At 46.7% G+C, this 71,779-nt stretch overlaps 1 protein-coding gene across 1 annotated transcript; it reads right to left on the reverse strand.

Moving 5' to 3' along the window:
* Positions 1 to 2,443: 2,443 nt before the first annotated feature.
* LMNTD2 (lamin tail domain containing 2) lies at positions 2,444 to 51,380 on the reverse strand. The gene is made up of 11 exons (XM_059721334.1): positions 51,297 to 51,380; positions 48,148 to 48,207; positions 39,438 to 39,686; positions 18,231 to 18,324; positions 17,292 to 17,477; positions 10,530 to 10,631; positions 10,017 to 10,132; positions 7,915 to 8,093; positions 6,259 to 6,391; positions 3,990 to 4,173; positions 2,444 to 2,527 (listed from the first exon to the last, which is right to left on the reverse strand). Exons 2-11 carry the CDS (start codon positions 48,153 to 48,155, stop codon positions 2,444 to 2,446), a joined length of 1,335 nt encoding a protein of 444 aa, XP_059577317.1. The 5' UTR covers positions 48,156 to 48,207; positions 51,297 to 51,380.
* Positions 51,381 to 71,779: the final 20,399 nt, after the last annotated feature.

Below are 71,779 nucleotides of genomic sequence, written 5' to 3' on the forward strand. Positions count from 1 at the left end.
GGGTACCTAAATGTGACAGAGCTCTGCTCTGATATGTGCTAATTAGCATGCATTGGAGTGGACTGGATTAATTGAGTCTGCTGTGAGTCTGCTGGAGTGTGCTAATTAGCGCACTCCAACAGCCTCCGCATCACGTGTATTCAGTGCGGCACCATTTTGAAGCATGGGACACTGAATACACATGACACTGGGTGCTTTAATTAAAGTGGCTCTCAAGAGCTGCTCTAATTAAAGCACCTCCCCCCCTCCACCCTGGAGCACATGTAGAGACACACTTGTAGACTAACGAAGTGAGAGATGTGTTGCCTACGCTTTCATAAGCAGTGGGCCTAGTTCATCAGATGCTGTGAAAGGGACTGCAGAAAGCAAAGCTGCTAAATAGAAAGCAATGATTAGAACAGCGGTACCCGACCTATTCAGCTTGTGGGTGGATGAGTGGTGCTAGGTCCACTCACAAGCTGGATGCGGCTTGCAGGCCTGCTCCAGCATGCAGTGTTGGCCCAGCTGAGGCCTAATCCAGGCACATGGAAATGGCCCAGCCAGGTCCAATGCAGGTGAAGGACTGGGGCCCCAAGGCAGCTGTATGGGAATGGCTGAGCCAGGACCCAATCCACTTGTGTGGGAACAACCTGGCTGGGGCCCAATCCTGCATGGCTGCATTGGGCCACCTGGGCCATTCCCAGATGGCCAGATTTGGCTCCAGCTGGAGCATGGCCTTACCCTCTACAGGGGGCTGACCCAAATGGGACCAATCTAGGTGCGTGGGGCTTTGAGATTTGGTGGCTGAAGAGCAGTGATAATGTTAATTGCCACCAGTTTTCCACTGCCAAATTTCTGAACCCATGGGGAAACCCCTGGGCTAGATTACATGGCTCCATGGGCCAGATCTAGCCCACAGGCTGGGGGGTGAGCACCCCTGGATTAGAATACAAAAGGGAAGAAAGGGGGAGGAAGGAGGGAGCACTGCCAAGAGAGGCACTGTGAGCAGGAGAGAGAAAAACAAAGTAGCCTTCTTAAGTATTTGAATATTAAAAGCAGCCCTTCTTGGGAGATGAGATTCATGAGAGACACCTGCAGATTGTATGACATACTTACACTGCTGATCCTGATAAAACATAGCCATGTTCAAAACAAGCTGACTGCACTTGTGGAGTTTCGAGCTCACTGAGATACCTGCTCTTAAGCCAAAAGCTAGATGTCAGAAAAGAGAACCTGCAGAATGCAGCCGGCGTGCATAGCCAGGAACCCACAAAGAGCCAGCCCCAGTAATCTATCCGCTTACTGTCTGCAAGCACTCTGGCATTTATCAGAGAATCCATCTTGCTGCATATGCACAAATGGCTTTCTCTGGCTCATCCTAATAGCTCAAAATGTCACCTTAAATAACCTTTTCAACTTAGCATCTTCAAAATGCATTGCCAAGAAGGTGCCAGACATTGGCTGATAGCAATCCTGAACTGTTATATTAGCTTGGGAGGATCAGAACTGTAGTTTGAACCCCAATTAATCACACAGATGTTATATAAATTGTTATAATGTTAAAGGCAAGTTATTCTTGGGGGGGTGGGGTTTATTTATGAAACCCTTTGCTCAAAATACCTCAGGTTTGGACTACACATGATAACTGTAGGGAGAATAGAAATGACATCTTGTAAAGGATTTCAAGTTTTTGACTCCACCTTTTTTAACTTTGTCTTCCTTAAAATTAGGAATGAAACATGTACATGGCACTTTTTGAGGCACAAAATTCTACAAAAAAATTGTTGTTTGAGATTGGCTGAAATGTGTTGTTTTGCCTGGCTTAATGGAAAACATTATGTCATAGTAGAGAATATCATAGAGAATAAAAACAAGAAGTTGCTTCCCAGACAAAAAATTTAAATGTTTCATTTTGAAATTATCAAAATGTTTTGTTCTGTGAGCGCTGATGTTTCAACACTGTCAGAACTTCCCTCCAAACACCCGCCCTTTGCTTTTTCTTAAAAAAATGAGAGTTTGGGGAAAATTAACACATTTTTCTCTACTGCTTTCACTTTAATGGAGCCATGTTCTCTGACCAAAAATATTTCCATTTTAGCTTTTCCAGACAGCCTTTTCTCAGACACCTCCAGATCACAGCAGCTCTAGAGACAATAGGAGCAAGTGGCTGGATTCTAGGACCCTTAGAAAAAAATGCCTGTTAATAAATGCTCTCAGAGTTAACTGCAACAGATCAAGTGCCCCATTATGAACTCTGATGGCACTGCCGGGGCCTCAAGCTGCGGGCTGGACCAGATTTCCTCCTGAGGTCCCTTTCAGTCCTATTTTTCTATGATTTCTGTCCTTTCTAAGGTTCAGTCAGTCTGTTTGGAGTAGCTGGTGTTTGTTTCAGGTACAGAATAATCCCTGTCTTTTTGAAAAGCAAATTGAGTGTGTGTTTGGGAGGTCATTGGCTCACACCGATCTACATGGTTACTGGGGCACAGCAAGAAGCATTTGCTAAACCATCGTACAAAGCTTGGTTTTTGCGGGTAGGTGCCACCACGACCTGAGGGAGGATAAACCCAACATATGAGGATGTCACTGAGGCAGCCCAGGCCCCCCTGATGTCTGCAGGAGCACAAACAGCTTCCTTCTGGCTGAGAGAGAATTGAAGGGGCTCGTTTAGCAGAAGGAGGATAGAGAGTTGACTCTCCAGAGCAGGATAGGCAGACTGAGAACAGACACATGGGCCTCAAGGCCCAACACCATCACCTGCTAATCTCAGTGGCTCCCATTTACAGCCTGTTTTGAAGCGTGCCTTTGGTTTTACAGACACTGTTAATATTTCTGTTATTGGCTTGTCTGCCACTACATGACACATTGATATGTCCTGGCCAGGAGTGGGTAAAGGTCGGTGTTCTGGGCTGCCTGGGGAAGAATTGCAGCAGCAGGCCACAAAGGGAACACACCACACCAGGGAGTCTATTCTCTGAGCGTGTTGGAAGCTGGCTATGCCCTCCAACCTCTCCTGGAGACCCATGGTAATTCAAGACCCTTCAGGTGATCAGCTATACTGAACCCGTCACACATTAAGAAAATCCTAACCCTTTCCTGACCCTCATGCAACATACGTGGCCCTTGGCATTGCTGAGGATGGTGGTGCATTCTGGGCCCCATTGGAAAAACTGCTGTGCCCGTGGCTTCTTGCCTGCATGCCCCTTATGGATGGAGTTTGTTCTTGCATCCTGGATCTAAACACCAAGGCAGATGATTATTCGTCACTTGTATTCCAGTCGGGCTGTCAGTCATAGACAGGGAACCCCCTGCATCAGGTGCCACATAAGCACCAAGCAAAATCACCCTGCCCCCATGCCTTACAATCAGCTAGACCTGACATACCAAAGGGGGAGATGAGGCTGCACTGGGCTACTCTAATGGTCCCCAGAATCCAGACTAGCCCTACATGCTTCAGTCATGCAACCTCCCTCCCCACCCTTGCTCTGTTCCTCCAACCCCGTCAGCCCAATATACACCTCCTAGACTGGGGACTGGGAGTAGGGCTGGCTTAGAGCCTATAAGGAGCAGGCTGATGGAGCATTAATTATATCTGTAAGGCTTCTCTACCACCAGAGTGGATTGAAGGGTCTTTAGCATAACTTGCGGTCTGGTCTACCAAGTTTTGCCCGCTCAGCTATTCCAGGAAGGGGTGTGCAAAGATCCCTTCCCTTCTCCTGCATGTAAAATTCCCAGTCTGGACCCACTGATGGTGACAGAAGATGGCTTCTTCAGCTGAGCTAATGCTCTTTGGGGATGTGGTGTACCCAAGTGGAGGGAAAACTCCCTTCTGTTGCCATCCATTGCATCTCCACTAGAAGGCTCCATTTGCACAACTATGGCAGCAGTGGCAGGGCCTGAGGTGGAGGAGCAGCAAGGAAAAGGTTCAAGAACCTCTGGTCTTCTCTCTGGCTCTGTCCCTCCCAGCCCTTAGGCAAGGAGTCTGACACACCTGCAGTGGTCCCACTGCTTACTGTGATGTGGTGCCTGGCCGGCAGCACGGTGTTGGTAGGGAAGCGGTAGATGGACACGGGGAACCCTCCAATCCACTGCTGGAGGATGTAGCCACTCATGTCCACATCTTGATCCGATGAGGAGTTGAGGATCCGTATGAACCTGCCCTTCGGGTCCACACTGATGATCTTCAGGAAGCTGGAGCTGGGGTGGGGGACACAATGTCTAACTGGCAAGGGCAGTGTAGCGTGCCTGGGCCCCAGGTGTGGCTGTGGTACCCCCAACGGCTATCTGGCTCCTGCCTTGGCTCGAGCTCTAAGATGGCCCTCCCTTGATTACTTGTCCGCCATGCCTTGTTCTTCATAATAATTAGGGAAGGGAGGTTGCCTACAGGCCTTCAAGTGAGCCCCAGTCCATTTGAGGCGCCAGCTGGTCCCTCCTGGACCTCACTAGTCTCTACTCAGTACTCAAGATGAATGGGCCTGCTTGGTCTGTCTGTGCTCCTCCACAGCACTATAGCTTTAAGGGCCAACTGCGTGCTCTGTCTGTCCCTACACCATGCCCTAAGCATCACAGATGTTATCACTCCTGGATGTTCATCTGGTGGTCACTCCTCCCAGCCCTTCCCTGGCCTCCTGGCCCCTCTGGTCCCGCTCTCAGCACCTCTGTGGGCTCTCGGACCCTCTGGGTTGCTCAGCCCTCCCTCTGGTCCCTGTCTCTGCATGCCCAGCCCCTCTGGGCTCTTGGACTCCCCAGTCCCTCATTCAACACCTCTCTAGGCCCTTGAACCCTTTGGGTTGCACAGCCCTCTCTCTGAGCTCTTGGATCCCCTGGTCCCCCTCCCAGTACATTCAGCCCCTTTCTGGGCTCTTGGATGCCCTCCTTCCCCACACCCCCAGTCCCTCACTCAGTAGGCTCAGCCCCTCTCTATATGTTCAGCCCCTCCCTGGGCTCTCAGCCCCTCTGGGTCACCCACTTGCCCCTCTCTGGGTTCTCAGGCCTTCTGACCCCCGCCCCCAGGCAGCCCCTTTCTCTCTAAGCCCCACTCTGAGCTACTAGCTTGCTGAGTAGGCCTTGGGCCTGTCTCCAGCAGGGCTCAAGGCTTGCAACTTAAACAAGAGCACCAGTGTAAAATGAAGGTCACTTGCTTGCATAAAACTATTCCCCCTCTGCCCTGGCTAATATCCCCTTGTTCCCAGATCTGCAGAGTGATTTACCCTAATTCCTGGGTCATTCAGGAGCCTTCCTACCCAGAGCTCAACCCCTCATGGCTCTCAGGGCTTGACTGCCTGACCTGTTCAGGCTCTGGGCTTATATGATTCAAGCCTGGCCCTCTTTTGAGCAGGTGAGTCTCTAGGCAGCCCCCACATGCCACCTGCAAGCTGCCTCTCAAACAACTTCTCTTAAAATGACAGGTGCACTAAGCGTCCTGCCATAGGCACCTCAGACTCTCAGGGTGCATCTACACATGTGCCTGACTGTGCAGTTGTTACTGAGCAGTCATTTAGTATTTGCTTGAGCAAGTACTAAATGACTGCGCAGTAACCACTGTTACTGCGCAGTCCCAGTGGCGCACAGGTAATTTCTCATCCTACTGCACAGTAGCAACAAGCTACAGTCAGGGCTGTCCAAGGGTAACTGGCGCCCTAGGCAAACTGTGTACCTCAGCACCCCCACCACTTCCAATACAGATGAAAATAAGTCTAGAATGAACTTTTACATGTACTTATTTATGCCAGCTGTATGCTCTTGTCATAAGTCTGCTTGAGATTTGAAAAGGTAGGAGTCGTGATTCTAGTGATCTTTCCTCTGAGATCTTTTCAGAGGTCTTTCTCCCCTTACTGAACCAAAGGTCTTAGACCAAGATGGAGCTGTAGCCAGCCAGGGATGTTACTTAGAATGCCACCACCACCTGATATTCCTGTTATTTTGTTCTGCATATAATTTTGGCGCTCCCCAAATTTTGGCACCCTAGGCAATCTCCTAGTTTGCCTAATGGTTGGACTGGCCTTGCCAGTAGTGTCAGAGTCACGGTTCATGCCTGCCGATGCTATGTCGCTGTAGCAATGAGCTACATCACCATAGCTCATTGCTATGGTGATGTAGCATCTCATGTAGACACGTCCTCAGTGGAAGAGAAAAGGGAAGAGACTAGAGGCTCTTCTCCTCCTCTGTCACCACTAACACATATAAGAAGAGAAGCCCATCATCATCTCATCATAGGCTTGAGACCCAGAGAAAAGGCAGCAGCTGCCTGCCTCTGCATCCAACCACTATCACTGAACTTACCTTAGGCATTTCTCCCCGAAGCAGGAGCTAGTGCTCAGGTTGGACGCCAGTATTGCAGACTCTCTGCCCAACAGCTCCATGAGGCTGGTGAGGCTGCTCATGGCCTTGGGCTGATCCTTCTTCTTATCCAGGGCTTTCAAGAGAAAGAGACACAAAGCCCACGTGGTTACTGAACATTAACAGTACAATATCGGCACTCTCCAGAGGACACCCACAGCAGAGGTCAAGCAGCCAGGGCTTGAACTGTCTCAGCTGGCCTGTGCAGGGCACCCATGGGGGGGGAGGGGGAGCAGGGGGGTGGGGCTCGGGGGCTCATGCAGAGCCCCCTATGCAGCATGGGGCAGTGGGGATTGCCCCTCCTCCCAGCAGCACCTGCTGAGCTGGGGCTTTTTTCCCCCCAAGTACTGGGAGCTGGGATGGGCGGGCAGGGCAGCCATTGCCAGGCTGGGAGAGGGGTGGGGGGATGGGCTTGGCCTGGCTGATTCAGACGAATCGAATCAGGACACTGATTCGGATCACTGAATCGAATCACTGTGCCCCGAATCGGCCGAATCCAAAGCGACTACTAGCCACTTCGCACAGGCCTAATATATAAATATTTTAGCAAAAAAAAAAAAAAAAAGACATTTACAGAAGATAGAAAACCCAGGTGTCTTGTGGCTATTCAGACTGCTGTTAAGGGAGTTTGTGAAAGAATAAGGGATGAACCTAGGTGTCCTGCCCCACCTCCTCTGCCCCTTGGCATCCTACCTCCATTGAAGCCCATAGCAAATCATCACTGGGCTCCAGTGGTTCCAGCCTGAGCCCCTTAAACATAGCTAATAGCCATATTCCCTTGCCCAGCCATTGTGCTTCCTTGCTGGCCAGTGTATTCACAGCTGCGGGGTAGGCAGCCATCCTGCCCTGGCAGCTTAGGGAGGGCAAGGGCATGCCAAGAAAACTTGGTCTTTTCGCCTGCAATGATCTGAGTTGTGTGGCTTTGCTTCTGGGTTCTCTGCTGGGATAGTGGGAAGCAGCTGACATGGATTTTGGACTTCACTTAGTCAGGTGTCTGTTGAAAGCCAGATGTCTTACCTACTGTCTCGCTGAGGGATCTGTTTTTATCATGAAAGGAATGAAAGCATAGGGGTTCAGGCAATGGGCCGAGCCTTGGGAGGGGTGGAGTTCCGATGAGTTCTCAGCTCTGCCACTGGCTTCCTAAATGACCGTAGGCAAGTCACTTGATCTCACTGTAAAATGAGGCTAGTAAGACTTCCTCTGTCTACTCAGACTGTTAGCTCTTTGGAGGTGAGGATATATCTTACATTGTTCAGGATACTGGGACATCCTGCCACCAGCATAACAATTCCACACATACCCCAGATACAGTTTAAATGTATTTTGTCCAGCTAGACCCTGATTTCAGTTATGCCAAAGAGAGAGCATTGAAACCAATGGAGTAACTGAGATCGTTCTTTGGCTAAGTCACGAGATGCCCTAGCACAGTAGCTGGAATGGAAGTGGGACCTTAGAGCCAGCTGCACCTAGTTCTACCTGCTTGAGTGGATTAATCCAGATTACATGAGCTAAAACTGTGTGCCTGGAAATGCTGCCCAAGATTTCCAAAGCCCCCAGCCACTGGCAGACCAATTATAAAGAGGCAGAACTTATACTTACATAAAGAGGGTTGGGGCTGGAGTTTCTGCTCTGCTTCTGGGAGGTTTAGGAATGAAACGGTAATTCCAGACCTGCGTGGAGATGTGTTCCCCATGCTTTCTGATTTTAGTATGCTCTCGCTTCTCACAGTTAAACTCTCCGGATGGTTTGAACTGAGGCTGATATCACTATTTTTCCATCTGTAGGAATAGTTGAAGCTTTCTAGGGCTGGACAGGTAGGCACAAACTTATTTATAAACCTTTTAGAAACCTGCCCCCGAGAACCAGAACTAATTCATGAGCTGTGAGCAAAATAAAATAACTGTATTCACTGCGGGTAAAAAACAGAGGTTGTATTTGAGGCAGTTCTGGTTGAGCCAAGCCAGAAGCTGGAAGAGCCACAGCCCTTGTAGCTTGTCCTTGGAATGAATAGCAATGAATTTGAAATAACTCCAGATTTGTCCTAAGAAAAAGCGTCAGCCTGACGAAGGGTGTTTGTGCCCAAAAGCTTGCTAAAAAGAACTTTTCCAGCCATTTGAGTTGGTTTAATAAAAGGTGTCGGAGTTACCCAAAGAACCATGTATGAAGTGGGACAGTGACTTGTAGGTTCCCAGAATAAAAGGCTTTGTTACTAAGAGAAATCTGATGTCTGTTTTTACCCTGTGATGATGGCAAGCAGCAAAACTTATCTTGTGTGTTTGGTCATTGGCCACCAAGGGGCAGAAAAGAGCCTGTCAATAGCATGCTAGAAGGTGAGTTAACTTGCAAATTAGAAAATAAGCAATCACTTTGACCAGTGCAACCGGCTGCTTTAAGTAGCTCTGGCTTTGACTTTGAGGGGCATTCAGTACACAAGGACTTAAATTTGCCTGGCTCTCCAAAGTCCAGACTGCCCTCTTCCTGCTTCATGCCATCCCAACAGGCACTGTGCTAATACAAACAGCCTGCCCTGTTTTGTAAAACAGGGATTTTTCTTAGAAAAATGGCAAAACACATGATGTAGTATAGAAATGCTTCCTCATTCCAGTGCTTGACTGCCATCTTGTTATATAGAATCCATGTCTATCTTAAACAAGAGGCCTTGAGTTTTACCAAACAGCTGCAAACCCCATTGCCAGGTACTACATAGCTTGATTTCCAGTCTTCCCACCCTTGTTTACTGCCCATACTCTAGGCCAGGGCTGTCCAACTAGTGGCCCACTAGCTGCATCCAACCCCGGAAAGGTTAACCTGCAGCCCCTGGGCTCCTGGTCCAGGCACTACTCCCCCAATTGTTCCATCTGTTGCCAGAGTCTCCAAGCTCCCCCCCCCCTTCCTCTGGCTTCTGCTTCTTGCCCCTGCCCCTGGAGGTGTGGCAGGTGGTGCAGTGCATGAGGCCAAGGGAACCCAGGGGGGCGATTCAGGGACCCTGCATGGTGCAGTCTAGCACAGGCACATTAGCACAGTGCAGAGGAGGAGTGCCTGCTACATGAGGTGTGGCAGTGAGGAATTGCCATGTGGCATGGCCACCACAGTGGGGTATAGGGACACTAGCAGGTGCAGTGGGAGACCTCCCACAGCACAGTGCAGCACACTACAGTGTGCAGCCCAGCAGACACAAGGCCCTTGGTCAGCCAGGTGTTGGACAGCTCTTCTATAGGTGATCATGCCTTGCAGTTGCTGACACACTAATAACTTTAGCATAAGACAGAGCCATCCAGTTTCTAAGCAGCTGCAGGCTGAAAACTCTGGGAATTGCACCAGTGAGAACTGCATGCCTGGGGCCCACACCAAGATGAGCCATGTCCCCTCTAGGCCAAATGCTGCATGGGGGGGCCTCTTCCTTGTTGCATTCAAGTCGCAGTAATGAGTACAGACCAAATGCATCACTGGCATAAAGGCAGGAGACCTGTTTCTTTTCACTCGCATCAGTGTAAATCAGGAGTGACTCTGAAGTCAATGGAGGTGCACTTGAGTAGGATGAGTGTAGGAGATGACTTGTTCCAGGCTGTTGCTTGGGGTGGGCATATCCCTTGCTGTGAAACCACTGGCCATGCCCTATGCATCAGCACTGTGGTGGTTATGACCGAGTGGGCACAGGCCAATGGAAAGCAGGCTGGGAGCAGGCACTAGCTTTGTCGTACCTGTCCTCCATTTCCTTCTCTGATGGGACATGGAGGCTGAGCTCAGTCTGGACATCTTCTGGCTCCTGAGATTTTCCATTGTCTTCCCCCAACTCCTCTACTTCTGCATCTGGATCCTAAAAGAGATTAAACTGGCAGTCATGGGCCCGGGCTCCAGTCAGCGTACCAGGAAGATTGCAGCCACTTGCCTGACCCTGTAGGGGTCTGGGATGCAAATGCCACATCCAAAAATGGTGGCAGAGTGTCTGTAAGGTCTGCTCTACACCCATCCTGGGGGTGCCTTATACAGGCCTTCCAAAGATACTACTCTGGTGTGTTAAATGGCTGTGCAGGGGCAATGCCCAGTACCCAGGAATTGTCTTCCTCCTCCTCCCCTGCCCTTTGGCAGACATCTAAAGTACCTACACCCTGCCATCCTATCAGTCTGTGCAATGGAGCCCTGTGGCACAGAGCCCCAGTCACTGGCTGTGCCCTGGTCCGGCAGCTCTGGGTGGCATTCTGCCTTGCACTGACCTTCACTGTGGAGTCCAGGAAGCTCATGCGCTTGGGAATCCTCCTCAGTGTCATGGTACTCGATTCTTCCACTATGTTGCAGTTTCCCATCTCAGACCACAGCTAGATGAAAAGATAAAGGCAGCCTGTCATCAGAGCTCCTGGTGCCTCTTGAGGTCTATATGTTGAGCTGGTGTTTGCCAGCCCTACACTTGGTCTTTCTCTTTCAACTCTTCTCCATCAACTTCACACGCTACACACCTACTGCCTGCGGTATGCTCCCATCCCACCTAGGTCAATGAGTTCTCAACAAAAAGTCTTACAGAGGGACCAGGTCATTGCAACCACCCTGCCCTTCCTATATAGCTAAAAGAGAAGAGGAGGCCTGACTGGATGGGAGAGGAAGCTTGCTGGTATAGAGAAAGTTAGAGCAGTGTTCCTCAGGCAGCTAATGCCCCATCCACAAGCACTAACATGGGGTCCATTTGTGCTTACTCAGTACTGGATCTTCTGTCCTGCCTTTAAGATGAAGGAAATAATAGCTATGCAGCCCAAAGGAGTATGTGCCCAAAACTCTGTGCCATTGTCTTCCTCAGACTTGCAGTCTCTGTTCTTGGTGCTCAGGACAATGGAGAGAGCAGGGCAGGGAGAAAGAACTCTCTCACTCACTTTGCTACAGTCTGCAGAGCCCAGGGGTTTCCTTCACTCAACCTCCTTTTCTGTCCCTCTAACAGGCAATATTAATCTGCCTCCAACAGTTAGGACAAGTTTAACTCTCAGAATGCCAGGGTTCCCAAATTGTGGCCTATGAAGCAGTGGTAAGAGGGCTGTGGATTGCACTGGATCCTCATGCTCCTGTGGGAGGGCTTCAATTGTAAGTTTGAATATAAAGGTGCATGATATTCTGTGAGAGAATCTGAAGGCTCATGGAGTGCCTTAGCAGCCAGAGAAGTTTGGGAACCACTGGGTTGTGGCTAAAGTGCTTTGAGACATGCCCACACAAAAAGTGCTATATTAATACAAAGGGCCTTGCTCCTGTGATGCTACTGCACTGCCATCCAGTGGTGAGAGTTTCATAAGAGTGCTACTGATATTACATGGCGCCAGAAGAAAAACCTGGTGCAATTTTGTGTTGGCCAGATCCAGCAAGTATTAGCTTGTACTGGGAACTTTGCTGCTTTGAATTCATCATGAAATCCAGTGGATCTGTTTCTTTTTCACACCTAGATTTTTTTTTTTTTTAATCCTTGAGCTCCCTGATGTGTTCCCTCCCCCTGCTTCTCATTCCATCCCCAGTCTTGGCATTCACACAAATTTCAAGGGCTGAAACCCAAGGATCCCTTGCATGTTTTTTCTGTTTCTGTGTGGGATGGGATACACTTTGCAACCCATCATCTTTGCTACCAAGCACAGCCCTGACTAGCCCCACGCATGTCACCTCACTTCGTATATTCTAGGGGTTCCAGTTGCCAGTTTTTAATTGTGTGCATGGTGGGGAGTGGTGTTATTTGGGTTTTTTGTTTTAATGTACCGTGTCCTCTGGTTTTGTTTATTCCATTCTTTTATTTGCAGATAATCTCCCCATGGCTGCTTCTTGTATCATTACCACAATGTACCCAGGACAAGGCCATGTGCTGTTCCCCTTCTTGTTGTCCCTTTGCATACAGGAGTGAATAAAACTAGAGGGAACTTGCTATGGGGAGAACATCTGCTTTCACTAGGGAGCAACAGCTTGCTTGACATCAACCCTTAGGGGCCACATGGCACAATTTGTGGAGTGCCTTGAAACCATTGGCCAAATTCTTATTGATTTCAAAAGTGAAGGATCAGACTCGTCTCTCTTGAACAGGGACAAGTGAAACTTTGCCTTTCTCTTTGGCGGTATGGCATCCTGACATCTCCTCCATGTTGCTTAGGCTCTTGTGGCTGGTATTATCCAAATCAATGCATTGCCTTCCCCTAGGGTGCTGCGTTACTCCATCTCAAAAAGGATACAACAAAATTCATGAAGGATTCAGAGACAGATCATGAAATTGAGGGCAAAGCTCCCACAGGAAGAGAGAGGTAGAAATGCTATGGAGCATTTGCCACAGAGAGAAAATTAAGTATGAAGGATGGGAATATGCAGAAATATTGATAGTGCTAAAAAGGAAATTTAGAAACATCTCTTAGGGTTGGAAGGGACCTTAAGGGTCCTCTGGTTCAGCCCCCTGCATGGATGCAGGCTGTACTATTCCTAAAACCTCCCAGGTAGTTTTTTGTCCAGCTTCCCATCAAAAACCCGCACTGAAGAAGATCCCACAGCTCCTTTCAGCAGTCTGTTCCATTGTCCTACTCTTCTGACAGCTGGAAAGTTTATTTCTGAGACTGAATCTAAATCTGCTTCACTGCAGATTAAACCCATTGTTTTTGTGTCCTGCTCTCTGTGGTGAGGGAAAAGAGTTATTCTTCCTCTTCTTTTATAGCTGCCTTTCAAATGTTTGAGAGCTGCTATTTTGTGCCCACTTAATCTCTTTTTGCCAAACACACCTAGTTCTCTCAATCTTTCTCCTCCATGGCTCCCTGAGCCACTGTATTGAGTTGCTTTGATGCCAAAGTCCAGGTATGAATTCCCTTCAGGCAGCTGTGGGCATTAACACTGCTACCACTCACCCCACTGGTAGAGATAAGTCTGAATCCAGACTATGAGGAGCTCTGCAGTCCTGACCCAGCCCATGAGGCTAAAAGACTTTGACAGCCCTGATCTAAGCCTTCTACTCCCCCAAGCAAGGGGTTTGGCTTGCTTCAGGTCTCAGCTACTACTGCTGGGGCCAAGCCTCATTTGCTGCTTACCCAAATATTTGCAGTTCCATGTGAGGTATTTTGGAGCAAGGGAGAAAAAAGTGTTAGAGACAAGCCTACCTCTCTGACTTTGCATCCTAAAATATGCCCTCTCCCCATGGACACTTCTGACTGAGCTCTGAAAATCCATTATAGAAAGATGAGCCACCCAAACCAACTACTGCCATGAGTTTCCCTGGCCTGAGGCCATCCTGGACCATTATGTGCCCCCTGTATTGTTCTTGATTAAAGCAGAGCAGCATACCGCAGATACTGGGGCTGGAATGCAGTGTGCAGATGCCACAGCACCACAGGTTCACCAGACCTGTTCCCAGGATCACGCTCCCTGCCAGTGTTTTCCTTCCCATAATGGTTCAGATGCCTGAACAGGAGACACTGAACTTGGTTCCATTACTTTTAGAATTCCAGACACCTCTGAAGCAGGAGGCCTGGCCTGAAGGGGTGTAAAGGCTTAATAGCAACCCCATTGAACTCCATGGGAGTTTGCCATTAACTTCAGAGGGGACTGGCCCCAATGCCCAGTCCACACCTTCCTGTATTCTTTTTTCTTGCTAGTTCTCTCCTCAAGGCTTTGTGTATTTTAGCAAATAAAGTTATCTCCAATATTTCTAAACCCTGTTCACGTCAGGAGCACAATTGGGATAGTTGAACTTGTGCTTAAATATAGCAATTATGAACTGAGCTCTAGCATGCTTCCCATGACCAGTGTGAAAAGGTTGGGATTTTTTTTTGTTTGGTCAGAGGCCTGCATGTTAAAATCATGGTAGGGGGTCCCAGAGGTAGCAGGGTGCTTGTATGATCCTCACTTATGATGACAATTCCTGTGAACACTGAGCCTGGATGCTGTGCTAAAACATTGCTAACCACCACCATGTTGATCCATGACTATGGCAGGCAGGCACTGTTATGCTCTCCATGGGTTCATATAGACAGAGCTTTCTGGGTTGTCTGTCTATGCCTGAGACCTGCATACATATTCTTCTATTTGTCTTGAAAAGCTCAGTCATAAAGGAACTATGTGCTCAGAAATTCCACCCTGCACAGCCAGTATTCCCGTATTTACAGTTTGAGCCTAGAAAAGACCCTGGCTCTTAAAACATACAAAAGTAGGGGTTTTGAGGGTGAGTCAGGAGGAAAAGCAAAAGCACCAGAGGTAAGGAGTAACCTCTGTTTCCCTGTGGGACACATGTTATTATTACTCCTGTCTCATTTTAGAAAGCTAGCACATTCTGAGTATCTGGCATTCAAAAGCAAACGCATATTGGCTATGCTAACAGCAGTGCTAAGTGCTGGTGGCACTGTTAATGGATGGCAGTGGAAGGTCTCCAATTCTTTCCCTGGATCATGCCGTAGCCCTTCTCCCTGTTCCTGCTGTAGCATAGTTTCTGCTGTTGCCCAGCTGCCCCCAGCAGTTTGGGTTCCCAGGCTCCTGGCCTTTTGTGCTGTGCCGTGACACCAGTTTCTGGATCCACCCCCTGGATCTTAGTTCTAGCTTCAGACCTTCCAGTTTCTGACCCCTGACTTAGCTCCTGACTTTGCCATTTCTTTTTTTTTTTTTCTTTTCTTTTTGTGTCTCTTACTCAGCTATGAGAACAAAAAGAAACCAGACTTTTTCTTCCTTCATTACTTGAGCTCCAGCTCAGTCTTTGGGTTGTGAGCCATGCAGGGAGCGTTTAAATGCAAACACAGATCTTTTGATTAGATTAGTGGAGTGAACAAAATAAAATAAGGGGCATTGTTGCTATGGAAGAAATGACAACTTCATATTAGGATCAAATAGACTTTTGCAGACCAGAAGAAAGTAGTCAAACACATTTGAATCTTTTAAACGTGGAAAATACAAGGGAATAATCACAAGTGGAACAGGTCAAAGGGGGACACACAAGGCAGTTAGTTATAGCTACATGATTTACAGAGGAAAAATAACAGAAAAGGGAACATTTCTGGAAGATCTCATGTGTGGAATTTGGAATAACTACCTCTATTTACACTGAGACAATGTCTACAGTAAACTATAGACTTATTTAAATTGTCAGTATCTTAAGGTCTGAGAGCCCTTGATTTTTTGCAGGTTAGGTAAGATGAAATGTGGAAGGAAGTATAAGAGGGATGGAAATCATTTGAAGTAATATGTATTAGAGTTAAAAAATGTGAATGTTTTAGGTAAAGTTAGTAGACTTGATACCATATGAAAGTCTATATTTTTTCAGTAAGTTAAAAATAACAAAATAAAAAGTTGTATAACTCTCTTTGATTTAAGGCAGGCATTTTGCTATTCATGCTAGCTCTTATAAAACCTCTTTAAAATTTGTTGTTATGGTAGTGTCCAGGGGCATTAAGAACATAAGAACGACTCTACTAGGTCAGACTGTAGGTTTATCTAACCTAGTGTTCTGTATCTCACAGTGGCACAGAGCAGATGCTATGGAAAAGAGTATTTATACAGGGCCTAAGCAGACTGATTCATTCCAGGTCCCTTTCCCTATAGCTTTCAGGATTCAGAGGTGTAGGCAGTCCTAATTTTGAGGGTGCCCTCTTAACTATCATGTTTAATACCCACTGATGGACCTATTCTGCATGAATCTGTCCAACCATTTTTAACCTTTTTAAATTATCAGCCTTGACAAGATCCTGAAGCAATGCATTCCACAAGTGAATTCCATGTTGTGTGAAAGAACATTGTTTTAAATCTACTTCCTAATAATATCATTGTATGCCCTCTACTACTAGTATTGTAAGAGGTGGTAAATAGTAAATCCCAATTTACTTTTTCACACTACTTTTATAGATCTTTATCCTATCCCTCCCTGACCCATGGTTGTCTTTTTTCTAAGCTGAATAGTTTTAGCCTAGCTTTGTTTCTCCTTGTATGGATGCCTCTCTATACCATGATCATCCTTGTTGCCTTTCTAGTTATTTTCCAGTTCTACTATATGATTCTGGAGGTGGGTGGTGAGGATGTGAGCTGCATAAAGCAGTCAAGGTGTGGGTGCACTGTGACTTTATACAGTAGCAAAATGACAATTTCTATTTTGTTTTCAGTTCCATTCATAATAATCCCATAATATTCTGCTTGTCTGGGCGCTGAACTCTGGATTGATGTTTTCCACAATAACTCCAGCATCTCTTCCTTGGGCAGTGACTGAGATGAGGGCTCTATTGTGGAGGATGTGACCATTCCTGGTCACCATCCCTCAGCCCTGATGCGGCAAGATCCTCAAGCACAGGCTCAATTTTAAATGCATGGAGAGTCTATATGGAAATCAAAGCTTGAAGTTTGGCCTGTGTCTTGTAAGTACTTCATTGAATCAGCTGGGGGCTAGGTGGGGGCTTCACCACATGGATGTTTCTCCTTACACCACTAAATGTGCCAGGGGCATTAGTGTCAAGAGTCAGAACTAATGGGAAGCTGCTGCTCCCTGTCTTCAAGAGGAGTGGTAGTCACCACTCCAGGCATAATGTCCAGGATACAAGGCCTAGAGGGATAGCAAGGACCATGCCCAGTGAACAGACAGGAACTTGCAAGGAGATAAGGCTGAGGCTGAAGCTCAGAGCATGGAAGGTGAACTGAGCCATGGCATCTGGAGAGGGGAGAGAGCTGGCAGAACTGGAGGGAAACCACTGTACCAAGTGGGTGGAGGGTTTGGTCACTTTGGAAATGTGTGTTTCAAAACAGTGTTTTCAATATTGGGCACAGCCAGCATCTTGTTCCTTCCCCCAAACGATTGGCTTGTTAAATCACAAGTCAGTGGATTTGTCTGTAGACTGCACAATCCAGACTCATTTGAACACTGGATTTGGTGCAGCCTGTAGAGTCTGTGGTCTTCATGCCTGGCCCTAATTGCCACACAGCTCCCTTTCTCCGCCTCCCCCTTTCTTGCTCTGCTCTTTCTCTTGCTTTTGGCTCTTTTTCTCCCAGCTGCCTAATGCTCGAGTTCCTACCTCATAAGTCTCCTGGTGGAGATACGGTCCTTCCTCTACTGACACAATAATCTCGGTTTCCTTTGGTGCCAATCTGGTTTTGTCAGCTCCCTCGGGCTGGAACTTCTCCACTCTTTTGATTTCTTTGTGCAAGTACTGTACTGCTAACTCCAATTTTGAGAGTTTTTCCTCCATGATCTGTATGTCCTTTTAAAAGGAAGGAGGAGAGCCATCACGGCATATTAATCTCAAAGACAAACACTTAGGGCCTAGCTCCCAGCTGGCAGAAATCCAAGGGATCCATTTCCCTGCTGCCAAGGTGAGCCTGGATAATAGCCATCAGACTGGAGTTAGACATGTAACAATTCTTCCACCCACCAACCAAGACTTGGGTCATCATCAAGGACCTGAACCCATAGCATCCAGCCCCAAAGCACAGCCACAAAAGTGCCCTCTGCTAATAACAGAGCGCCTCTCAGGGGCCAACCTGCAGCTCCATGAGGTGGAGAAAGGTGTTGGACACGTGACCCAACCAGTGGAAAACCCTGTGGAATCCTTTAAAAGACTGGTCCCAAAAGCCATGTTTCCTGTTGCAGGTTATCTAGGCTGCAGGTAAAAATTCTCCCCTCCCCAATGACTTGAGAACAAGGCAATACATCCAGGGCAGCCCACTTTGTCTTAGCCCCCAAATATTTCCTGTCATTCAGTGAGTAATGGCCACAAGGACCTCAGCACAGAGCATTTCATGGAGATTATTGAAAACTGTAATGCACAGCAAGGTATACTTAGTGGTTATGGTTGAATCCTTGGGAAACACCCTGCACTGAGCTGGTAAGGTTTGGGGCGACTGAAAGAATCCAGGCCTGAGGCTCACAGGCATTTCTGATATCTGGCTGTATGGTTGTTGCACTAGCCCCATGCTGTAGGGAGGGCCCTAGCCTAGATAACCTGATAACTCACCTTCTGATGGAGCTCCTTCTGCGCCTCCAGTTCAAAGTTCAGTCTGTCTAGTTCATTTTGCAGGTGATCTTTCTGTTTCTCTTCAGTTTGGCACCTGCAGAAACCCACGAGGTACTGAGATGTCTCTTTCCAGCTCTACATCACATTCAGAGACTTCTCAACACCATAGATTTATATCAGGTAGTTAACACTAGAGAGATCAGTGCCTTGTAAGGGTACAGGTGGAAATAGCTACTCTTCATTTCCTGTGTCCCCTGAGTCCTCTCTTTGCGGGTCTTTTTGTTGCTTTTTTGCCCAGGAATGAATGGGAAGAGGTCCCAGGACCTGCTACCATTTTATGCTTTTTTTCATTCTCTATCCACAGGCCTTAAAGTACCTGGCCAGCTTCAGGGCTCTTGAGCCCATTCTGGTTCTGCCCCTCTCTTCCTCCCAATCCTGACCCAGTTTGTACAAATGGTGTGCACAAACTCCACATGTTTTGGGAGGGGTAGAAGAACAGGGAAATTTCAAATCAAGCCACTAAAAGCCAGATCTGTGATGGGATGGCTAAATGATGCCAAGCCAACTGAACCATTAGGCACCCTTATGATCAGGGATCCTGATTTTCTCTGATTTAAAAAAATCCCCAATTTTCAGTTAAAAAAAAAAGTAACCTAAAACACACATTTTTCCATGACTGAAATTAAACACCTCTAATATATGTGTGTGTGTGCGTGTTTCATTTTAATCTTGGAAAAAATGTGGATTTTGGGTTACATTTTTAAACCAAAACTTGGGGATTTTTTTATCAGAGAAAACCAGGATTCCCTGCTTATGATGCAAACTCCAGAGCCAGGGCAGTCACAGAGGTCCCATCACAAAAGAGGATATTCATTGAGGTGGAGCAAGACTTCCCTGAAGTGACTTCCCTCAGGCAGAAGACACGGTAGATATGCACCTTACAGACTAAGAGTGTGCATGCATGCTTGCATGTGTGCATGTGTACATGTATTACACCCTCCCCCTCCCAACATCACAAGTTTTAATGGGCTGAAGCTCACTTTTGTTTAGTCTATAACAAAGGGTGGGTAAAGTACAGCCTGTAGGCTGGATCCAGCCTGCCAACTGATTGGATCCGACGTGTGGACAGGTGCCTGCCAATTGATTGGACCCGACAACTGCCCCTGTGGTATTCCCCGGGGGCCAAGCTCTGCCTGGCCCCCCCTGGAGTGTGCATGGCTTCCCAGCTGGGCTGCTCCTGCTGCGGCTGCAGCTGCCTGGGTACTGCTCAGCTCCTCCTGCCTCCACCAGCTCCTCCTCCTCCTGCCCCTGCTGCACCACTCTAGGCAGCAGGCAGCACAAGGAAATTGTGGGGACATGTGCCAGGTGGGGGTGAGGGGGAGCTGCAACTGGAAGGCTCCTGCCCCAGTGTGCAGGGCTTCAGCTCCAGCTCCAGCTTCCAGTCACCTTCTACTCACTTAGCCACCTGCAGGTGGGTGATCATCATGCCAGGCAGTCAGAGTGAGTGGAGGGTACCACACAATGGGGCAGGAGCTGCCCAGTTGCAGCTTCCCCACCATTTGGCTGGGCATGTGATGCCTGGCATGTGTCCCCATGGCTTCCCCACATTACCTGCTGCCCAGAATGGTATAACAAGGGCATGAGGAGGAGGAGCTGCTGGAGGCAGGGGAGCCGAGTGATACCCAGGTGGCTGCAGCTGCATTGGGAGCAGCCCCACCAGGAAGCTGTGTATGCTGGCCAGGGATGTGGCAGGTGCTGGTGAGAGCAGGCTCAGCTCAGCCCCATGCGGAGCACTTTGGGGGCAGTCACATGTCAGATGGCATCAGGGGCACAGACTGCACCTGCACCTGTATCACACCACCCAGGCTAACTCTGCTGGATGCACCCCCTGCCCCTCCCTCCCCCTGCCCCCAACCAGCTCCCAGGACCTAGTGCACAGGCAGCGCCCCACACATGGATGTACACCTCTCCCTTCCACCCCCAACAATCACCTCCCAACACCTCCCTACCCCCCTCCCAATATACAAGAGTAAGACTTTATTTTGAGCTATTGTGCAATCAATCACCTCTACATACACTACTAAAAAACCATAAATAAGGAAAAAAATGTTTTTTGCAATAAAATTAAAATGTTGTAGTAAAAACCAAGCATCTACTATATGATTTTTTAAATTTATAATTTGTTAAAATATCTTCTGAAAGAGTTTATGTGTGCAGCCCTTGACAGCTCACCAAACTTGTTAAGTGGTGAAATAATCGCCCAACCCTGGTCTGTAAGATGCAAAGAACAAAATAAAATATATTTTGCCCTGCCTTCTACCTGACTTATAAAGTTAACTAGGTTTCTCTTCCCTCGAGCAGCTGGTCTGCTGGTGCAGAGGCTGATAGTGCCTGGTTCTTTATGCCCTGGCTTCTGGCTGATGGGAGAGGCTCCTTCTATTTTTGCTCATAGTTTCAGGAGGAGACACTTGTGGGGAGGGGGAGGAGGACAGATCATGGAGGAGCTTCTCACTTTGACTTGCACTTTAGCTTTTTATTCCCTGCCTCCCCCCTCTGTGGAGAACATGGGATCCAGCCCTCCAGGCAGTGCGCCAATAGCCAAATTATGCAAATAACTAGTTATGCAATTAAGTGGAGCAACAGCACATACAGGCAGATAGGCCCAGATCAGTGCTGTATGATTAGCAGTTCAGTGACAGGCCTTCACAGTGAGTGACAGGCACCATCTGAGGGGGAGATGCCCAGGTCTGCAGGGACTGCCTGTGAGCTCTCCCATCTAGGAGTCTGTCAAGTTCAGAGCAGGTGAAACCTAAGTGCCACCTCCTGTGGGGAGCACTGGGAGACATGTGAGGGCTTCTTTCCTGCACTGGTGCTGGCTTGTCTCCTCTTGCCACCACCTCTCCCATGCTGATGTCAGGCCCGGTAGGACAGCTTGCCTTTCAGATGGGAACGTGGTTCTCAGGCAGGATTCGTTCTCTGTCTTGGCTCTCAACTCCAGCACGAAGCACACGTGTGATCCAGGAGCAGATTTCTCTGTGGCACTGCCTTTTAGCTCAGGAAAACCAGAGTTGGCTGGCATTCAGAAGGAGGCAGGGAGTACACGTGTGGCTGCACTTTGCAGGCATCCTGCTTCCCTCTAAGAAAGTGCTCTGGCAGCCGGCCCCAGTGCAGTGCCGCCTCAGAGCCAAGCATGGAGAGGCAAGCAGAAACGAGGGCAAATGGGTCCGCAGGAGAGTTCGGCCAGCAGGATCCCAACCAGGTCAGCCTGGGGCTCTGCCAATCCAAGGGCTCATGAACAGGCTTCAGGGATAGGTAGGGGTTGCCAACCCTCCAGCATTGCCCTGGAGTCTCCAGGAATTAGATATAAATCTCCAGGAGACAGCTGAGAGTCACCCATTCATTAAAATAAATATTAAAATGGTGACTCGAACTTATACAGTAGTCCAGGGTTTTTTTAACATGTAATAGTAATGTGCAGTTGCCTTCCTGACATAAAGTCTACACACCATAATCCATAATTGATATATGCAAGCACATGGGGACATTTGCGTTGTGTATCGCCAACACCTTGGCATTCCGGAAACCTCCCAGAATAGATTCAAACAGAGCTGGCAACCCTAGGGATAGGAGCTGTGTGCAGGCCTCTTTCTCACCATGGGTTCACACCAGATGAAAAAATAGAGGCTGCCTCCACAGCAAGTAATCACCAAAGGCTGTGGCAAACTCCTCCTTTTCATTTGCCTTTGCAGTCTTTTAATTCCCCCCGGGGGCCCAATTTATCTGGTGCCCTCTGCAGTTGTATCTTGTGTGTGCCATCAAGGCCAATTAGTTGTAGAACACCAGCATGGTGACACTGGAACACATGAGACATGTCCTGACAAGCAAACACATGCAAGGGTGTGGATTTCCTGAGTGACAAATAGCAGTGGCACATATCTGTGCCACTGCTATTGCACCCGGGCATGCCCCTGCATTCATGCACTGGCTCATGGCAGTGAGCCGGGTGGGGTAGGGGAGGCTGGGGCCAGCACCTGTGACATTACCTGGAGTCCTGGTGGCCTACCAGGGCAGCAGCAGAACTGAGCCAGCTGCTCATAGCCTGGCTGGCAGCCAGAGCATGGCTCTGGCCAGCCAGGATCTTTTGCTGGGGGCATACGCCGCATGCACTGCGCCACTTTTTTCAGCGGCAGGTTTTTTTTTTTGACACCAAGATGTCCCAATGACACGCTTCAAATTAGCAGCATGGCGAAAGGGTAGTTTTGAATGGCTTTGAGGTGCCGCAAACTGCATGTGCACACTTGTCAGGATGCACCCATGTTGGGCAGGCATAAGCAGACGCATAACTAGCACTTTTGGTGCCCTGGGCAGAGATGCTTTCAAGTTTGGGGGAGAGGAGGGTGCCAAGAGGAGCAGGAAGGTGAATGCCAAGTGCAGCCTATGAACTGCTTGGTGCTGCCAGTGAGGGGGCTGCCATTCTGGTGCCTGCTCTAATCAGTGCCCAGGGCTAGTGTCCTGCACTACCACTCCTAGTTACATTACTGGGTGTAAGTGACTGCACTAGGTACAAGGCAGTGGAATATTGATTGAATATTAGACAAAGCTAATCTGATCCTACAGGCATGTCTACACTGCCTCTGGATTATGGTAAGACTGGGCGTGCATCAATAAATACACCCAAGACAACATGCTGTTTGCTGTTCGCTGAGAGCCACTCTAATGCAGCTGCATGATACCTGTTTCAGTAGACATCTCCTCGATGTGTGTCCTTCTGTCAAATTGTCTACATTATGCTTTTCCCTTTTGGTATCTGAACCCTGTGTGGAGCACCTCCAGCTGAAAAGCAGTCCCCAAAATGTGCAAGCTGTGCTCATAGCCATCAGTAGTCAGCAATGTGTCAATACAGTGGGAACACAGGAGGCAGATGGCAAAAGCCATTTCATAACAGTCAGCAGCCTCTGGAGCTGTGCTACCGAGTGAAATCCTGAACACTCAGCCAAATACACTTTTGGAATGAGCTGCGATCAGGGCACAAGCATGAATACTGCCAGGTCAGTGCTCCCTGCCAGTTTCCCCAGCACAAACCCTACACCGTTCACTACAGCAGGAGGCGATTTAGAACATATGGGGCCAGGCTCTCAGCTGATATAAACTGGCACAACTTCCTTGATTTCAACAGAGCCTGGACTGGACATGCCAACTGAGCTTCTGGTCCATAAAACTTTGCGATGCAGTGTCTGTATAGGGGTGTCCAAGAATACAGAGAGGGTTTCTTTTTTTTTTTCTTTTTAATTTCTGTAATAGGCATTGTTGCTGTTCTCTGCCACAGGCAATTTATTCACGTTCTGGATCATGGCGTTTGAATGGCTCTTTGTATTTCCACTGCCTCTCTTGTGGAGGAGCATGGCCTTGTTTGCACTGTGATTCATAGCATGAGCCGCAATGAGGAACACTCCCTTCCATGCCCTGAGGTCTCTCCTGGAAACCAGACAGGATGTACCCTGTAGCATACACTTCACTCCAGAGAGCAGCCTGTCCAGCTGGGGACAGGGGTATAAGCAGGTTTTTCATGGGCTTCCTGGGCAGCTTTAATCTCCCTGTCATAGGCTTCACCAAAGCCAACATCCCGTTTTTGTGTTTACTGCTCTGAGAAACCTGAGTCCCACCTGGTTTATTTTCTAGAGATTGTACATATTTGTTTTAGCCAAGCCTCTTTGCTTTTGGAGTAGCCTTTTCTCCTGCTGTTGTCTTGGCCCTGGGTCCAGTTCTTTTCCACAGTTACATAATTTCCTTTCACTTTGCTGTATTTTCCAGGGAGATGGTTCTCTAATGACCTCTCAAGTATTAAGGGCCAGAGGGTCAATGGTGCTCAGCTTGGGAGATACAAGATGCTCCTTTGAAAATCCAAACCCCATTGTGTGTCTGCTGAGGTCCTGGAAACTGGTCCCACTGCCCTGCTTCTCTTGCCATTGGCTTTTCTAGTCTAAAATAAGTTGAGACCAAAATGCTCATTTAACCCCTGTTTGCAGCATTCCCTATACCTGGAAACTGGACTTGTTCTGTGGGTTTTATTTTCAAAGCATCGGTGCTTCTACTCAATGCCAGTGGGTGCTATCAATGTTCAGCCCCTCAGAAATTCATTCCTGAATGGACATGCCAAGCCCATTTTCATGCATCATCATCCAGAGACAGCTGCTATGATCCATGAGCCAGTCAGAGTTGTGTTCAACTCTCTCACCCTCTGGTGGAAGTGACTCCTGGCGTGTCTCACTGTGATCTTATTTTATTTCTGGAATGCAGAAATGGAAGTGGCCAGGGTTGCTGTATCATTTCCTGCTGATGTGAAGACTGATGTGGATTTAAATGGCATTGTGTAGCGGAGAGTGCACCCCTGTCCAATGCACTGCAGACAGGATGCCCTATGAGTCTTATAATTAGCTTCCCACTGGCCAGCTTCCAGTGGGAGGATCTTGGCCATACGCCTACTTTATGGAAATAAGTGACGCCTCCCTAGCTTGCTTGTGTGGCCATTGGATAAGGGCAAGTGAGAATCGGCAGCATCCGAATCCCAAGCCTCTGGGCTTTGGCCTGTAAGTAGGATGTCTGTCAATGGATTTGGGAGTATCTGAAGCCCCAGGCTGAAAAGTCTGGGGTGGAGGATACTTGCAGCACCACATATGGTGTTTGAAAGATTGAGTGTTGCTCAGTAGAGAGAATTCAGAATTCATTTGGCTAATTTGACCTGAAACATGAAAAATTTCCCCCCCACAGAAAAAAATTCCTGCTAAGGCAGCAGGGCCTGAAAGCTGAAAGTGCCATAAAAATAAGGCAGCGCCTAATCTGCATAATTGATACATAGGCATCATCTCATTTGCATTATTATTCTAGTCTCCTCCTCCTCTCCAAAGATCTGCTCTACCACGTTCGACTCACTGTGACCCCCTTCACTCATTTCAAGTTTTCCCTCTGGTCCCCTCAGTCTGTCTCACTCATCTCCTGGCCAATGCACCATATCACGTGTTTCCTGATTACAGAGACCTGCCTGACAGCATGCTTCTCCCACCCATCCCTGGCTATTGTGAATTAGGAGGCTGGTTTGAGAATCCTCAGAATTCAGGAAGAATTAAATATCTTTCAGATGTACTCAGATCAAGTTTCTGAGGAAAAGGGCTAGAAACTATCCTATGTATTTAATTTTTCAAACACAAGCTGAGATTCTCAAACTATGTTCTGATTGCAAACACCATTTACAATGAGATTTATGAGCACTGCTACTGCTCAGAATTTGAATCCTCCCCTGAAATGAACAGTGCGAATAGCACTTCTGCCTCTATAGTGGGCTAGCGCTCCAAATCCAGATCCCAGTGCCGTGGTTTAAACATGTTTCTGATGTCCTTTTCAACAGTACTGCACAGTATTGCATAGTACCTTATCTATCTATGGTGCATCTCCCACACCCCCATGTCATTCATACTGAGAACTGCGTGAGGTATCTAAAAAACAGGTAGCTTGTCTGAATATTATTAAGTGTGCAACTCAAACGTTAGGAAAGGTCAGAGTTAAGGTTGCCTGCATAACCTCAGTTTACTTGCCCCCCCATGCTTATGCTTGATGACAGTATCTGATGAAGTGAACTTGGGTTCATGAAAGCTTGTGCTCTCTCTCTCTCTCTCTCTGCACACATATATCTTATTTAGTTAGTCTATAAAAGTATGTATCTATCCTGCCTTCTGACTGACTTCAGACTAACATGGCTAGCTACCTGTCACAGTTTTTAATGACACAATCACAGAACCTCTGTCTCAGTTGAGAGAATGCATCTTTTGGGGGGAAGAATCAAGGTCTTTAGTGAAGCAAGCTGCTTCTTTAGGATTCCTGCTTCATTGCTGCAAGAGCTGGATACTGGGGAGTGAAGGAGGCAGGGGCCTGAAGGAAACCTGGTTTCCAGGTTAAGGCAACTGAATGCTACCCTGAGAGTTGGGGTCTATGCCTGTTCTGCCAAAAGCAGAGGTGCTGCTGTGCAAGTCTCTCGAGCCAGCCTTTTCATAATCAGCCACTTCATTGCCTGTTCCTCATTTTCTGGATGCCCCGCTTGAGACTTAGGAGTCGCATTTTTTGCAAAAGCGCTGAGAGTCCAGAGAAGAGCCACGCGCATGATCAGAGGTCAGGGAAGCAGACCCTACGATGACAGGCTGAGAGCCCTGGGGCTCTTTAGCCTGGAAAAGCGCAGGCTCAGGGGTGATCTGATGGCCACCTACAAGTTTATCAGGGGTGACCACCAGTATCTGGGGGAACGTTTGTTCACCAGAGCGCCCCAAGGGATGACAAGGTCGAATGGTCACAAACTACTACAAGATCGTTTCAGGCTGGACATAAGGAAGAATTTCTTTACTGTCCGAGCCCCCAAGGTCTGGAACAGCCTGCCACCGGAGGTGGTTCAAGCGCCTTCATTGAACACCTTCAAGACGAAACTGGATGCTTATCTTGCTGGGATCCTATGACCCCAGCTGACTTCCTGCGCTTTGGGCAGGGGGCTGGACTCGATGATCTTCCAAGGTCCCTTCCAGCCCTAATGTCTATGAAATCTATGAGTGTGCACAGCTACAATGGAAGTCAATACACAACCATGCTCTGAATATATGAAATGCTATGTAATGGAAAATCCAGCCCCAGGTGTCTCAGATTGGGCACCCAAAGTTAAGGGCCACTTTAGGAGGCCCTTAGTGCCTCTTAGGGCTGTAACGTAAGGATAATACCAACGCCTCCTATCCCAGGCCTCTTGTGAGCACTTACTGATGTTTGTGAAGCACTTGAGTACTATAGGGATGAACTCCACAGAAAAGCCTGTTAGGAAACTTAGTGATTCTGTAGAAGAGCAGGGTTTGAATGGTGCACAGTAAAGTAGGCCTGGGGCTGCTTATGAGGCTGAGTAGAATAGCTGCTTTCATTAAGAAATGGTATCTTTGCTGTGCATTGAATGAGGAATGGAGCATATGTGGGGAAAATTGTCTGTGATCATGTAAAAAAAGACAGTATCACAATGTATTTACATGAGGAGGCTGAAATAGTGTTGCCAGGCAACTTCAGTTTTGGCATTTCCTAACTTCTAACTACAATAGAACTGAGATAGCTCATAGGGTTCAGTTCCTGACCCCCTAGAAAGGTGAGGGTTTGCAAAGTAACCAGGGGTGTCCAGATCCACAGATGACAGCAACATGGGATTGCTGAGGAGGTGCTCCAGCTGTTTGCTGTGGTGCTACTACATGAGGCACTATTCCTACAATCGATTGTGCAGGATCATGGCTGTGTGCCAACTGAATGGAGAAATGGCACCCTATGAAATACACAGTAAAGATGTGAGCGGTTCATCCTGAACTAAGCAGGTTGTGAACCACATGGATAGGAATGATTCAGGTTCTACTGTGCTTGTCTTTGTAACCTTAATGTTGTCTTCTTGCAGGGGAGTGTTGGGAAGTTATGTGTGTACATAAAGGGAGTGATCAGACATAGGACTATTAGAGCCCTGCAAGACCTCTTCCTCTTAAGAGCCTCTTTGTTGTCCCCCAATGGGACTTAGCCACCTCTTGGCCAGTTTCCGCCCGTGCCTCTCATGTCTTCCCTGCTACTCACCTCTTGCACCTTGCATTCTCCCTCTGCCTCTTGTTCAGCAGCTCCTGCAAGATGAATGAGAGCCGGGTTGATGGGTGCCTCTGAGCAGCGCGTCTCAGCCCCTGGATCTCCAGGTCTCTCTGCTGCAGCAGCAAGCGCAGGACATGGCTGTTGTCGTCCTCCTGCAGGACTGTCTTCTGCACTGCAGAAACTCTGCAGGGGAATGGGGTGAGCCCAGTCAAATCATAAAAAATCCAAGCTGGGTTGACTGTGAGACAACCCATGTTGCATATTGTGGGTGAGATGCTCATTCAAGTGGCTAAGTAAGGAGCTAGGAACCTTATTTTAAAGGCCAGTTTTGAAAAGCTTTGTCAAGGTGCTTTTCAAGTAAGCATTAATTGTGCAAAGTATGGGAAGGATGAAGCATTCCAACAGTTTGGAGAGGTGCAGTGAGGTGAAGTGACTTGCCCGTGGTCACAACAAATCTGTAGCAGAGCCCAGCGCTCTCCCCCTCAGCCTGACTGGAATCAGCACCTGAATGAAATCTCTCAGTTTTGTCCTCATTTGAAACAGAGGGTAAGAGTTTGTTTCATTATAGTCCACAGGGAAGTTCAGAGCCATTTACTTCCACCATGCATGGAGGAATGCTCCCTCACACCCCATGTCAGGAAAAGCTTGCAGGCAGATCAAGGGAAGACTGGCTTTATGTGGGAACTACTCCTAAAGACCAGACTTTTTAAGTGATGTAGCTATCTAACTCTCATTAAAAGCATGGGTTAGGGGTTTTATTACCTTTAAAAATCCAGCCCTTAGTGATGATTTCGTATTTATTCAGTGCCTTATCATATTCTCCATTTATAGGAGCAGGACATTGGCTACCACAGTTCCTCCACTTTACCTGTAGCAGGTTAGGGTGTTATGTCTTGTGTTGTGTCAGGGTTGATGGTAATTTCACTAAGAGGTTAGATTATAGATTTGTATAGGATCTTTTGGATAAGGATGCTCCTGCCTCAGACAGGAGGTTAAACTAGATGACCTCTGAAGGTCCCTTTCAGCCCTACTTCTTTGTAATTCTATAAGAAATCCTCTTCTTTTAGGCCTCTCTTGTTTTTGTTCCCCATTTTCCCCTTGCCCCATTCTCCTCTTCTGGTTAGTTTCCATCTTCCTGGTCTATACAGGTTTCCTCTGCTCTTCACTTCATCTCCTTCTCTGCAACAACTCCCAGTTCTCATCACTCCTGCAGACTTCCCTTCCTTCCTCGCTCCATTCTACCTGCTCTCATGATCAGTGATCAGCTGGTTAATGTGGACATGGAAGCATTAACATTTGGGTCCCCAGCATCAGCAAATATTCCAGTGTGGGGAGTTCATACCCCTGAGTCACTTTTTCAGGCAGGGGAGTAACAGGTAGTTTTTGCACCCTGGGTAGTGGTGGTGGTTGGGACAAAGGAAGTGGCTGCACTGGCAGAGGCTGCCAACTTTGTGCCCCCTCTAAGACAGTGCATGCCCTGCTTTCCCACCACTCATTATACGACTGGTTTCAAGCTGTGCAGACTCAGGCAAACATTCTAGCATCACTTCCAATCAGGATATATTTGCAAAGTTATCACGGCAGCTATGAGGATTAGAAATCTTTATTTATTTTTTGCTTTCCAACAGAAAACTTGGATTTATGCAGAATCTGAAGATGATCTGTAATCTATTTAAATGCAGATTTACAATCTAATTGCTGCAATTTAGCAGGAGACAAACCTTTAGGGGAGCTTTAGGTGGGTCGGTAGCAGCTGGAAAATGAAAGGTCTCAGGAGCTCTGGGGTTATTAATGATGCTGCAGGTCAAGAGGCAGTACCAGAAAATGAACCCAGCTAAGCTCCAGTGGAAATAGTCATCTTTGCAACGATGCTGACTGAGTCCCCACTTGTCCTTGGCTCTTCCTGGTTTATATTGATGCTGCATGATTCTTGGAAATTCACATACTCTTATTGCTCTTAAGACCTGATTTTAGGCATTTTGGGTGCGTCTCCATGAGGGTGCACATGCATTTCCCCGGGGACCAATAGCAGTGGTAGATAGTTGTGCTGCTGCTACTTGCCCCTGGGGAACACTCTGACACAGCAAATTGCCCCAGGTGGGGTAGGAGAGGCTGGGGCCAGCACCTGGGCTGGCCCCACCAGCCTTACCCAGGGCCTGGAAGGCTTCCTAGGGCTGCAGTGGTGGCAATCTGGGTGCGTGGAGCCTGGCCAGCAGCTGGAGCATGGCTCATGCTACCCAGGCTTCAGTTTCGGTTCACCATGTGCACTGCCCTATTTTTTTTTCAAGCTTTTTTTTAGATACCGGGAAATCCCGGTATCTAATTTTGGCTCGGCACTGCAAATACGTAGCATGGAGAAGCTTTTCATGTGTGCTGTGTGCATTTTACAGTGCCTCAAAAGCCTCTGAGGCACCACAAAGCACATGTTCCTGCACATCAACCCAAAGATTCTCATTGATTTGATGGGCTTTGGGTCAGGCCTGTTGGAGCATGGCATGTACACATGTAATGACAGCTCACAGAAGTACAAACAAAAACCATAGGGCAAAGCTGATTCATCTTATCAGGAAGGAAGAAAAGGATGAAGGAAGCTATTTGTGATCTGGAACATTCTGCTGGGGCAAAGCTGGGAAAGGATCCATCTTTCGAGTATGTAACAGGGAACCCATACCCTTCTCACTAGGAATGGGGAGCATAGGTGGGACAGATGACAGGAAGCTTCATGGCAAAAGGCAGCAGGTGCAAGCCACCCATGTAAACTGAACCACTAGCCAACAAGGGCAAGCAGCTGATGAGGGAACCAGCAGCACCTGGGCCCTGGGAATGGAGAACTGGGTCATATAACCAGAAGAGAGCTGGGCTTGTGACACATAAGCCCAGCCTCTAAATATGGAAAAGGCAGTCTGACCCTGGCTGCCACAAAGCAAGGAGCTCTGAGTAGAACTGAATATAAGCAGGAATGAGGCCAGCCAGGGCAAGGTACCTGGTACACTTCCATTGTAGCTGGGGAAACAAGCCTGCCTAGGCAGGAGGGCTTGAGAAAACAGAGACCCAAGGAGGGGTTTATATTTGAGTTGGATCCATTTGGGTTGGTGTTTTGGATTCAAGTGTGATTGGAGGTTTGGGTAGTGGCAGTGAGGGAGGTTTGGAGGTCATGTGATAGTGTGCCAGATCCTGCAGAGCATGCAAGACCTGCTCTGGGCAGGGATGTGAAAGGCTGAGGCCTGGGAGCCAAGGGCTGAGGCAGCGGACCTGGGCTTAGGGCTGGGCCAGAAGAAAGGGACTTGGGGGTCATAATTGACCACAAGATGAACATGAGCCTTCAATGTGATGCTGCGGCTAGTAAAGCGAGCAAAACGCTGGGTTGCATCCATAGCTGCTTCTCAAGCAAATCCCACGATGTCATTCTCCTATTGTACTCGGCCTTGGTGAGGCCGCACCTGGAGTACTGCATCCAGTTTTGGGCTCCACAATTCAAAAAGGATGTGGAGAAGCTTGAGAGAGTCCAGAGGAGAGCCACACACATGATCAGAGGTCAGGAAAACAGACCTTACGACAACAGGCTGAGAGCTATGGGACGCTTCAGCCTGGAAAAGTGCAGGCTCAGGGGCGATCTGGTGGCCACCTATAAGTTTATAAGGGGTGTCCACCAGGATCTGGGGGAACATTTGTTCACCAGAGCGCCCCAAGGGATGACGAGGTTGAACGGTTATAAACTCCTGAAAGACCGTTTCAGGCTGGACATAAGGAAAAATGTCTTTACTGCCTAAGCCCCCAAGGTGTGGAATAGCCTGCCATCGGAGCTGATTCAAGCACCTACTTTGAATGCCTTCAAGAGAAAATTGGATGCTTATCTTGCTGGGATCCTATGACCCCAGCTGACTTCCTGCCCCTGGAGCAGGGGGCTGGACTCGACGATCGTCCGAGGTCCCTTCCAGCCCTAATGTCTATGAAAACTATGAAAGGGACGTCAAGGCAGAGACAGCTGAAATCCCAATAAGTGCTTTGCAGCCTGAGTGGGGACTGCCTTAAAGGGGAAGAACCCCTTGAGGGAACACCGAGACCCCTGGGACTGAGTATGGGCAAAGAAGCGTAAGGGTGGAGCTAAAAGTGTGGAGCACCACAGAAACTACTCCCTGCCTCCACGCACTGCTTCCCCAGAATAATGGCAGTAAACATCAAGGCTAAGTACAGACAGTCAAACGGCTGAGGCTGAATCAATTCAGCCTTTGCAGGTTAGTCTAAACTGCAGAGATTAAACTGAGAAATAACTGGGCAGGCATTCACTTTTGATTCAGGGAATGCAGCCACATGCCTGCAATGGCTCAGGCCAGATGCCAGGGGGCAATAGAGCACAGCTTTCTGGCACACAGCCAGCATAAGCCATGTGTTCGCTTCCTTTTTCTGCTGCCCCCAAGGTCTCTGAGATTTGTAGTCCACAATCACAGCAGCAGGACTCTGCGGGTTGCTCATCACTTCCTCTTCCAGCTCCCAGGCGCCTCTAGGATTTGTTGTCCACAGTCACAGCCAGCAGTAAGAAAGCATCCTGGGATACTGGGGGACTGTGATTTAACTTGAACCAGGGGTCTGGGACACAAGTTTCAGTTAAGTCTAATACTGTACTCAACCAGGTTTATCTTAAATCGGTTTCCACTGAGAAAACTGGTTTATGTGCACTGAACTTCTGTTCTGTTACAGGTTTAAACCAGTTTCTGATCACTTAAACTGATTTATGTGTACAGGCAACCCCCACTTAGCGCTCTTAATTGGTTTCTGAAAAACCAAGCGTTAAGTGAAACCGAAAGTATTTGATGACCCAAGATGGTGACTGCAATTATTTTTAATGACCCAGGATGGTGACCACGAGTGTTATAATTAAACTTGCTGAGTGCTAAGTGAAGTCAGGAATCAATTTCAAATGAGTGTTATAGTGAAATAGCGCTAAGTGAAACAGCATTAAGCAGGGTTGCCTGTAACTTCTGTCCCTAGCTCAAAGGTGTGGAAGGTGAGAGACTGGAGATGAGGGATGAGGTTGGGGAGTGTGGCAGGCAGGTCTGATTCTAAGGGCCATCAGGTGCTTGTGTGGACCCACGAGCTTGCTACAGAGCACTTGCTTATGTTTAAATTTAAAGTAGTTTAAAATAAAAAGGTGGGGTGCTGAACACCTTCCTCATTTTCCTCAAGCAACACAAAAAATGAGAAACGCTGCGATTGATTCTTGTCAGGTTTGCTCTCTGAATAGTTATAAAAGCCTTCTAGCTACTTGATCAAGAGGGATGGGCTTTGCTTGCATCATTGGTGATGCGTAGGGGATGCACCCCCTGAGATTGGCAGTGCACCCCCTGACAGAAGTGCCGCTGACACTGCTGGCAGCACCTGCGAGTGCTTGTTGCTTGCCACCCCCTCACCGCTGATACCCCTGCCTGCGGGAGTTCCCTGCTCGCCATCATCATGCCCCCACCACCACCATCACCGCTGCTGCCTGCAGGTGGTCACTGTGCCCCACCAGCCTCAAGGGGTACGCATCATTTGTGGCTTGCATCATAAGGGGTCTTGGGTTCCCATCTCACACAAGACCCAATGCATTTCCTTTTAGTTTCCTTTTAGTTCTCGCTGATCCAGATGGCCTTTTGAGGTCCCTCCCAGGCTTTTCTCCTCCCTGTTTTCTTCCTTTTTCACTTATTCCATCATTCTTCATACCTCTCTTTGTTTGCTAAGATAGGCTGCTCTGCTCTGGGGAGGCCTCAATCCTGCAAGGTACTGAGGAGTCTAGCTCCCTTCCAGTGAAGCCTCCAAACAATATGCTTAGCTTTAAGAACACAATTAGTCCTTGTGACTGTCAGGACACAGTTCAGCTGTATAAAAGCAAGTGCTCTGCTGCTTCAGAGCTAACACTCTTAATCTGTTGCAGTTTCTCTCATGGCTTTTTTTTAAACCAAGCATTTGTTTTCTAGTGGCTGATTTGGTTGTGTTTTTTTAAGGGGGGTTGCAGCTAGGGAGCATAGAGGCGTACGTGTGACTGCTCTTGTTTCAAATAGCTCCCTCTCTTTCTTGGGCACAGGGCCCACCTGTGCCTCATGCTGGGCAGGAGCATTTCCCTTTGCAAGTCATCCCAGGGAAAGAATAGCACAGTCAGGTATGAACTCAGTGTGAATAATGCTGGCAGAATCAAACCCTTTGCAGCCTGTTCCAGTACCGCAAGGGGTGTGGGGGAAAATGGAATGTGCTGAATTCATAGCACTTATCTTCCCCAGCAATTAGAGAGGAAAACACCTTCCTTGGTACCAGATTTCTCTTCCTTCTCCATTAGCTGGCAGCATCTTTGTATCTATAGCAGCACCTCCTTGCAGATCAGCATCCTGTGTGCAAGCCACTGATGAGAGCCCATTATGATCCCCTCTGTGCCAAAACAGGGAACAGGTGGTGTTCTAGCTCCTACCTCTGGAGCTGTGGCTTTTTAATTGAAGCTGTAGTAGGTCATGCTTGTATTTTTGGGGGTCTGTGGTTCAATATCTGGTGTATCAGCCAAGAGAAGAGGCAGTCATTTCTTAGGCACTCGGCACCTCTGTATCTTCTCCCAACATGCAGGTAGAAGCTGTAACTCAACATGTCATGTCTCAGTGCATCTGCAGAGAATTACTCCTTGCTACTGCCCCCAGCTATTGGAATTCCACTTCTGGCTCAAGCGGGAGATGGCTACGTTTGTAGGGGCTGGGCTTGCATATTGCTGGAAAGCAGTGATAGGGGCTGGACAAGTTTTATTGCCAGGCTTCCAGGATCTCTTCCCCATGGATATGTATCTGCTCCACAATCTCCTTTGCCAAGGCAGTGCCTGTGCATCTGTGGACAGATCCTATTCTATCAGGCATGTAAGTGAATGTAGGCACTGAACTGTGGTCCTATTCCACATTGCTCAAATTGCTGAAAACCTGTTAACACTGAAGCTGGGCAGGTCATTGTCTTCCTCCTTCTCCTCCTCCTTCCTGGTTTTGGTGATTTAGTCTTAAGGCTAAGATGAGGGCCCATTACAAACATGGGCATGATAATGGCTTTTCAGGGATTGGAGCAGGGTAGAATAGGAGTGCATGTAGGTACCTCTAAGGTAAACGAGGATTTGGCCCCTAGGGCCTGCATAAACATGCACGCAGGTGCCCAGACCCTAAATGTCATGGCTGGAGGTACTCATGCTTCTCATTCTCTCCACAGGTTCCTTTTTCCTAGGCCTGGTACTGATTCTTTGCCCATAAACTGGACTTGCCTCCCTGCCTAGTGCCACCCTAATGGTTCCTCCCTACATATTGAGACCTGTTGCATAGCTTTGCATTTCTTTTCCCCCTTGAGCCAGGTTTACAGTAGCTTGCTTTATTTATTTTTCTTCTTTAGAGCCCATTCTTTACTTCCCATATGCTGTAATAATTACAAGTGATAAGCTAACAGCTGGTCTGCTATTCTGGGCTCATCAGAACCACCCTCCGCCTCCTTTCTTCCCTCCCACGGCTCTGGGTCAGCTTTTTGGCTCTAGCAATCAGGAATTCCAATGATTTCTTAGACCCTCAAAGAACTTGAGCTTGTCCCCAGTCACCATCTGTCTTCCTCCCTCCCTTCTTCCATCTCCATACAACAAAGTGGTGGTTCTGTGATTGTATTATCCATCTGTTGCCATGGAAAAGCCTGAAATAGCAAAGGAATACTTTCCTTGCTAGGTGAAGGCCACGAAAGAGAGTGCGTGAAGAGTTTTTTATTCTCCACAGCACCAGTGTCTGATAATGATAATTGAGCAGATATCAATAATACCATGACAGGTGTACAGCACAAAGAACAATTTTGATGGGGTGTTGTATTCTAGGGCCTGCACATTATTTCCTTGGCTGACTTTTTTTTTTTTAGACTCAGTCTACAGATGCATGACTCACAGCAGCCTCACCCCCTGTGCTCCCAGTCTCCAAGAGCAGAATTCTAATCACTATACCAGTCCAAGTATTCCTGTGGCCAAAAGCATGAGGTTCCCTTATCATAGGAAAATAGGGCTGGAAGGAATTTCATAAGGCCATATAGTCCAGCTCCCTGCTCAAGACTGGATCATCCCTGCCTAAACCATCCCAGCCAAGTGTCTGTCCAAACTGCTTTTGAAAGTTTCCAAGCATGGAAAATCCACAACTTCTCTAGGCAGCCTGTTTCAGTGCCTGACTACTCTCACAGTCATATCCCTTTGTTATCAGGTCTCACCTTCTTCTTTGTACCCCACAAACCGCATTGGCCTAGTAGGCAGCTGCTGTTACTCCCTGGGACAGTAGGCAAGACCTCTATTCCCCTGAAACTGGAACTGGAATGGGAACTGGAACCAGATGTGCTCCTTGCTGCCAGGAACACCTGGCTGCCACCATTGCCAGCTGGTAAGCCAGGGAAGCCAGCCCAGGCTTGCCTGAGCCTAAAGGGGGCTGAACCACAGGGCCACCCAGGCCCTAGACTGAAGACTGCTGGGAGAAAGCCAGGCACAGCTCCAGGTGCCCAGCCAGGGCCCAACCCATGTGTCAGAACAGCAGAGCCCACCAGCTTGGCACTTGTGGCATCATAGATCAGACAGGGAGAGGAGAGCGGGGACTGGTGGGCCCAGAGGACAGCTGAGAAGGGAGAACCCTGGAGGGATGGCCCACAACACCTTAGCCTCCTGGTAGCCTGACCACACACCTGAAGTGCACTGTTACGGGATATCTACCACATCTGGCTGCAAGCACACCCATCAGTGACCACACTGAGCCACTGGGACTCCTGGGCATGGGGCAGTATGGAAAAGCCCCAGGGGAAAAGAGGCCAGATAGAGGAAGGGGAACCAGGAGTAAAGGAAGCAGACCCCTAAGCCCCAACACTTGAGAGTGAGCAGCTCAGCACAGGGGCAATGATGCCTTGCCCACCACTTAGCCTGATTCATGTTGAGTTACATTGTTTTGTTTTTGTTTAAGCATTTTTCCTCCAAGTGCAACAAGGTCATAGTTAGCAACTGTTACACTGGAGTGTCATCCCAGTTGTGCATCAAACCACTTACAACGACATCAAGGTACAGCCTGCAATCTATAAGAATACCTGAAAGGAAAGGGGTGGGTTGTAAGGGAGGGGAAGCCCCACAGAAGACACACCAAGGAGGTGTTCCCGGAGCTGGTAAGAACCACTGAGTGACATCACATCAGTACAGATAACACCCAAAGTCGTGGCTGGTGAGTAGGCTCAGGAGAGGGCCTATTTGAAATAGCTTTGTAGAGATTGAGAATTGCTCATTTTCTACCTCACTTACTCCCCATCCCCTCTCAAAATTCTAGCTTTGTATCCATTCCAATGACCCCTCTCCTCAGAGGGACTAAGGATGTGGTTCATCTGCTCTAGCTCTAGACAAAGGAAATCAAGTTCTATCCCCTGGTCTCTGGGGCACTACAACCTCTGTTGCTTTGGCAGAAAAAGGGATAACTCAGTGATTCCAAACTGGACACCCTGCATTTGATTCTCAGAGTTCCTGTTTTATCAGACTCAATGAGCATACATCCTGAGAGCTGAATCTCCCACTCTGAGCTTTGGCTGGTAGCTCACTTTCTTTATGAGACCGTTTATACTGAGACAAAAGTAATGGCCTACTCCCTCCTTAAAAATCTAGAGATGCAGGAGAGTGGGGAAAATGGGGCTCCATGGCATTTTGAAGGCACAATATAGATAGATAGATAGATAGATAGATAGATAGATAGATAGATAGATAGATAGATAGATAGATAGATATAATTTTTTTTTCAAAATTCCCCATTCTTCTTGGCATTCTGGGATAGGTATCTGTTACTTAACGGTGTCAACAACCAGGTGTTGTCTATGTGCTCACCACCCCAGTCAACCTAAGCCAGCCCAGGGTTAGAAATCCAACTCCCTAAAGAGATTCTGAAAAGGCACTCCAGGTGAAGAGAGAAGCTTGCAGCCACTGAATAACTTAATTTAGAGACAGAGAGATATCTCTTGTGGATAAGTGGGGAAAAAAGCCATGGGAGCAATTCTTATGTTGGGAGTTGTTATGGTATAAATGTGAAGAAGATCCCAGCTAACTTTGCTGTGAAGGGATAGAAGAGGGCCAGGTAGGGCCCTTGTACTGTATGATTTCTGGATGGGAACAATCTGCAACGTTATCATGGTCAGCTCCACTGTGGCTTACACTGTAATTGGGAGAAATATATTTGGGGTAGTTTGCCTCTCTGTGGGAGATTCCCTAGTAGAGTATCAATGCCAAAGGTCAACCTTGAAGAGCTGACATTAAAGATTTACAAACTAGAAAGGCTGGCTGGGTGGTAACAAACCAAAGAGACAGTTTGCTTCTCATTGGCTGATCACAGGCCAAGAACAAGTTCCTAGCCCTGCACCTGTCACAGTTTTGTTGCATTATCTTCAGCAAATCACTTGTCAGATCTGGAGATTATGCTTTGCAAGTGTTTTGAAGAGTAGTTGATTAATAAGCATTCAGTGCTTTGGAAATGTGAAGTACAATATATGTACTTGATAGGCATAAAATCCAAGTACAGATCCCAGGTATGGCCACATGTCACATGGGGAAGAAGGATACAAGAAATATCTTTGGGGTGTTAACAGTCTGTTGTTCAGTTGCACCTCTGTCAAACTCACCTGCACCCCTGGGCTGGATTCACACTGCAGGGCTCCCTGAGAGGTAGATCTAGACTGCAGGAAGTCTTCTGAGTCAGATCTGAACCCAGCAATGGTGGGGCAAGTGGTGGCAGTGGTGGGGCAATCAGCAGCAGCAGGATAAGAAGTGGTGTCAGAGACTCATGCAGCCATCACTTGCCCCTCTGCTGCTGACAAGCATGCCTGTTGGGGCTCCATTCCTGGGAATTCAGTGGTAGGTCCCACCTCTGCTCACCCCACCCTTGAAATACCAGCCACCCTGGGAACCCTGCAGGCCAAATGTTTGACACCCCTGCTCTAGGCTACTGCTACATAATGGATCACAAGTTCTCTTTGATGCAACCAGGAAAAAGATACTAGTGTCTTAAAGAAAATGAGCAGGGGAGACAGGGAATAGTATAAAAGGTAAAAGCGGTATCACTGCATCATCCTGTCTGATCTCACCCCTTCTATCAGCTAGGACAGAATGATTGGGGGTATCAGCCATGCAGCTAGTTTAGGAAGTTGTAAAAGCAGAAAAACATGAGACCTTTGAAAAGGTGCTGCCTCTGAGCAAACCACACTACTGGATTTTTAGACAGACCATGTAGAGTTTTGTAAGATAAATACAATAGGAAAAGGGCAAAGGATGAGAGCTCAATAGAGGGATATTTTGTGGTAGGATGTGCTACTGGAACTCAAGAAGAGCTATGTTCTGATCCCTTCCCTGCCACAAAAGTCTTGAGTGGCCCTGGGCATGTCATTTCAATGCTTGGAGTATAAAATATGATCAGTATAAAATAAGGTTGATGGTATTTACTTCCCTGGGGGGATTTGTGAAGCTAAATTAATCCATGCCTATGAGAGACTGTGCATGTGCAAAGCCATTATGTGGATGGCATACTGGGACACGCAAATCCCACTTACTCAGGTTGTTTCTCAGCAACGTCATAACAAGTCCAGTAGAATGTAGTGCTGTCTTCTGTCTCCCCCTCATCCTCTCTGCTGGGCTGTGTGCTTTTTTCTGCATCTGTGGGAAGAGTCTTGATATAGGTAATATTTTCTCTCAGGTCCTCATAAATATTGGAGCTGTGCCTGGGGAGATTGGCATTTTTCTCTCTTTCTCCTGCTGGATCATCTGCTCCACGGTACAGAAGCAAGTTTTCTGGAGCTCTCCTAGAAAAGGAAGAATAGGTGGGTGTAGTGGAGTGTCAGTCCCTCCAAAGGGAGTCGATGTGATGTCTTTCTCTCTTCCCTCTCATTGTGAGGTTCTCTGGCATCAGAAAATGACCCTGCCCTCTTAGGTCTACTGCTGTGCTTTGTATCCAGTCTCACTTCCTACCACTGGCTACTGATTCAGAGAGAATACAAGCTGTTACATACCCCAGCTCACATAGTCTTACCTCTATAGTTCATACGTTAAAATGTGGCAGTTCTTCCTTTTAGTGCTGGAGCTTCATTCCCTAATGTGTTGGCCAGAGGAGTGGCCATGCTATTACCCCAAGCCTTGATTCTGCTGCTGTTCTTCACAGTGAGCAATGCAGTTGACACCTGCTAGTAGCTACATATTAGGGCACTAGCATTATGTTGCTCCCAAGCGGTTGTTGTTATTATAGGGAGTGCCATGTGGTCACATGGTAGGGGAAATCTTGTTGGTAAAAGTTTGGTGTTCTTATGAGGTGTTCCTGCAAACAAGCCTCAACTGTACTTTATGTGTAGTCCCATTAGTTGTATCTTTAGGCACAGTCATCAACAAGGGGTTCTGAATAAGGAGCTAACCCTTCCTGGAGCAACCATAGCGTGCACTGTGCCTGAGAAACAACCTTATGAGATATGCATTATTCTGTTCCCACTTTGCTTCTTGCTGCAGGGAAGGAAACTTGAGGATAAAGGGATGAGGAATGGCATATCACAGCAGCATATTTCAGCACCCCCTGTGCTGGTTCAGCTGGTGCACTGTTGACTGACAGTGCCCAGAAGTCTTCAGCTGCCTGTCCCGACCTCCACACTACCTGTCCCTTGTCCCCCTAGCTCCAGAATAGCTCCCATGTGTATAATGGGAGTGCAGACTTTCCCCACACTGCCCTGTCAGTGTGCCTCAGCTGTGAAGGTGGGACATCCTTTAAGGGTAGAAAAAGAATAAAGTCTCCATGGCTTATTCTATCCCCATTCTCACTGCAGTGCCCAGAGGTGTAATGATGTGGCCAGGCCACTGGGGCAGATGACACACACAAGGGAAGTGGCAACTTCCAGTTGTTGCTGTCGCCAGCATGACTGTGTAACTGCATCTGGAGCCACTTTATTCCCTCTGCCCTGGGTACTGACTTTGAGGCATGGGTGCCTGGGGGGCATAAAATGGGTGCTGTTGCCAGGAGTCAGTGCCCAACGCAGATGCCCCATTCACCCCAGCCTCATTATCCCACTGGTAGTGCCTCCAGTTTTGTAGACACAATCCCCAACATTTAAACCTGGCCTGTAGGGAAAAAAAATGATCTGGTTAAATTGGTGCAAGCCCTTTGTATGGACACAGCTGTGTCCTTACAAAAGTGTTTAAATTGGAGTAGCTTGTTTTGATTAAGACCTTTTAGACCAATGTCCCTGTGCCTGCAGTAAGGGGTTGTTAAAACCTTTATGTAAACCGAGTATAGGCCAGGATTTAGATGCCTATGTGCTATGATTTGCATCTAAAAGAAATTAATAATGGGTGCAACACTGAGCCTTTGCAATTAGAGGCTGATTTTTCTATTTGGCCCCTGCATTCAAAGCTAAGCTGTGGAGAGCACAAGTGGGACCAGTGGTTTTATCCATTCAAAGGGCAGAATAGCTATGCATGTTTATAGACTGACTAAATAAGATATCTACCTGTCTGTTGATAGATATCTATATCTATCCATTTTATTTAAAATATTAAATGTCTATTTTTTTTAGTCTCTTGAGCTAGGCCTTGTAGCTGGACTGCATGCTGCACTAAGATGGCTGATATTGAGATGGGCCTCAGTCTGTTGTCTCCATCATCAGAAAACATCTTCGGCAATCCAGAAAGTTTCCATGTTATTTGTTGTTTTACTGATTGAATGTTTGTGATTGAGATATCAGAATATTGATGAATAAATGTTACATTTCATCACTTGAGAAGAGCAGACATCAGGTTGGGTGATCTTCTAGGTAGCACGTAACCCTTCCTAGACCTTTCCTATTGCAGATCTATCCTACAGATCTGCCAGTTGAATAGAAATGCACCCACCCTCCAGCATGATACGGTGATATACATTGGGAAGTAAGGTCTTGTCCTAACGTGTGTGAGATTTTTGAGGAAAGCCAAAAAGGGATTCTTTCTAATGGGAAATGAAAGTGGCCACTCTGTTGGCTATTGTGAAGCTGGTCTGGAATACTGGTGGTAGTGGTAAGGGTCTTCCAGGGTATTACACTTTACAATCTGGTGACATGTTTGGAAGAGCTCATTGTCCAGTCAAAGCAGTATAATGAAAGATCACCATTTATGACTAAAGATCAAACACATTTTGTTCTCAGGCTCTATGTTAGCAAAGTAGGTACAGAAGGGTTGAAATAAGCACAATTGTTTAGGATATGGGCTATGCAGAGTGCTAACCCCATAGCATGAATAGACTAAAAAACTAATCTCTGGTTTATATAGTACTTGGTCATCCTACTAAAGTCAGTGACATTCCAGCCAGAAGCTTTGGACTTTGCCATTTTTGCTGAACAGGTTTCAGCTTCTACTGACCCAGGGCAGTGCATATCTAGGCTAGGGACAGAAATTACACATAAACCAGTTTAAGTGATCAGAAACTGGTTTAAACTTGTAACGGAATAGAAGTTCAGTTCACATAAATGAGTTTCAACATGGCTGAAAGTGGTTTAAGATCAACCTTGTTGAATGTAGTATAAGACTTAACTGATTTAGGTCACACCAGTTTATGAAAATTCTGCCCCAGCCCCTGTTCCTTGTTCAAGTTAAATCACAGTCCCCCAGCATCCCAGCATTTTGCAGCCCTGGGCTGGGCTGGGCTTGCCCCACCCCTCTGCTCCAGGGCTGGTTCACTGGCTGGCTCACTGCCCCCCCCCTCCCCCCCAGGCAAACCCCTGATGGGGTCTGGGGCCAGGGGCCAGGGAAGAGGATTAAACTTCCCTTCCCCAGAGTACATAGTTGACCTGCCGTGCCCTGCTGATTTAGTGCTGACTGTGACTGTAGACTACAAATCCCAGAGGAACCTGAAACCAGGAAGAGGCAGAGATGGAACTGGGAATAGCAACCTGGATCAAAGATAAGAAGTCCTTCTTTAAATATATAGTGAGTAAAAAGAAGATACTAAGTAATGTGGGGCCTCTGCAGGATATGCTTGGTAATTTGGTAGTAGCACCAGATGACAAAGCTAATCTCTTTAACAGATTCTTTGCTTCCAGTTTTCTGAGCAGGGACAGGGACATCCCCCACACTGGGATTCTGGACAGACCCAGGGGAGGTGCAGCCAGGCCCAGGATCAGTAAGGATACTAGTCTGGGAACTTTTGGAGGGACTAGATGTGTTCAAATCAGCAAGTCCTGATGATCTCCACCCTAGAGTGCTGAGGGAATTGGCACAGGTCATTCATTGCAGGACCCCGGCACGGCTTTACAAGCACTCGTGGTGCTCTGGAGAGGTGCCAGAGGACTGGAAAAGGGCCAGTGTAGTCCCCATTTTCAAAAAAGGGAGGAAAGAGGACTCAGGAAACTATAGGTCTGTTAGTCTTACCTCGGTCCTGGGGAAGCTCTTTGAGAAAATTATCCAGGAGCACATCTGCAAGGGACCAGCAGGGGATATTGTGCTTAGGGACGATCAATATGGGTTCATTAGAGGCAGGTCCTGTCAGACCAACCTGGTTGCCTTCTATGACCAGGTCACAAAAGCCTTGGATGCAGGTGTCATGGTGGACATAGTCTTTCTGGACTTCAGGAAGGCCTTCGACACTGTCTCTCACCCCATCATCATTAAAAAATTAGGCGACTGTGATGTCGATGCCTACACTGTCAGATGGGTCACAAATTGGCTGGAAGGCTGCACCTAGAGAGTGGTGGTAGATAGGTCATTTTCGACCTGGAGGGATGTGGGCAGTGGGTTCCCCAGGGCTCGGTCCTTGGGCCCGCACTGTTCAATATCTTCATTGGCGATTTGGACAAGGGAATGAAAAGAACCTTGTTCAAATTTGCAGATGACACTAAGATGTGGGGAGAAGTGGTCACGCTAGAGGATAGGGACAGGCTACAACTAGATCTGGACAGGTTACAGGGGTGGGTGGATGAGAACAGGATGGGATTCAACACTGACAAGTGCAAGGTACTGCACCTGGGGAGGAAGAACCAGCAGCATACCTACAGGCTGGGGAACTCCCTTCTTGTCAGCACAGAGGCAGAAAAGGATCTTGGAGTCACTATTGATTCCAAGATGGACATGGGCCGCCAATGTAGAGACACAGTCAGGAAGGCCAACCATACCTTGCAATGCATCCACAGATGCATCACAAGCAGGTCCAAGGAGGTGATCCTCTCCCTCTATGCGACGCTGGTCAGGCCGCAGTTGGAGTACTGTGTCCAGTTCTGGGTGCCGCACTTCAGGAGGGATGTGGACAGCATCAAGAGGGTCCAGAGGAGGGCCACTCGCATGATCAGGGGGCAGCAGGGTAGGCCCTATGAGGAGAGGCTATGGGACCTGAACCCGTTCAGCCTCCACAAAAAAAAGCTGAGAGGGGATGTGGTGATGGCCTATAAACTTGCCTAGGGGGACTAGCAGGCAATGGGAGAGTCTCTGTTCCCCCGAGCACTACTGAGAGTAACAAGGAACAACGGCCATAAGTTGACTGAGAGTAGATTCAGGCTAGATATCAGGAGGCGCTACTTCACAGTCAGGGCGGCTAGGAGCTGGAACCAACTTCCAAGGGAAGTGGTGCTCACTTCTACCCTGGGGGTCTTCAGAAGGAGGCTAGACAACCACCTAGCCAAGGTTGTTTGACCCCAGCATCCTTTCCTGCCCATGGCAAGGGGTCGGACTTGATGATCTGCTTAGGTCCTTCCTGAAATCTTGCAGAGTCCTACTGCTGTGATTGTGGACTGCAAGTCCCAGAGACCTCGGGGGTAACAGGAAGAGGAAGCAAATACACAGCCCATGCTGGCTACGTGTCAGAGAGCCCTGCTGTATCCCCCCCTGGCTTCTGGCTTGAACCACTGCAGGCATGTGGCTGCATTTCCTTAATCAAAATTGAATCCATGTTCATTTGTTTATTGATTCAGTCTTTGCAACTTAGATTAACTAGCAAAGACTGAATCAATTCAGCCTCTGACTTTTTGACTGCCTGTACTTAGCCCTGGTGAGCTAGGCAGCAGGCTAACTTGTTTCTGAATTAATTAATCTCTAAGGTGCCACCCTGTCCTGGTTTCTGCTGATTTCAGGCTAATCTGGCTAACTACCTCTCTTTATCTATATGATAACTAGTGCTTGAATATGTAAACACTCAAAACTAATATGAACTCTTGCCAAACACCAGATTCCTTTGCTTGTATACTCTTCTTAAATGGATTAAACTAAGTGTTCACTCCTCCCAAAAAGATGCTTTCTTTTTTATACAGAGAGAACTCTTTATCTCACGGAAAAATCCCAGTGGCGACAAGGCAGCTGGAGTGTTTACTAGGAGACAGACAGGCAAGGTCTGCACTGTGCCCCTTGCCTTGCCTGGATTCCTCAGAGCGAAACTACAGTGCCTTATCTCCAGTATGTTTTTGCAGCAGGATAGCGAACATGTTAACTAACAGCGAAGACGAAGCTTCAGGTGGTTCCTTTCTTAGTTCCAGTCTTTACTCTCAGGACCACACATGAAGGTGCTAGGTGACAATTAACCATATCTTTAAAAGACAAACATGTGCTGGATCTGGGAATGAACTGTTTTCCCCTATGCCTTTCGCATCATGGAACTGGCAGGATCACACGGCCTTGTCTGCTCATTGGCAGTTCTTGGGAGATCGCCCACTGGTGTAACAATACTAGTACAACTATACCAGGACTAAACATGGCAGTTAGGTTGGACAAGCTATTGGCATTTTTACCATCAGTATCTAGACCTGATCCATCAAGGGCTAGATAATAAAATAATATGGAGGTAAAAATACCTTTGTTATGGCTGCTATTCATACAAATAGTAACAATTGCCCATTAATTGCTTATTTTGCAGTAGCATCTATGTGCTGGAGACATAAGCCAGGACTCCACTGTGCTAGCACTATCACTATCCCTAGAACAAAGGTAAGAGATCTTGCTAAAACAGCACAGGGGCCTGTTTCTGGGCTTAAGATAAGCTTATGATACTCTCTGATGTGTTATCAGTGTGTGCTTACCTCTGTCATGCAGAGATACCAGCCTGTTAATCCTCATATCATTGTTTCATTGTCTATTTTTTAAAGAAAATGATAAGGATGCAATAGTATTGAGCTGGGAAGCTTTAAAATAACCCAGAATAATCTCCTCTTCGTACCAGAAAACTGTAAGGTATCTCACTCTGGTTTAATTGATCTTTGTGATATGTGTGCATGTATTCTGAAGCACCAGTTTATGGTAAAGCTTTTACTCAGACATATAGGGATCTTAATAATTAAGATGCAAAAACTGAGGGCACCTACTTTCAGGAATTATGTATAAAAATGTGAAGGTAGCTGACTTGTGCAGAATCACAGCAAATTAGAGTTGGGAATAAAACCCAAGTCACCCAATCCTGAGGGCCTGATGTTCTTCATGCATATAGCAATGTAAATCAAAACTAGCTCTGCTGAAGTCAGCAGCAAAAGTGACTAAGGGCCGGGGCTATTTGACACTGGAAAAGCATAGGTGAAGAGGTGTCCATTACTCCATGGTTTAGGGCAGCTTTGCTGAATTTTAGAATTTGAGACACTTCAGCTGTTGGCTTCCTATGAAGTGAGGGTTATTGTGAGTGTCAACCCTTCCTGTTGGTGTCTCCAATAGGCTTTATTGAGTTAACCTCAAAATGACATGAAGATACATCAGTAGAGAGAGGTAATTAGCTATGTTAGCGTGAAGGCAGGGCAGGGTGGCACCTTAGAGACTGACTGGTTCAGAGAGGCATGAACTTTTCTAGGTCACTGTCAAGGACCCCTTAGATTCAAACCCAGATCTTCCACATCCACAGGCAGAGGCTTAGGCTGCAGCACCATCCAGCAGCAGGCCAAATGCCAGCCTCAGCTCAGCCTGGGTCCTCACAGGAGGTTCACAATAGGGGACCAGGTGACCTTGGGCAACAAATAGGAGCCACAATCCCTTAGTGGGAGGGATACAGAACCCTAGGGCAGTGAGTCTCAGCTAGGGTGCTGCCAGATCCTTTGAAGGGTGATGTTAGGTGTAAAGAGATAAGAAGATAAGAGAAGTAGATAAATGCAGGCTCAGGCTTGTCCCTGCTTGAACAATCCCCCACCTTCACGGTCAGGCTCCTCTGCAAGTGCGTAAACACTGTAATATATACATTAGTTTTTGAAAGTGGGTGCTTCTCAATTCACAGTGTGGTGCCTTGAGTCCAAAAAGGCTGAGAACCCCAGCTCTAGGGTCATGACCCAGCAACAGTGCTGCTCGGTGTTGTTGTCTTGACCCATCCAGCCTTGTTTCTTGTCTCAGGCCTCCTGGCCCTGATTAACTGCTGCCCTGATCATGATCTTATCTTGACCCTTGGCTTGATGCCCTGGTACCTGTACAGATACCTGGCTTTGACCTAGACAACCTGGCTTCTGGTAAACCCCTGATGTTAGTCCTTGTGTCTTAGGCCCTACTTGTTGTCCCTGGATTCCTGTTCCCTGGGTCCTGCTTCCTGAGTTTCTGACTATTTCCTTGGTCCTGGTTCCTGCTCGTTGACCTCTCTACTCCAGACTGACCTGAAGGCTCCTCACCTGTCTTGGTGACCACCTATGCCCTGACTGCAAATGCCCACTAAGTAGTCTGTTGCCTATGAGAGATCCTCTCTCTCTGAATCATTTAGTCTATTGTCACAGTGTCCTACATGAAGATACATGTTGTTATTGACTAAGTCCTTTGATTAGCCCCAGATTCCAGAGTTGAAGTTGTAACAGAAGCTGGTTAAATAAATAAATAAGCCAAACTCTGAAATGAGCCTTATGTCTGCATGTCTCTTTGCCTTCTGGGCCAAAGGCTAACTTAGCTTTTGGTCAGAAAATTGGCCTGTGAAGTAAAAGTTAAAACTGTGAAGCTCACTGAGTTTGATGAAATATGCAAACCATTCTTCATTAGATCCCTCCCCTACATGTATATTCATGGCTGCATTTTGAAAGAGCCCAAAGTAGTTATATCTATTTTCTGACTGGTTTTCCTAATGCCTAGGACCAGAGGGGACTTCCAGTGTCTTTTGTTTTATTTCCAACTATCCTATCTCCCTCACTATGAGTATATGATCTACATTCAGGTATAACCACCTAAGTATTTGGTCACTGGTGGGGGCTGCTACCAGCAGCATGTCCTGCAGACAAAAAGCCCTGTGTTTGACCTCCCAGGTGGGTGAGCCCCATACAGCAGGGACAAGGAAAAGGAGCAGATTTCCTCCTGCATCCTGCCATTCTGTTCCAATGCACTTACCCGCCCATCCTTTATCTGGCTTTTAACACTAGTTCCAAACAGTTGTTCTTATAGGTTGATCTAAAGGAAAGAAGAGAAGAGACCTTTTGGCTACTAGACAGATACCATGCTGTTTAAGTGGAGTCAGTTAGAGTAGGGGTTAGCCTGATGTTTTGTAGTTGAAACTTGTGAGGAGGCAGATTCTCTATCTACTGTAAGTATTTGCTATGATGTGTCTATCCTGGTACAAACCCTCAAGGCAGACATGCTGCCCTAGCACAACACATCTAGTAAGAGGCAGAGAAGAAGTGACCCTTTCCCTATTGTACAGTCCTGTTCAGGGCCTGCAGATTTATCCCGACAAAACTTGAGAAGTACCGATCAAACCTTCTATGCAGACTTAGCCCATCTCTCTGAATTAGCAAAGAGAAAATTGTTTCATGTACCTGTGGTGGTAGGGAAAGGTGTATTCTGTGACAGCCTTGAGGGACAAAGACCTTGTCTTCACTGGGGATTTTCCCATGGCAGCCAAAACAAGTTAACCTCCCTGGATATTCCACCACTGACCTCAGAGGAGCTGTTCTTAGACAACAAAATGCTACAAATGACTGAATATGAAACTGCAAAACAAGAAATCATCCACAGACTGGATTGTGTTAGCTATGGTCACCTATACATGTGCTAAATGTCTGCACTGACACGTGCTAACTAGCACACATCAGAGTAGACTCGATTAATAGAGTCTAATTAGCATGCTCCAGCAGCTTCTGCATCACGTGTATTCAGTGTCCCCGTGCTTCAAAATGGTGATGGCTCGTCAAATGAGCTTTAGTTAAAGTACCCCTGTTGCCTTTTTGAAGCATGGGATGCTGAATACACATGACGCTGTGGGCACTTTAATTTGAATGGCTCTTGGAGCTGCTCTAATTAAAATGCCCTCCCCTCTACCCCAGAGCACGTATAAAGACACCCTATGGTTTGAGCAGAGACTGTGGATTCTTAATCCCATTACATGGAGCCTGTGTCCTTCAATGGGTTAACTGCCTTATTTACTACTACTGTCCTGTTCAATCCACCATCTGCCTCTCTCAGCAGGCGCTCCCCTATCCTTTGTATTTAAGTTCCCTTCTATTTAAAAATCCTGCTTTCTGCCTATCAGTTCATAGCATCTGACAAAGTAGGCTGTTGCTTACCAAAGCTTATGCCTCTCTGAATGAGATTAGTCTGAAGTCAGGTAAAAGGCAGGGCAGAGTGGCACCTTAGGGACTAAAACAGATAAAAACCACTCTAAAAAAATAGGAAAAGCCCCTGTTTGTAGCAGATGAGCTAACACCTGCTTAATACCAGGGAAAAGTCTCATTGATGGGGTCTCATTCTATGTTACTCCAATAAACTGGTTTGGCCACATTTTCAAGACACCTCCAGAGTTAATTAATGCTTGGGGTTACAAATGTAGACAACAGATAACCATGCTAAAACTTGGCCTGTCTTCTCTGAAGTTGGAGACTGAACTGTGGAACACAACAGACAGACTCATTTTGTCTATCCATGCCTCTGCCTGCCTACCTATCTGTAAAGCTAGGAGGTTGTCTTGGAACTGTGTAAACCTGCGATCTGTTCCCCAACTCTGCCACTGAACTGAGTGATCTTGGCCACAACCCCTCACTTCTCAGTACCTTCTCAGTACCTCTCTTTTTCCTTCTTGTCCTTAGTCTGTTTACATGGCTGACTACCTCGCTCTATAGATGTCTTTTACATAGGGGATTCTGCCATTTCCGTAGGAAAAGCAAACATTTCTGTCTAAAAACAACTTTCAGGTATTCATTTTTTTTTAACCAGAAGTAAAGCTTTCCATCTAGCACTGGCACTTTTCAGTACACCATTGCTTAGCCAAAAACTCCAAGTCAATTTTGATTGGTGAATTTTCAACCCACCTTACTATATTATCTTCAGGGGAGTATCTTGCATGATGAAGTCTTGATCTCAAGTGGGGCCTCCACATACCATCATAGCAGAAATGACAGAGATGATATATGGTTTTGGATAAGGGGATTTTGGAAGGCATAAGGGTGGGCTTGTAGGTTCCATTACCCTGGTGATGGTCTGAGGTCAGAGATTAGAACTTCTCCTGGCTGGCTATGTCACAGGGTCTCTGTGAGGTCACTCACCTACCTTGTCTCTTGTTAACTGCCCTGTTGCCATAGTCCAATGTGTGTTAAGGTTCTGCTCTACCTCTGTATTCCAAAATGCACTGTCTATACATGGATGAAGGTCCTTAAATGCCTTCATTATTTTCCTCAATAATTTTCATAGATTTCACAGACATTAGGGCTAGAAGGGACCTCAGAAGGTCATCAAGTCCATCCCCCTGCCCCGGGGGCAGGAAGTCAGCTAGGGTCAAAAGATGCCAGCAAGATAGTAATTCCTGTGGGTTCTACTGGGACTTAACCTTTACTAAACATTATTATGGGTAGCGCAGGAGAGAGAGAGAGGAAACCTGTGCCTCTTTCCAACTGTGCTAAAGACTTGCTGTGTAGTCATGGAGAAGTCACTCAAAGTATGTTTCTAAGCTAGCCACCAATTTCTTTTTTGTGTGGAGGGGCGTGGGGTACCGTAGTTTCTGTGTGTTCATTTTGAAGCACTTTGGAGCTGTTTTTCAGAGTTGCTGACAGCAGCTGCTTGCTTTATGTGGAGTGGTGGGAGATAAACACTGACAATTAGGAACAAGAGCTTTCAAACTGAAGATTCCCCAAACTAATGGCTGCTTCTGGAAATACTTGCCTAACTTCTCTGCATGTCATTTTTCCCATTTGTAAAACAGGAATAAGAATATCTCCTCTGCAAAGGGTTTTTTGAGCCTTAGGTGGAAAGCATTTTGCAAGTGCCAAGTAATATTAGAGTCATTATCTGACAAACTCCCTTACGGAAACATCTTATGGGATTTATCGCAATTTAATGGGGTTCCTTAGCAATTACTCCAAAATAAGCTGTTGAATTCAAGGGAAGATGGCAACTCTTCTGTAGTTTTTTTGGAACTGTCCTATAGCAGCGAGAGCTTCACAGTCTATAGGACAGTCAACCTTTCTGATGTAAATCCTCTGATTTATTGCCAAGGGCTGGATCTGAACATAACTAAAGAGTGTAGGCTGGAGTGTCAGCTTTCACATTACCAGTCAACGGCCTGGTGTTCCTTCTCCATGTGTTCCTGACCCTGTAGCTCACCAGCCTGGCTGCTTGCCTTCTGCTCCCCGGAGGCTCTCTGATCAGTCAGGCCTGACTGTGTGTGTCTGTCCTAGGGGCTTATGAGGTCTCTGTTGATGTCACTATGGTAACAATGGCATAAGGAGGGGCAGCCCACTCAAACCTGTTGCCAAAAGGAAGCGTAGCAGTAAAGAACCATGTTTGGAGACTGTAATGCCAGGTCATCCTGGGCCAGACCTGGTGCTCCACATTCACACCTTGTGGAACAGATGTCTGTGAAGGAGCTGGTCACAGTACTAGCAGGGTGAAAGGACTGTACGTTGGCTTCTCTTCTCTCTGAAGGTAACAGGCTTGAATTAACTCAGCAGTGACTCTGATGCCCACTTATAGGCCATGTGTGCCAAGGGAGCTGGCTCTGCGTGGAGTTGATGCCATCCCACCGTAGGCTCTGCTGGGATAGCGTGACATAGCATTAGACAGAGGCAAGGAGGGAGGAGACCACAGAGGCCTTAGTGTTATATAATAAATAAACTCAATCTGTCTGTCATCCAGAAAAACCCAACAGACCCTGGAACTGGGAGGCTCAGATAAGCAAGCAGGAGACCAAGAGACCCTGGAGGGAGACTGTAAGTCATGGAAGAGCAGTCTTCGCGGACTGCTGCATGCAGAACGTTACACTTCAATTGCTGGATCTATCTGTTTTCTTACCGCTGCACAGCAGAAAGCTCCTACCACAGCTCCTCCCCTTCCCTTTCCTCAGAGCAATCTCTGTGTACTCTGATGGGGGTCTCCAGGCCCCCATGAGAAAGCTGTGCTCTCAACCACCTTGTCTCCACCTTGGAAAACAATGGTCCTAGTGGCCATCTTCAGCTGCAAGAACAGGTTTGCCCAGGTCTTCACAAAAAAATCACAAGGCATTTATTTTCTAGAAATTGGAGCATATTTGAGTCTCATATAGGCAAAACTGGGAACAAGACTCTACAAGGTCTTTGTACGTAAAAATACAGAGGCAGGCTGGTAATGCTTCCTAAATCAGGTTAACTTACAATAGCTATGGGGTAGGTGCTTCTGAAATCAAAGGGTCTGAGATCACACAAGCTATTTCTAATTCATGGATGAGTCCCAAGTGTTCAGACACATGTTTATTTTAATTGAATTAAGTACGGCAGCCCCCAAAGCCTTCTGCTTTTCGTAGGTTTCTTCTTCTGGTTCTTAATATTACTGATAGGTATGTGCACGTGCCAAAGACCCTGATCCAAATATCCCTCCCACTCTTTGCATTTTTTTTTAGCTCAAGGTGGATGACTTTCTTAGGGCTTGCCTGAACAGGGAAACATATAGGCATTACCAGTTCAGTATACTATGCAGACTATGCTGCTGTGCAGATGAGAGAGTCCCTAATTCAGTTCAGTATCATTTGTTTTGGGAATGAACCAAGACCACTTTTTATTTCAAGTAAGAGTGTATATCTACATAGGGGTTTACTCAGCTTTAACTAGTCTAAATTAATACCTTTTAGTTAATTTAGATTTTTTTTTTCCAGGTAAATCCAATTTAAGATTATCACTGTTAACCTTTGCATACAAACATAAGTAATAAGTAGGTCAGGCTGCCACTTCATAGACTAATTCAGTGGTCTTCACCCTTTTTTCATTTGCGGATCCCAAAAAAAATTCACATGGAGGTGTGGACCCCTTTGAATGGCATGTGTGAGTATTCACATACTTTTGATTGATCATAGTCATCTTTTGTGGACCCCTTAGACACAGTCTGTGGACCCCCAGGGGTCCATGGACCACAGGTTGAAAATGACTGGACTAATTCATTCAGAGTGGCATGAGCTTTTGTAGGCCAAGTGCAGTTATCTGAACTACATTTCTCCTTTCTTTGAAGACAGTTGCAGCTCACAACAAAGGTTGTTTTCTACCATAATATAGCCCACACCATGAGAGAGAACCACAGTACTTCTGGTGATGATAGCTGTACCCAGCTTTATAGCATGGTCACAGTAACAGTGTGGGTAAGTGTGGGCTTCCATAGACTGCAGTTTATGCAAGCTCATGTCTCTCTGAATTAGTTGGTGTATAAGGTACCACCACCCTGTCCTGCCTCCTGACCTAACTTTCTCTAAACATGACCCATGTAAGTATAAATGTGTCTATGCTAGAGATGTTGTACTTTAATTATGCTGATATGATTAAAGCAGGACAATTTTTTTAGTGTAGATAGCCTAAGAGATTTGGTCCAGCGTAGCAAACTTTGGGGCTTAATGCTGATGTCACTGGTTGAAATTCTGTGGCCTGGGTTATATAGGAGGTCAGAGGAAATAATCTCAGTATTCTCTTCTGGTTGGAAGCTCTGTACTTTGGTGTTTGAAAACCAGTTCCTGATGAGGATTTCATAAATGAAACCCATCTCTAGTGAATTAAGGTTTGGCTTTGAACCAGAGATTGCAAGTGTTCAGCTGTCACTGTTTTAAGGTCTTCTGCACTTTTTTTACACTCTTCCAGGGCACAATGGCCACGTCTCAGGCCTCCAGCTGTTACCTCTGGTTAGGGTCATCTGCCCTTGTCTCTCAAAGCCAGGATATGCCTGAAGGTAGTAGCTCAAGTACTGGAACTACTGTAGCCATGTCAGCACAGTGCTCTGCAGAGGCATTTCAGGTTTCTGAGAAGCAGGCACATCATCCAGATGGAGTGCTGTGCTAACAGAGCTATCCTGTTGCAGCTAGGGAAGTTTAGCTTAGATAATAGGAAAAACTTTCTCACTAGGAGGGTAGTGAAGCACTGGAACAAGTTACCCAGAGTGGTTATGTATTCTCCATCCTTGTAAGTTTTTAAGACCCAGGTAGACAAAGCCTTGGCTGCAGTGATCTAGATGAGGATGCTCTTGCTCTGAGCAGGGGTTGGAATAGATGACCCCCTAGGGTGTGTCCAGATGAGCGCACATGTGCATCTTGCAGTGTGTCAAAGCCCTTTGGCTGTGCTGTGCAGGGTGGCTCTGCCACGAGGCCCGAGTGACCCCGACAGCAGCTGCTACTCCTGGTGAGTGCATGGCTTTTTTTTTTTTAAGTGCCGGGAGGCTGGGGCTAGGTGAGGTAGCCATGGGGGGGTTGTGGGTGTAAGTGTGAGATGGGGCTGGGTGGGGCAGCCATGGGGGGTCTGGGGATGCAAGTGGGGGATGGGGCCAGGCAGGTCAGCAAGCTAGGGGCCTGGGTGAGCAAGTGGGGGTGGGGCACATGGGCCCTGTGGGGGGGTGGTAACCCCTGCAGGAGCCATGTGGCCCTTCTTGGGGGGGCTGTAGCCCCTGTTGGGGGGGCTGTAGCCCATGATCTGTGCAGGGGGGCTGTGTCCTGTGGGAGGCAGGGGACCTACCCCTCTTGAGCAGCCCCACCCACAGTCCCCCATGATCCACCCACACATACTCCCCACCACATCCATCCACAGCCACCCACATCCCCCCACCCCTCTTCCCATGTGGCACAAGTTGTGTGGTTGCACAACTTGCGCCACACCAAAGTGCATGTCCAAGCACATGCGTAGAGGCAAAAAGCCCCAGCTCAAATTTGCACTGCTTTTATTTGAGCTGCTGCAAGCGCACGTGCCAGCATGTGTGGAAGTCCCTTCCAACCCATATTTTCTATGATTCTATGATACTACATCTGCTGACCAAGCTAGCTCTGCTATCCCTGCACAGCCCTGTATTGTGTCATACAGACATACCGATAGATACAAAATATGTATTGCATTAATACAACAGTCTGCTTGAATGCTCCATGTGTCCAGTGCATCCCATTCAACTCATAGATTCATAGATCCTAGGGTCGGAAGGGACCTCAACTGATCATCGAGTCTGACTCCTGCCTAGACAGGAAAGAGTACTGGGCTGATAACCCCAGCCAGATGCCTATCCAGCCTTCTCTTAAAGACCCCCAAGGCAGGGGGGAGCACCACCTCCCTTGGAAGCCCATTCCAAATTTTGGCCACTCTTACTATGAAGAAGTTTTTCCTGATATCCAGCCTAAATTTGCTCTCTGTCAGTTTGTGACCATTGTTCCTTATTACCCCAAGAGGTGCCTTGGTGAACAGAGCATCTCCAATCCCTTGCTGCGCTCCCCTAATGAATTTGTAGGTGGCCACAAGATGAACTCTCATCCTTCTCTTGCAGAGGCTGAAGACGCCCAGGTCCCTCAGTCTCTCCTCATAGGGCTTGTCCTGTAAGCCTCTAACCATACGAGTGTCCTTCCTCTGGACCCTCTCGAGTCTATCAACATCCTTCTTGAAGTACAGCGCCCAAAACTGGGCGCAATACTCCAACACTCGGTCTGACCAATACCGTATAGAGGGGATGTATCACTTCCTTGGTTCTGTTTGTCATGCATCTGCTGATGCATGATAAAGTGTGGTTAGCTTTGCTGATGATTTCATCACACTGACGACTCATGTTCATCTTGGAGTCCACTATGACTCCGAGATCCCTTTCCGCTTCTGTGCTGTTGAGAGGGTCACTTCCCAGGCAGTAGGTGTGCTGGATACTTTTATGCCCTAGGTGCAGCACTCTGCACTTATCCTTGTTGTACTGCATCCTATTGTGTACTGCCCACTTTTCTAACCTGTCCAGGTCTGCCTGCAATCGTTCCCTATCCTCCGGAGTGTGCACTTCACCCCACAATTTAGTATCGTCTGCAAACTTGGACAGAGTACACTTCACACCTATATCCAACTCAGGATAGGAATCTCTGAAGATTTCATGCTTCCAGGGTCCCTCATCTATCACTCCAGCTCATGGGTTTTTAAGCACAACTGTGGCTGTTTGTTAGGTGCTAAATGGATTTTCACTATGTGTTAATTAAAATGTGCCAGCTAGCATGTTATTTTAAAACCTGGTCTACACACACAGTAGATCAGTTTACACATCAGCCCTAACAGGGCTCATTTTCTCAGTGCAAACAAAACCTAAACAGTACAGCTTTCTGAGGATGTGAATTCCACACCTGGCATAAAGTAGTTGGCTTGAGCCCACTGTACATCAAGCAACATCTTTAAAAATGTTTAATATGTATATTCATATAAGAATCCGTGTCTTTAAAATGCTGTTTTACTAACCCTTTGATACCAATCCTTGCGTCTCAGTCCTTACTTTCCCCCCACACTGTTACTGTGACCATGCTACAAGGTGTTAAGATACTGCGGGCTATCATCAGACGTACTGTGCTTTGATTCCATGGTGTAGGCTGCATTGTGATATATAACCACCTTTGTCATGAGATGCAATAGTGCTTAAAGGAGGAATGTAGTTCAAATCACCAAACATCAATACTACAGTCTCATGCCCCTTCTGTAGAAGGACTCAAGGAAACTGTGTAATGGTGCTTTTTATTTGTAAAATGGGGGCATGTAAGCACCCAATGAGATCAGAGCCTTATTGTGCTATGCACTGTACAAACACATGTTAAGACAGGTCATTCCCCAAAGAGTTTACAAACAAGTAAATAGGACAAACAATGGGTGAGAAAAAAGGAGTGATTACTGTCTCTACTTTACAGCAAAGGAAATAAGACAGAGAGGAAGTAAGGACATTTATAGACATGCAGCGGGAGGGGGGCACACTTTAATTAGCATGGCTCTGAGAGCCATCATAATTAAAAGTACCCAGAACATCACATGTATCAGCATCCCTGTGCTGAAAAATGGTGGAGGGACGCTTTGAACTAAAGCTTATCGAACAAGTTTTAGTTTAAAGTGCCCCACCACCATTTTTCAGTATGGGGACGCTGATGCACATGATGCTGGAGTCTGCTGGAGCATGGTAATTACCACACTCCGGCATACTTAACTTAATCATCCAACCCTCTGTAATTACAGTGCATCAGAGCAGACTCCCTGCACATGTATAGGAGCCCTAAGAGCTTGATTCTCACTGAGCGTATCTATATGTTGCCATCCGGTCATGTTAGTATTGCGCCATGGTTTAGTACTTGTTGGGGGGGTACTAAAACACAGTACAGTAGCTGCCTGTACTGTGGCATACACACGGTGCATGGTTAGATTCATGTGCTATGTTGCCATAGTGGCAAACTATAGCTGGTCAGCACACTGCTATGACAGCATAGCTGGTGATCATGTGCAGGCCCACATGATCGTTACATCAACATAGTATCCTGTACAGCAAGGTAGCACATTGCTACGTCACCATAGGGTGACATGTAGATGTGCCCACTGATGCTTTAGCTGTTCTAAGTCACTTAGGGAATATAAAGGGGCCTAAGTGTAAATGATAATCAGGTCTTAAAACTGCTTGAGGTGGCACAGAAAGGGCACAAACTGATCCCAGATCCCTTAAATCCTATTCCAGAAGTTTTATGTCTCTGCAAATGATAAAGTGAGCTCAGCAGTCAGGCTGGATGGAGATGCCAAAGGCCAGCTGTGCTACCCCATAAGAGTCAGACTAGTCAGCTTTGAATGGAAGGAAGAGATCATGGCTTGACATTCCCTTCTTGGAGCCTTTGTACTTGGAAACTGGGCTGTGCTCCCAGACCAGATTGTTTGCTTTCTGGACCTAACTAACCTGTCAAGCTGATTAAACCACCATAGACAATCTGAGCCATAATCAGTTTGTCAGGGTGAAGGGGGAGCTTATGCACCTCAAGCTGAGGTGGGTAAAGCCATTCCTCTCAGAAAAAACAGGAAGAGTCTAGGAAGAAAGTTTGTTAGAAGTTTATCATGCCAAGCTTTTGGTATGCCCCCCATGAAGCTCTCAGAATTGAGAGGCAGAGAAAAAGGACTTGTTGACCCAATGTTCACCTTCAGCTGTCAACCATTCAATTTGCTAGTCTTCACATGCTGCTCTTTAATCCCGGAGGAGAAGGTACGAAGCACACACAGGGACTGTATTGTTTAATTATCATTTGGCTGGAGTAAAATTTTATCTTCTTTTGTGAAGGCAGCAACTGAAGTGCAAATGAAGTTTATATTTGCCTCCAAATTATTTCCATTTTAGAGTCTAGGCTGCCACTGGTTTTTCAGTGTTGGGTGTTTAATTACAGCAACAGAAGAATCGCTTTCTTATTTTTGCCATATTCAAAAAAATGAGTGAAAACTAAGAGCTGGCAGTTTGTGAGAGTGCCTTGAGTCTAAAAAGACTGATAAATAAAAGATATCAGATTTACCCAAAGAACCTTATCTACCTATGTCCTTAGTACAACATGGCTACAACCGATACCCTTGAGTCTAAAAAGGTTGAGAACTGTTGCTCACCTTGCTCCACCCTCCAGCAGGGTCAGCAGATTTCCAACACACTCACTTCTCCGAATAATTAGTAAAGGGAGAAATAGGTCTAGAGCCCAGCTCTATCCTCCCCTCCCCTACAGGACATTCTGATCAATGGATCCTAAATTGGCCCTGGGTAGACTCCTGATTCTGGTTCGATTCAGACCCACATTCTGGCTCTCTTGCCTCTCTTTATTGAGGGGTGGGTCATTTTCAGTGAGCTCTGTACAGCCAGATTTCAGTTCTGTGGGATGTCACTGCTTATGGTCAGCTGAACAACACCTGCCTTATGACCCTCCCTTTCTTCCTTAATCTTCTGTTTCTTGGCTCTTGGCTGTGTTGGATCTCCTGATCCTGTTTGCTTAAGTAATTGGCACTGCATGCTATGTGTAATTGGCTTATTTCTTCTTTCTTCTCTATAACTTGGATAGAGTTCTCCCTTTAAAAAAGATGACACTGTAGCCTGTTTTTCTGAGCTGTGAGGGTATTTTGCCATCTCCTATATGCAGGAGCAACGTAGTGTTTTCTCCACATCAAATTCACTTTGTATTTTGGCATAGCCATTCTGTCCCAAGTACTGGAGACCTGCCTGGAAAATAATCATCCTGCACAGAGAATGGAGCTTGAGCAACGGTACTCATCCTTTTTAGACTCAATTCACCACCTCAGAAAATGCCAGCACTTAGCTTTCACTCGTTGCTTGACTGTGAAAAATAATAGAGCATTTCTTGCGTGGCAAAGAACTCAGAAAGACCACAACAAGGTCAGATGGTTTTTGACAATCTGGATTCCTATATGAAATCTGTAGGTTCATCTTGTGAATCATGTGTAGGTGTTTGCACACCTAACAGTGTTAATATTACACAGCACCCTACATCACCCTTAAAAGGATCCCATGGTACCCAACTGAGAATCACTGTTCTATGGGTTCTCACTTAAGTGAAATACGGTATTGGCTCTACCAGTAAAGATTCATTTGCAATCACTGAATGTGTCTAGCAGGTGGCAATTTTGTTAACGCATTGCAGGAAACATACTGTATTTACTAAAACCGCATTAAATATATTGTCTATCTTTGAACTGCTGCTGAAGGCAGCATGTGCTCAACTCTAAAATTGATTAAATGCAGCCAACACTGAGCATGACTGTAAAGTACATGGCCTGTACTGGGCCGTGTAACCTATCTGAATAAAATATATGGTAATTATACCATATAATTACCATATATTTTAGGGTAATTATGGAGCACACTCCTCTTCAGCACCTATTCTTTTAAAAGTCACGGAGAGCCACTACATTACATACATTTCAAATTCCTTTTCACTACCACAGCTGAACTGCACCTTTTTTCCCCATTTTCCATTATTCCTATTTCTTCATTAGCCTTAAATGTCTAGCAAACATCACCAAACAGGGCCTCAAACAGTCCACCCAGAATCCGTCTATTGGGCCACTCTCTCAGCCTGTCACATGTGTTTAAAGTGGCCCTACTCTCCATGAGGTGAAGTCAGACCAGGTTGCCCTACACCTCATCAGCATATACATTTTTGGAGGATCCCAGGACTCGTGACAAGAACACCTGGTTCCAGACATGAATGGGAGCCTAATTAGTACATGGATCCTTTGTTGGGGAGGTATCTGGAGTGCGCACACACACTGAGCAGTGTTGTGTGGTCAATATGGCTTGAAGTGCTGTTTTCTCTGGTGGGGCCCAGCCCAATGAACTATATGGTAAATCATGAGCCTTTTGGCTTTGGATGAATATCATGCTTTGTTTGTAGTACATGTAAGTAGGTACAAAAGTGCTGTTTAAAAGTGTGTTTATGGAGTAACTGTGCTAAAACTTGCAGCAGTTTCAAAAAGTAAAATGCATCAATTGTGGATGAATTAAGCCTGTGGGTACTATATGCATATTACTACAGCTGTTTATTTAAAGGTCACTTTTTTCAAATTTGCTCCTCACTAACCATGTGCTCAGGGAGAGCAGGGTCTGACAGTAAGGAGGTGGGGGAAGGGGCTGCAGGGGGAAGAAGTTGGGGGAGCAGAGGGCAAGGCGGCTGCCTGGCCCCCCAAATTTATTTTCCCTGCTGTAACAGTGGTAGGGCAACAAATTCAAGACAAACCTTCAATAATTAGATTCTAATTAGATAATGAGAAAATTATATCAAATTTATACATTTTCCATATATAAAATCGAACTACTGGACAATTGTCTTATATTCAGGGTCATTTTATGTTTGAGTAAATACGGCAGTTTGAAAGTTCAGCTGAAGATTCAAACTTTGACAAATCTGAGGTTTTGGTTTGAACCCGTTTCTGCATTAAACTGAATTCCCACTCCTCCCTTCCCCCCCCCCCTAAAATCTTTGCTTTGTCCTTCACTAAACTGCAAATCTGCTCCCACCTCTCCCCTCTAATTCTTTTTCTTGGCTGCTAACGTTATTATCTTCATTGTTTCAGGGCCTGGCTTCTTACCCCCTAGAGTTCCTAATTGGATTTTTACTCTCCAATCTATTTAGCCTTCTCTCTATGTGCAGTATAACCCTTCTTAACCCCTCAACTCCCTTCCACTTCTGGTTTGCTAATTTCCCCATTCTCTGCCTGCCCTCCATGTGTATGTCCCATTTGTCTCATGTAACAAATGTCTCTTTCTCTTTACTGACTCTCTAGTTTCCGATCCCTCCAAATAACTGCGTTTTGGTTCGATACTGTTTTGCGTGGCTCCCGTCATAAATCTCCCAGAGAGAGCTTCCAAACCTGGATTGCCATCTTTAATCTCATTCTCTTGCTGGAAGGTACTTGGTTTATTGTAATCTGCTTTTTTTTTCTATTTGTGGACGGTGCTGAGGCACAAAGCCCAGATTGATTGATTTCCTTCTCTCTCACTCTTTCCCCACCCCCACCCCCCTTTAAAAAGAGGTGAGTGGGAGATTTTTGCTCACAGCAAGAGCTAAATACAATGCTGCTGTCAGTTTTGGGAAGAGGTCAAAACTCTTAAATCTTGTCCCCTCTAGAAGACCAGGGGCTTATCTGATTATTTTCTCAGAAGAACTGTCAGAATTCCTCAGCCTCTCAGCTTTTTCTCTCCTTGGGGCCCTATGTAAGAGTCACTTCTAGTTTGGTGGTACTAGTCAGAAACCATCCTTGGACCAGCCAGTGATGAAGAGAGTCAGATTTAGGCAAAGATTTTCTTAAGTGATTTATTGTGTCTGGGTACTCAATTCTAGACACCTTAATCTAGGGGTGACTAAGCTTCAATCTACATGCCACAAGTGGCCCAGGCAGCCTCCGTGTGTGGCATGTAGCAGATAGGGGAGGGAGCTGGGAGCACAGCTCCAGATTGAACAGAGAGCCAAAAGCAGAGCAGCAGATTTGACAGAAAGCAAAAAGCAGAGCAGCAGCCAGGGCAGGGGAAGGGTTTTAGAGTGGCAGATGAGGAAGTGTGGAGCTTCACTTGTGGCACACTGGCCAAAAAGATTGGCGTCCACTCCTTTAAGTGGTTTGATTTTTCAGAGGGCAGATTTTTGAAAACCAGGACCTTTTCAGGTATCTTAGGTTGAGCACCTAAAAAAATGGAGGCACTCAAAAATCACCAGTCGCTTTTCAGATTTTCAGCCTGGAGCAATGAAAGGCTGCTCTTCTGATTTGTCCCTGTTTGGATTCATCCTCTGCCCTGGATGAGAAAGCAAGCAATCCAGAGCAGAAATCAATTCTGTTTCCTGCAATGTGTTGAAGCAAATGCCAGCTGCTAGACACCTACCAGTAAAGGTACATTTGCAGCCCCGAAAGTGCAAGTACATTATTTCACTTAAGTGAGAACCCATAGAGCAGTGATTCTCAGTTGAATGCCATGGGATCCTGGGGTGCCCTAAAATCCTTTTAAGGGCACAGCAGGGTGCCACGCAATATTAGCACTATTAGGTGTACAAACACCTACACTTGAGTCACAAGATAAACCCAGAAATTTTAAATAGGCATCCAGAGTGTCAAAACCATTCTGACCTATTGTGGTCTGTCTGGGTTCTTTGCAACAGAAGAATTGCTCTATTATTTTTCCATAGTCAAGTAATGAGTGAAAGGTGAGAGCTGGCATTTTCTGAGGGGTGTCTTGAGTCTAGCAACATTGAGAACCACTGCCGTAGGAGAACTGGGCTTCATTTCTCACACTGCTACAGATCTATGGCTGGACCTTGGGCAAGTCACTTAACATCTCTCTGCCTCAATTCCCCATCTGTAAAATAGGGATAAGATTCCTTCTTTCCTGTCACCCCTTTCCTGTCTGTTTATGCCATAAGGTCTTGGGGACTGTCCTTTTCCATTTGCATATTCAACACTTAACACCCTGGGGTCTGGATCTTACTAGGCACCTCTGGGCATTGTTGTCTTACTAGTCATAAGATGCTCCTGCTGTACGGCATTACCTGGATAAAGCAAAGATTTCAGTCTCTGGGGCTGTCACTTTAGCACCTCATCAGAGCTAAATGATGAGTAATGGGCCGGATCCTCCCCTGGTGTCAATCGATGCAACTCTGAGGAAATAAATGGAGCATGGTGGACTTGTACCAGTTGTAGAAATGGTTCTAAATTTGTGTACATTGTGTGCTGCTCAGCAATGTACAGTCCATGATGATGGGGCAGCAGGGGCATATGCCCTGCAAGAATGTGCCTGTGGGTAGAATACACTCATGCTTTGCAAACCCAATGCCTGGATGAATGACCACCAGGTCCTGTTGTTCTAGTCACTATCTCCCTTGTGATCAAGAGATAATGTGGGTGAAATAAATACGGTGGTGCTCCACCCCCAGCCCACACAATGACGCAGAACCATTATTTTTAGACAAGCTGGTTCTTTGTTTGCTTTGTCTTTCTCCTGACCCCATGGAATGACAGGCACACTTCATTGTGTCTGTCAGCACAGGCCAAGCATCTGTGCTCAGGAAGGCAATGATGGCAAAAGCATTGGGGGAGTCTAAGCCTCATTGCACCAAGCAGCCAGGATTTGTGTGTGAAGCACAGGGAAAATGAGATTCAGCCATGCTAGTGTAAAAGCAACAAAATCTGAACTCTTTCTCCTCCCATGCCTCTTTCTCCTGCTGCCCTGTGGCCACACCAGGCCTTGACTGGCCCATATCCTCTTTCCTTTTGTGTTTTTCCAGCTCCTTTGTGACCTCACTGCCTCTGAGTTTGTACCATGGGACTATGTTGCTATGGTTAAAGCTGCGTTCCCCAATAGCGTTTGCATCTTACATGAGACTGTGTGTGTGTGTGTATGCACATGCATCTTATCTGAGACACTGTATACGTGTGTGTGTGTGTGCACGCACATGTTACTTGAGACTCTGTGTATGTGTGTGTATGCGTGCATCTTACCTGAGGCTGTGTGTGTGTGTGTGCGTGCATGTGTTTCTAGTCAACACTTTCCTATCATTTGATTTTATTTGCACTGGAAAATAGTATCGCTGGAATAAAGACCCTCAGACAGGCAGGTATGGGCAGGAAGAGATACTTTGAAAGAAGAAAAGAGAGTGACTGGCAAACATATGCAAGAAGGGGCAGCCCATGTGTGTGTGGGTGGCTGGTTCTGTGTGTGCACATGTGTGTGGGTGTGATAAGACTGGGCGAGTGTTCAAACCCAAACCGGCTCCATGGGGGGGGAAGGGATGTGTCTGGAGTGTAGGTGTATTCGTGGGAGCTGTAGTTCTTGGATCTACACACAATTAACAGTTAACAATACGTGCATAACTTTTTTCTTGGTCCTGGGGCTGTCCTAGGGCTATCTACTTACACAGGCTATTACGGGGGATTGCAGGAAGCTGCTTTTGGCTCCTGACATAGAGGGAAATGGGGGGAGATGAATATTACAGACAACAGCTGAGAAGGGCAGAATAAGATCCCCATCCCTCTAGTTTCTCATGATGGCTTTGCATGATCCATTGCATTTTTTTTTTTAAGTAGGAGCTGCTACTGGCCAGAACAACGATTGTTTGGTGAGAGTGAGACAGTTCTGGCCATGCCCAGCAGGGTTTTATTACATAGTTGCTCTAGCTGCATCATTTGGCATGAAATTAGTTGTTTTCAGACCTTATAACCGTAACCTCAGGGCACTGGTGTCAGCCTGCCAGATTCAGCAGGGGAATTACCAGTTGGCAAGGGACTGACTTCCTTCATTCTCTTTTATGCTTACCTGTATCTTCTTTCCAGTCTCTCCTTTTCCTTTTACCTGTCGGATGGGATATCACACAGCAGACAGGACACCACTGATTTACCACCAAGGAATTTTAGCTCTATACACACCATGGTCTGCAGCTGCTTTTAGAAACTTTCCTTATATAGTGGAAACAGAACTTTTGTCCCCCCATCTCCTCTCTCTTTGTGTCTCTTTTTTTCTTCTTAATATTGATTAGACAGTTTCTCTTATGGCGTCTCTTCCCCAGACAGGAAAGAGTGGGATATATGTCAAAAAAACTGCACCACATTCTTGACTGATGCAGGGTCTGCTGTCCTGTGCAGTCCTTGGTCCTGCCTGTGGTATTTGAGCTGTATGTATATCTACTAGAACTCAGGCACTCTCTGTGTCTAGCAATGGCTGGAGGTATGTGAAGGCCACCTAGCTGCTGCTACCTATTTAAAAAGTGAACCTTGCAGCAGTCAGTGTCTCTCTCATTTTACTCCAGGTCTCAGACATTTGGTTCTATTGAGAGTCAGGAGAATCCCAGGTTTGGCTGATGTGCTGCTACAAAACTTCTGTCCCGAGAAGAAATGCAGGGCTGCTGCATGCTTCTGAGCTTCCTCCGCACCAGAGGTTTGCCCGTGTGTTAGAGCCACATACAGACTGGGTCTTTGGGGGAGGGAAAGGTAGGTACATAATATAGAGTTGTTCTTGCTTTGTGCCCTCCTGATTTGTCAGGGAATGTGAGGCAGAAGTTGTTTGGGCTCCCAGATGTTGGCTGTGGCTCTGCTTTGGGACCCGGTCTTACCCCTACCTTTTTTTTGCTTTTTTTCCTTTCTACTTCCTGGGCATGGATCCCTCCAAGAAAACCAGCAATAGCAGCAGAGCAGCTGTAAGATTCCGTGCAAGGATCTTTGCTGTGAAGATGGAGGCACCATGACAGTTTGAGGTCATCTTGTGTCAGGGATGGGAGTGGGGCAGAAGATCCCTGACATCAACCAGGCTAGAGAACCCCAAATACCTTTAAGCACTCCTGACCAACTTTGATCTGAGTAGGCTGTATCAAGACCTCTGAATAGTGCTTGGAACTGCAAGCCCTCAAGAGTAGCCCAGGATAAGGGCAGGCTGCAGTGAGGAGAGATAGGGGTAAGGCTCACACAGAAAGCAACACAAGGCATCACTCACACATGGAGTAGTATGAATGAAGGCCACCCCTGGCCATGATGCCCCAAATTAATTGGCATCTTAAAAATTCAGACCCCTTTTATAAAGACCTATATTTTAACTCATGCTGCCTTGCAGTTCAATGCTGGCATAATTCCCTTGAAGTCACTGGTTTAGCAGCTTCATTGAGAGGAGTTTGTATGAATAAATTACTTGGCAATTACTAGTCACTCTGGTACTAAGGTGATGGGGCTCCATAAGCACCTCCACTGAGATAAAAGCACAAGGGAAATAGTAGGTACTAGGGATCCAAGCCAAGAGGATGTGGGAGGAGAATGCCAAAAAGATCCCTCGTATGTGACTGTACAAGCGTCATTGCTGCCGATCTCAGCTTCAGGTTTCAGCCAAGAAATATAGAAGGATAATTAATTGGAGATTCTTTGGATCCAGTGATGATTGATATATTATAAATACAGAGAGAGATTTAGGGTCTAACTTTTTGACCTGCACCATGTGCAGTGGACTACACCAGGGCAAAGTGTGTCTAAAATCAGAACAGAAACATTTCCAGCTCACTTTATGCAACCATAAAGGACTACAAAGAGTGTGGAGATTGGTGAGCCAACCTCTTTCACTGTCACAGCTGTCTTGTTCAGAAAAGAAACAGCATTGCTTACTGCCTCATGGTGTGTAACTCTGGGACCTGATGATTTTATTATCGTCAGCTGCAAATTGGTGCAGAGTAATGGATCTTCCCTGAAGGGCTGACAAAGCTCCTGAATTGTGTGGATAATCATTTTACACAAGTTTGCATTGATGGAACAATTTTGAATTACTGTTCATAAACATGCATTCAATTAAGAATTAAATCAATATTTTCTAGGCTCTCATCCAGATCCGGAGATAGTCCAAGGTGCTCTGTTTAGGGATACTTTTCCTCTCTTCCTGTCTCCATTTCTAACAAGTTGCTCAGCTTTGACTTTTGGAAGGATCTTGTAAAAGTGGACCCTTAACAGAAAATCAAACTGTGTTGCTGCAATCAGATACTGCATCTTCACATCACAACATTGAGTCAGTCTATGACAACAGCATGAGGCTGTTTTATTGCAGGATGATAGGACCTAAGTGTGTCCTACTAATAACTGGCCTTTCTGTGGCAATGCTAGGGAGATGCAGAGCAGTGAGTCTATGCCAGTCATAAAACTGAACCAATGAATCCTGAAAAACATTACTCACTTTCACGAGGGATGATTTATTTCCTTCCAATAAATCTGTTTAATACATTTCATTATTGCCCTTTTGGCCTTTTGTTCAGAAACAATTCTGTTTTTGCAAAGGAAGAAAATGATAGGATCATGGGAAAGTAGGGCTGGAAGGGACTACTTGAGGTCATCTAGCTCAGCCCCATGCTCAAGGCAGGATCATCCCTGACTAAACCACCCCAGCCAAGTGTCTGTCCAACCTGCTCTTGAAAATTTCCAGGGATGGAGATTTCACAACTCCTCTAGGCAGCCTGTTTCAGTGCTTGATGACCCTAATGATCAGAAAGTTTCTCCTGATCTCCAACCTAAATGTCCTCTGCTGCAGTTTGAAGCCATTGTTCCTAGTCCTGTTTCCTTTCAATCCCCTGCTAAAAGGCCCTTTGTCAGGTTGAACCCATCCTTCTAACTGGAGCACAATGGCTCATCCACAGAAAGGAGCTCAAGAGCAAAGTAAGATGCTTCCTCCCTAATTATCTGAGGTAATTATGAGGAGGAATGCCTGAGATAATGCAGATGCATCTCCCTTCCCTTCCATGTCCATTAGGTCAGTCACACATCCTGCCACCTTTCTGGTATCACAAAAACCCCCAGGGAAAAAGATGCTGTTAATGCTGCTGCAAGGAATCTTGGGGTGTATGAGCTGGGGCCATAAGTCTTCTGAAGAGCTGGGCTAGAAACTCCAACCACAGAGGTCCTCATGTTGAGGATATACCATAGTTGTGGTTATTCAATATCCTAGAGAGAGAGAAAGAGAGAAATATTGGATCTGGTCTTTGGTGGCATTTGGCAACAGGGGACTTCACCTGCACCTCTGCCAGAAAAAGAAGCAGCTGGGTTATGGCAGGGACAACTGGCTTCTGGCAGTGACCCACCTTGGACCCAAGCTGAGTCATTCTGGCCACTGGCAGAAAACATTGCTGACCATTCCTTAAAGGAATTTGTACCCTTAACTTCTATTTAGGTATGTGACTCCCACTGAAAGTAAGGGAGTGGAACACTTCAATTGGAGTTGGTGCCTAAATTCATGTGAGAACCTGAGCTTTAGTCTTGAGCTTAAATAATAAAGGCTTAGCAATAAAGTCCCAGCTGTAGGACCAAGTGGAGACAGTGGAGCAGGTACCTGATTTGTATGGTAATATGTTTATCGTATTTGAACTCTGAGAAATTATTCTTCCTTTGCTGCTAGGGCCATGTAATAATTGGAAGGACAAAGTAGTCCGGTGTGTGACTTACTGTCTAATAACCAACACCTCTTGCTCCTGTTACAGGCTGGTGGTGATTTCCTGTATCTTTCACTCTTCTTACCTTAGGATAGGACTCCTTGTGCTGGGTTGTTACTACACAATAATGCCCAGCCTACTGTATCTTGCTGCATAGCTATTTTATGTAACTGTCCTAATTATAACCCAGTATTATATAAGAGTATTAATAACACTGCTGCTGTTTTTCTGTGATGTCTACATGGCTGCACTCCAGTATGAAGACTGGTTTCCCTGTTGCGTTCTTAGTTGCCTTAGGAAAATTCCCCAGTGATGCCAGTGTCTTGTCCCTGTGGTCTGGGATGTTCCCCTTGCTGTGGGTAACAGTAGAGCTATTTGCACAGTTGTTGTGCCTCTCTTACGCTGTGATGGATTTGTTTCCTACCTACTCAAGATGCACAATGGGTGCCAAGGGAACAGGAATAGGAATTCTTTCAACAGCAGTCCTGCTGTATAAAAGCCATGCCTGTTGATTTTAGTATATCTCATTCACATTCTTTCTATTAAATTCATGAGATACCTGGACCAAATTTCACCAAGGCTGCTTATGTTTAATTCACTTTGCAAACAGAGTGAGATAAATCAACTTAAAGCCACTTGAACTCAACGTAAAAGTACCTGCACAGGGGCTTAGTGCAGTTCAGTTAGTCCCATTTCAAAGCTAATTCAGGTTGACTTCCTTGTGTGTTAGACAGGAGCTCTAATTTGCAAGCTGTCAAAGGCTACTTCTGAGGAGCAACTTAGAACGGTCTCAAGGCTCCTAAGCCTGCCTGCCTGGAGCAGCCAGGGACTGCTGGAATGGAAGGCCACAAGGTCATGGCCCCTTTTCCTAGTTGCCCTCCACTAGCAAGGGAAGGAGAAGAGGGTAAAGCTTCAGATAAACAAAGATAGGATAGGCTAGGATAAATAAGTGGCCCTTTGCCACCCAGGAATCCCTTTCCATTGGGCAAAACAGTACAAAACAAAAGCAGCAGGGGGTAGGATTTGGCCCTCTGTATTTTGCAAGGTGACATATGAGTCCCAGGGGCCTGGAAGGAAGTGTGCACACCAGATACCATATAGACAGCTGTCAGGCAGCAAAACAGACCCATGCAGAAAAGGCCTGTTTTGGAGCAGCTGGCAAAACACATTTGCCCATATCATGGGCTGAACCAGATGATTCACCCTCACATTTTGGTTAATTGTTTTAATAGCCAACATAGAGGCCTTTGTTGTTCCCCTGTGCTCTGTGGCTGGTGAGAAGGAACTCAATGACAGCCTATCAGTCTCAGCAGCCTACCAGGCTGAGGGGTGTGCTTGTGTATCACACAAACTGCTGTGGTTGTATCACACTAGATCAATGGAACTAACTCCATGTGTGGTAGCTGGTGTTATGCACTGAAGAGGCCGAGGCCACACTTCATTGACAAACAGCCTTGCTTCCTCTCTCCAGATTGTTCAGCCCATAGCCTTCATCCTCTTTTCCAGAGAAACAAACCCACCTTCTTTCTGTTCTGGTGAAGAAGCAAGCCACAGTCATCAGTGAGTCAACTGAACCCTTAAGCTCTTTTCTCAGAGAGATCAACACCAACTCATAGGTTGCAGTATGCCTGGTACAATCATCCTGGTTGGCTCAGCCTTCTCTTGGAGCATGAGACTGGTTAACACTTTAATCTCTAGTGTTTTCTTTCTTGCAGAACCCCCTGCATTTGGACAGGAATAGAATGCACCAAGGCTTTGGCATCTGGCCTGTGCACTTCAACATCACATGCTCTTTAAGAGACCTGGTGCCATAGCCGTGAATTGTTTATGACAGTGTTTCCCAACCTTTTGGTTCTGGTGGCACACTTACCAGGCCTCTCCCATCCCATGGCACATCAGCCAAATGTGGAGTGGAGGGGGGAGGTGGCAAGCAGGCAGGCATGGAGCTAGGGGAGAGGGGGCAGTGAGCAGCTGAGCACAGACTGAGGGAAGGGGGGCATGGCTGAACACAGCGCACGGATGCAAATCACTGGCTGGAGCCACACACCCCTGTCTGTATCTCTGTCTGTCCACAGTGGCAGCAGGCAGGGGGAGTGGCTCCAGCCCCAAATTCTGCAGCACACCTGGATGTGCCTCACAGCACACCAATTGGGAAACGCTGGTTTATGAAGCACATTGGGGGCTGGAAAAAGAGAATGGGAGGACAGTGGTATAGCTACAAAACCACACATGCTGGCTAAGTACAGATAGTCAACAAGCCTGAGGCTAAATTGATTCAGTCTTTTCAGGTTAGTCTAAACTGCACAGATTAAATTGAAACAGAAGTGACCAGACATTTACCTTTGATTCAGGAAATGCAACCACATGCCTGCAGTGGCTCAGGCCAGGTGCTGGGGGGGCGCTAGACCATGGTTCTCTGGCTGTGTGTTCACTTCCTCTTCCTGCTCTCCCCAAAGTCTCTGGGATTTGCAGTCTAGAATTACAGCAGCAGGACTCTGCAGGGTTGCTCATCATTTCTTCTTCTTGTTTCCAGGTGCCTCTGGGATTTGTAGTCCACAATTGTAGCCAGCAGTAAGTTTGAGTGGGGGAAGGGGTGTTTAACCTTGCACTCTGGCCCCAGACCCCAGCTGGGGCTTGCCTGGGGGGAGGCAGTACCCCCCCTGTAGACTGGGCTGCATCCCCAGCTGGCCTTGCCCCCTTTCCATCCTCTTGTCAGCCAGCCCTCACAGCTCCAGCTAGGGTGCAGAGGGGTGAGGCCAGCCCTTCTCTCTAGAGCAAACAGCCTAGCTCACTGCAGGGCTGCAGGATGCTGGGGGACTGCGATTTAACTTGAACCAGGAAGGGGTCTGGGACAGAAGTTTCATAAACTGGTTTGACCCAGATCAGTTAAGTCTGATACTACATTCAGCCAAGTTTACTTTAAACCAGTTTCAGCCATTTTAAAACTGGTTTATGTGCACTGAGCTTCTGTTCTGTTACAGGTTTAAACCAGGTTCTGATCACTTAAACTGGTTTATGTGTAACTTCTGTCCCTAGCCACTGTGTCCTGAAAAAGAGAGGCAAAGATTTCTCGAGCCGATATTTTTTATTGGACCAACTGTATAGTTTGGATTGAGTTAGATAATCTTTCAAATGCAAGACATTCTTCATCAGGCCTGATCACAACAAGCCAAGTGCATCATAGTAAAGGACAATTGTAGGAAAGAGAAATTGCCAGGGGTAGCAGACACAGTTAGCAGGAGAAAAGCTGATTACTAAGAGATCAAGGCCTATTGAAGGAAGGAAGGTCATTCTCACTTTCCTTGTGTGGAAAGAATTCAGGAATCAGGTAAATTATAATGTGGCATAAAACCAATATCAGTGTTTAGT

Source organism: Alligator mississippiensis, chromosome 2, assembly GCF_030867095.1.
Source record: "Alligator mississippiensis isolate rAllMis1 chromosome 2, rAllMis1, whole genome shotgun sequence".
Classification (NCBI taxonomy): domain Eukaryota; kingdom Metazoa; phylum Chordata; order Crocodylia; family Alligatoridae; genus Alligator; species Alligator mississippiensis.

What these genes read in the sequence shown, in the direction of transcription:
- LMNTD2 (XM_059721334.1), bottom strand. An exon ending in TCCTGGACTCCACAGTGAAG is followed by an intron (nt 10,133 to 10,529) that starts GTCAGTGCAAGG and finishes AATCTCTTTTAG; the next exon opens with GATCCAGATGCAGAAGTAGA. An exon ending in GAGAAGGAAATGGAGGACAG is followed by an intron (nt 8,094 to 10,016) that starts GTACGACAAAGC and finishes CTATTCCTACAG; the next exon opens with ATGGAAAAATAGTGATATCA.